We start from the raw sequence: 65000 nt of genomic DNA, 5'->3' as shown, positions 1-65000 counted from the left end.
CATTCATCTCTCTCTCTGTCTCTCTCTCTCTCACTCGTTTCTTTTGCTTGGACACACACACACACACACACACACACACACACACACACACACACACACACACACACACACACACACACACACACACACACACACACACACACACACACACACACACACACACACACACACACACACACACACACACGACCACTATAACCATCTGTTAATCTCTCTTCCCTGTTGTCTCAAAACATCCATTTCAAAAACCTCATTCTTTCTTCAAGTTCACCTGTGACTTAAGAAAATCACTGAGAACAGGTGAACCAGTGTGAATTGAAAGGTCAGTTAGCTTTAAGCTAATGACCCAGTCCATCAAACAACAAATAAACAAACAAACAAACAAAACTTAAGAAATGTACTCAAATATCTCAGGTTTACAAGCTAGAGCCTCTCTGCCATCAGGTGGATCAAACATGTTCATCTAACACTGTGCGATCTGGTTATTGATTGTAATTGGTTCTTAATTGTTACAGCACTTCTTAAGAAATTTGGTCAGCGATTAAGTGCAACAGTGTTAGATAAGCAATAAGCCACTTGAGTCTGTGGGTTTGTGTTCGATTTATAACGGCTAAAGGGAGGTTTACCGGCACTCCGCTTCGTGTCGTGCCCCACTCCCCTTACCCTTTGTAAATTGAACACAAACCCACGGCCTCTCGTAGCTTATTCATGAAATATCACGTCAAAGGTGAATAAAGAGAATTCATGGTCAAGATTCTTTAACAACCTTGGCTACCTGTTTGCATTTGTCACTTCTGATAAGGTCAAATGGTAAGATGCACATCTGTGTGCTGCTCACCTGTTGCTGGCTCTGTTCCTCCAGGTTGAGCTTGACCTCCAGGGACTGCCGGGCCTCCAGGAAGGCCTTGCGGTGCTTGCGGTCAGCCATGTAGTAGGACATCACCCCCACGCAGATGGCACACAGGTAGATCACCACGTTGGCCAGGAGCTGCAGGAATACAGCAATGTATATATATACACACACATTTTTATAAATGTAGATTTTACCAATGCTGTTTAAATTGTGTACCTGTGTTTTTACATGTTATTTAAAATGTTAAATATAATATATTATTGATGCACATGTGAAAAATGAACCATATGACAAATGCTTCAAGAACACTGATGGCACAAAGTTGATCACCATGTCGACCAGGAGCTGCAGGAATATAGCAATACACAAATATGTTATGTTATATATTTATACTATGTATTATTTAAGTAATGTATACAGTGCGTGTGTGTGTGTGTGTGTGTGTGTGTGTGTGTGTGTGTGTGTGTGTGTGTGTGTGTGTGTGTGTGTGTGTGTGTAATTAACCACAAGACAGGGGTTCAGGAACAGAGGGTCCCAAAGTATATAAACCTGCTTTCTAAATATACTCTAGTCTCTATGTTATATTGAAGGTATCGCTTATTGGGTTATACTGTAGTGCTAATCAGGATATCTTTCCCAGATTTTGAGATGATTGCCTGCGCTCAAACTGTTTGTCTTCAGCATTTTTGCCTTTCATTTCTCAAACATTACTATCCCACCAGCCAACAAAACAGCTTTGTAAACCTGAATCAGCCAAAATGAAAGTTTACCTTTGTGAACCTAAAAAGCGTAAATCGGGCCCACATGGCAGCTTTGTAAACAGGATTGCTCACAGTCTGACATCCAACCATGCAAATGACAGGGAAGTAAAGCGTCCCAACGGGGAACTCCTGCATGCACCTGTACACAAAGGTTGCATTGTTGGCCTGGGGCTCATAGCTATAACATACAGGGAAGCTGACAGGGGTGGGCAACCATGTATGTTGTCAAGGGCCCAGGGAGAGGAGGGGCCCAGAATTGGGTCCTTATTCCATTGTCAGTATTAGGTGGGGGGGCCTTTCACATGACTTCGTCCTGGGCCCGGCCAAAGCGGTCAGCGGCCCTGATAACATACACGAAGGCAACAGGTATTTCAGATCAGCTCCGTGCCAATCGCTTACCCGATACAGGGAACTGACTATTACACAAAAGCAATGCTATCGTGACCCAGATATTGGCTTGCATGCATTGCACGCGTAACCTTGGTAATAGAGATCTTGCAAGTAGACACACACGAGGAGATGTTCACTAGATTCTCTTTGTTGTTCTCTCATGGTTCTCTTTGTTTCTTTCTTTTTCTCACCTCTTTATTGATGAATGACTGCCCATGACATCGCTGATTTCAATCAATGCACAAATTACTGTGCGTCTATGAATGCCTGAATAAAAGGAGTGGTGTTTGAGATGCAGTACACAGCTCTCTATGATGTCCCACCTTTAATGCTAAATCATTACATTACATTGTGTTACACTTAGCTGACGCTTCTGTCCAAAAGCGGCTTACAATTATGTCAAGGGTATTGGTTCCAGACCCTGGAGTAGTGTGGGGAAATGGGGATAGGTGTCTTGCTCAAGGGCACATCAGCCTTGGAGTGAGGTAGGGAGTGGAAGGGTGGGATTGGAATCTGCAACCCTCCCTAAGTCCACCTCCATAACCATTAGGCCACGGCTGTGAGCAAACCGTGTACTGCACCTGTACAGTAAAAGTGAATTTATGTATTTATTTTATTTTTAAAAATCTTCACTGGAGTGTGTGTGTGAGTACTGCTGGCCTCCTAGCTTGGTTTTGCTTTTGATTCTCCATTTCTGCTTTTGTAACAGCATTTCCACTGAGGCCAGAGGTATAGAGGTAGGTAGGCCACTGCTACACCAAAGGCCTTAAGTTACATCACATTGCACTTAGCTGACACTCCTATTCAGAATGCTTTACTATGCAAGTCAGGTTGCAGTTGGAGCATGACGACAGTATATGTGTGTGTGGGTGTGTGGGTGTGTGTGTGTGTGTGTGTGTGTGTGTGTGTGTGTGTGTGTGTGTGTGTGTGTGTGTTTCTGGTGCTCCCCTCCTGCTGGAGTACCCTCATTTTCTGTTTTCCGTGCCAGAGAGTCCCATGGGGAGCCACCATGCTACTGAACACACACATCACTGCTGAGAGGGAGGGAGACCTAGCAGGAGGACCTGAATCTACCCTACAAACACAGGGAGCATACATGCACACGTGCACAAACACACACGCACGCACGCACGCAGGTCATAGATACCACTTCCATATGACCCGCCTAATACACCAGCAGTGAAAACAGACGAAGCAGAAAGGTTTTGTGTAAAATGGAGCAAAGAAAGAAGTAGGCCTAGTGCACATCTACCTCTGCATGTATGTGAGATATACCCATGCACACAGCACACTTTGATACCGTTACTGATATACATTGGGTGCTTTAAGAGTCTGAACGCTAAGTAGGGATGTAAATAATAATCGAAATGTATCGATATATCACGATATAATCTGATCGCATTGTATTGTGGGGCATTCTTAAATATCGAATCGAAAACAATCGAATCGCTGGCCCCTGCCCAATGCCCTAGCTCCATAATATTACAGAAATGGAAAAGCAATTGGAAAAAAGTTGAATTGAATCCTATTGTATCCTATCGTGGGGTATTCTTAAGTATCGAAAATAATCGAATTGCATTGAATAATACGATTTTCGATATTGAATCGTATCGTCATGGAGGCTGTGATTTACACCCCTAGTCTTAACGCTAAGTAACTCATGGGGACAGGCTCCATAAATCATAATCCCATTACTAATCAGGACCAATCTAGTGCTCCACCATACTGGGGTCAGGCTTGGTTAAAAATGTTTCGTCACTGTAATAACACATCGATCGCAGTGGAGTGGAAAACAGGGGATGGGGAATGGCTGCTTAGCCTCTTAGCAGGGACCAGTATATACCCCCCCCCTTCCCCCCCAGGACGTGACTCTGTGACAGCCTTTTACTGAGAAACAAAAGGGGGGTGAGACTGCTGATGGTGATGGGGGAATTGCGTGGTATTGACCACTCAAAAAAATCTATGCCCATTCCCCAGCCCGGCCAGCACTACAGAAGCCCAGTCCGGCATGCATTCCCCTTCTGCTAACGTCAAGTGCTCGAGCGTGTCCAATGGGGTTGTCCCCGGGCAACACTGAGCTACGCGCACACAGGATTACATAACGCGCTCATGCCGCCAAAGGTCCACTTTGTTCCCCACAAACTGATAGCAACTTCTAAGCTGTGCAATGATTTTGATGAAGAAAGTCCTGTTACTGATAGCTTAAGGGCTGCTCCACTTTACTGCAGGAATATACCTCTTTTGTAGCACACTGTACAACAACAAAGACATATTCTCCCCCCATCACATATGCTGTGCACAAACGAGCGAGAGAGAGAGAGAGAGAGAGAGAGAGAGAGAGAGAGAGAGGGGGAGAGAGACAGAGAGACAGAACAACGCTATAATGCTGCCATGTCTTGTCAAATCGCAGCCATCATGCTCCACATCACGAGCCAGGCTATGGCCTCCTAGTGATGGTGTGATGCAACACCTTCAGTGTTACTTCTCGTCAGGCAAGGAGCAATACAAATATCGTTTCTGAGCTTTGGAGAAATTGGGAACTCCACCCACTTTGTCGGGAAGCAATCAACTTTGAGCAGATCCAACGCTCCTGGGTAGAGGCGTGTTCAAGGCAGTGATGTGGTTTCAGCAGATACGTTCTATTGGGCCTAAGGACATTTTTGGTTTAAATGTTTCAGCACAGCCTTTTCAGGCCTCGGCCAGTAGCAAGCCGAGGGAGGCAGGTTAATCAGGCCGTTTGGGAATCGGCAATTCATTATGTTCTTGGTCAGACCAAAATCTCGGTACGAGATTTGAAATTTGATGATAACCAGGCAACCAAGTCACAGCAATCACTGCAAATGCTACCCATCCGTACCTTTTAAAACACGCATGTCCTTTTTGCACCTGACTTCACACCTACCCTTCATCTCTGTGAGTCATCGTAATAGGTGCAGACTCACACCTTCCCTCTTTTTTTTCTCTTTTCATGCTTAACTGAGATCTTCACACATGTGTGGTCATTTATAGGCTGCCTGCTGTTCATCTTATGTAGCTGTAGCCATGTGTGTGTGGGACAAAGTGTCTAACATCTTACCAAGTATACCAGGGGTTGGACAAAATAACTGAAACACCTGTCGTTTTAGTGTGGACTGTTGGCCAATCTTCATTAATTGCCCGAAGTGTGAAGAGTCAATTAGCAGGGTTAGAGAGCAGTTTTGCTCAGCATTTTGCAATGCACACAACATTATGGGTGACATATCAGAGTTCAAAAAGGAAAAATTCTTGATGCGCGTGTAACTGTTTCATCTTTGACCAAGACAGCAAGTCTTTGTGATGTATGTATGGAATAGCGGCCGATGAGGTGTCCCGATATCAAGGGAAATAATGGACGAGGCAGAGCGTTATAACAGCCAGACGGCGCAGCCGAAGGGCTGTTCGCTTCGCCAAGTCCATTTTCCCTTGATATCAAGACACCTCGAAGGCCGCTATTCCGCTTATCACCTGGTTACCAGCATTTCAATATAAATGTATTAATATGTTGATAGGCTTCGTGAGAAAGTAGATTAACCACTGCGCTTGGTACGTTGCTATGGGCACCACTTCCTAATCTAGTGAGACACGCTTCTGTCGGAGGCATGTAAGGACATGTGCAGAACGTTGGGGTGACTTGTTGGGGTGACTTGTTGGGTTTATGACTTGACAAGCAGATGTGAATTAGTAACAGGGTCTTGACTAGACAACCAGATGCGATAGAACTAACAACGCGATCTTGACTAGACAACCAGATGCAATAGAATTAGTAACGGCACTTCGCCAGAAAGTTAGAAAAGAAGCAATTTAGAGTCTTAGACGCCCGCACGCCCGCATGATATTATAGGTGTCCTGCTACCGGGGAATAAAGGACACCTGCTCAGCCAATCAGAAGACGTTCCGTCTGCTCACCGGCTGATAACAAGAGCCACGGTATCGAAGGTAATGTCTGCATACCACCAAGAAGGATGAACCACATCAAACAGGATTATCTGTGGACGCAAGAGGAAGCTGTCTCAAAAGGATGTTTGAGTGACAGGCTGTGTATATATTGACCCTCTGGAGCTGTCGATGAACTGTTCTGGTGGAAACAGGAGAGTTGAGATGCACATTTAATTCTACCGTGATTTGGACAGCTGTGGTTTTATGCTTTTTTTAATACGGTCACCTAAATATCCCTTTCAGAGAATTCAGACAGCTTCCTCTTGTGTCCACACAGTTAATCACAATGTACTACTCCCTTTTTTCAAAATACCGGTACATCATCTTATATTTTGGATGCAAATACTCATCTAGCTCATTCATCACATGTCATTGCAAGCATCTATGCACCAGGGATCCACTGACATACAGAGGAGGTCAGAGTTATGGTCTAACCCATCACTCCTCTGGCCTCAATGGACACATCCACACACATGCACACACCACTTCTCTTATGATATCTGCACCACATTCTGGTATGGTCCCCACCTACCTGTTTTTAAAAAACAAATAAAACGCAGCCTAATCTGAGTTATGAAAATGTATGCAATAGTCTCATTCGCCAAGATCATCTTTAAAGAGTGCAACTCACGGGTGTCAAACATAAGGCCCCAGGGGCCAGATGCGGCCCACCCAATGGTTCAATCCAACCCCACACTTGTAGAGAGAGGGGGAAAAAACTAAGAATGCAAAAAAAGATCTCTAGTTTATTACAAAGTTGTTGCATGAGTCTGATATTTCAGATTTTCAATGCTTGAGAACAATGTTATTGCTCGTCATTGTACAGTCAGTGCTCCCAATATAAACCATCTTCATCCACCTTGAGATGATTGATAGCAATGAGATTCTGATAAGAACCAGAAATGTGCGATATTTCGCAATTACGATACTATTCTGACCCACTTGCGATCAAATTGGCTGTATGTGGCCCCAGGACTGAAATTAGTTCGACACCCCTGGTTTAACTGTAAGCAGCTTGAAAAGTACAGTATTTAGCCATTTGCACAAAGAGACTTCAGTTCTAATTGTGATGTAGAAATCATTCATTCTTCATGACTATGTTCTTGTTCTGAATCCAGCTTTGTTGACCAGGTATGCATATACAGTACAGTAAGGCATTTGACTCCAAGGCTGTTGTCTAAAGGCTTCCTTAACTGAGCAACAATGGCCAGAGCCATATCTTGCCTTTCATTCATGCATTTAATAAATGTATTTATTTATTTGCCATTTCTGGAATTGTCAGATGGAGAGGCTACTGGCTACAATCTAACTCAATGAAAAAGCATTGGTATTGCCACACTGTTAAAAGGAGCAAGGTCTTATGAAGGTTTTCTTTTTACATTTCCTTAACACATTGATTGAAAATTTCCTCTTTTACACTCACACACTTTGAGAAGAAAATGGTGGATTCACAAGCAACTTGTTGTGCCAATATGGCTCATGTTGGGGAGCAGTGGGTTCCTTATTTGCATTAACTCAGGCTGGGCAGCACGACTGATCTGGTGGGCTTTAGTTCATTTCAAACCCCACAGATAAACACAACTTTTAAACAGGATCTGTTCTTTGTTCACATGAGACCTCAGGTACAAATACCAGCTATGGTGCATGCATTTCCTCAAGCTTAATTTGCAAGTATTTGCTTAAATCATGTTGGCATAAAACACCAAAATTAACAACATTGGGTTTTGTGGTTTATGGGAGTGTGGTCTTCATTTGTTTGAGGCAAAAAAACATAGAAATGTTTTTCTACTATTAAAATGTTGCTGCTCTCATCCACCTACATCAAACCACCTGTTTTTAATCCCTGCTATACACAGAGCTGTCCATGGTCCCTATATCCATATATCAGATATCGCACTTGGGATGGCAAGTGTGTCTACAGTCCAAATTTAGCTGATGCAACACGTGTCAAATCAAATCAATAAAACAGATTTTTTCAAATAAGCACTTCCAAAAAAACAAGGATTTTTGATTCTACAGTACAGAGCAATGGAATATGTTACTATGGAATATGAAATCCTACTACAACATCGCAACAGTAATTCCAAACTTAATCCTCAAACTCTTTTCAGGCAACTATGAATGAACCTTTGCTCCCATTTAATTCCACCATGGTCTAGTTCTCATGGCTTAGTTTAATTCAACTTTGTACAGGCCAGGGATTGGTTTTGTTTGGTGAAGATTGTGCACATGCCAATAAAAGGTGCAGGACAAAAGGCTGACTGTAATTTTGGAGTGAGGAGTCCGCACACTTAATTTTTTTTCTTTGTTTCTTCATTCCATGGCAGGATAGGTTGACGTTTAGACTGTCGTCTTCATCAGATGAAGAATCTGATGAAGACAACAATCGGAAAACTCATCCAGTGTTTCCCATACATTGAGGAAACTATAATGGCGCACCGCCATAGTTTAAATTTGGCTGCCATAGTTTCCGGAAATGTAAAAATATATATATATACATTTTTTTTTACTTTTTTTTCAAACAATTTCCGTTTTAAAAAACGATTTGAAAAACGATTTCCTTCGCATTTCTCTCCTGGAATAAATACATCCTATAGAGAAAACCATGAGTGCTTGAAAGACAGAGGGATCAAAAGCCTAATCAAGTTGTTGTAGTTAACTTGGGTTTGGGAGCAATAAAAAGCCTTCAGAGAAGGGACAGTTGGGATGAGTTTACTGACACTCCCCAGGCTTTGTTTTACAGTTGTATTATAAGGAGTTAGGTGACAGGCCTTCATTGACACAGCAGAGGAGACATCGAGCTGCATATAGAAATGAATGTGAATATAGACGTAAATGTGTAATATGCTGTTCAGCCCTTTTACTGGGAGGAATTTTGAAAAACTGGCCCTGTGACCAGCACCCCCCATGTAGAATGTGTACGCCTATGTGTGTGGGGGAAAAGGCATACAGTAGCCTACTCTTTTAGACCCTTTTTGTCTGAGCGTTAACAATTTCACAGTGCTCCTAAATTCTTATCTGTGCTCCTATTTTGTTTTTTGTTTTTTTCATTACATAGACCCCTGCATGAGGGACGAATTAAAAGTGTGTTGCAAACAGAAATGATTCACTGTAGACTGCATTTTTTAATATAAATGACAATGTACTAGGCCTACTATACAAGTCATGGGTAAAATCTTATGTAATTTCTCAAAACATAAATGGCTGAAATGTATAGATTCTCCATGCGCCAATGTCATACTTAACTCATTGTATTGCTGTTTTGCATTTACGCCGCACACATTTCCATGTGGATCTGTCCCTCCTAACTATTTATCAGCACCCCTAAGCCAACATTCCCCACTCATCTGTCTCCATAGCCCTCCTCTCCACTTTGCTTACTATTCTCCTGACTACCTCCAAACCCAGACTTGTCAATCAGATTTCCAGACGGAAACCTGTGATTCATCGCTCCAGAGAACACGTCTCCACTGCTCTACAGTCCCTCCCAGAACCTTTGGCATCTATCCATGCTGTTGAAACAACAGCTAATAACCTGACTTTCAATGAATCAACAGACTTCAGACTTTGTATGAAAGCCACAACAACTGTCTTCCATGCTCTCTTTTTCATCCCACCCCTGACATACTCAATGATGTTCATGTCTGGATAGGGTACTGGGCTGGCCGATCCTGTCCCCAAGCGACAAGACTTGACAACAAGACTGTTATGCGAATTTGAAGAAAGTGGATTGAAAGTGGATTCAAATGGTCATAAAAAGGTGCTACTTAAGTTCACCACAGTTACCCAAGGAAGTAGAACTCTGGGTGATTATTTCCCATGACATAAAATGCCACACACTGCGGAATGGTGTATGTGGGTGTGTCGTAGATCAAAGAACCCTCTCCAAAGGCCGCCAGGAATTTGCAAGGCCTAATTCTGACAAAAATGAAGGCTAATGGGACTATATACTTTGAAATCATGACTTTACTGTGACTCTAAACATGCACCTGCATATGGCCAATGATTTTCTGAAGGGGCAAGAGTGATTCAGTGATGACATCATAAGTGTGACGCCTGAGCTGTGTATTTGAAGTGACTTATTTGTTCATTTTTCACAGTATTTTTTGTAGGCAACAAAACTTTTGTCTTGCCACAATCTGCTCTGTCTGTGTTCATTAAAATAACATTCTTTGGTACAACAAATGTATTTTTGTACATAAAAGGAAATTTGGGAGAGTTGTAGCCTTCTGAAGCCAATTGGTTAATTGAAAGTCAGGTTATTAGCTGTTGTTCAAACAAAATGAATAGGCGACAAAACTTATGGGAAGTCCAGTGGGGATGGGCTTTACACCACAGCATACGACGCTTTGCATCGCACTTGGTGATGTATGGCTTGGATGCAGATGCTCGGCCATGGAAATCCTCTCTGCATACAGAGAAAGCGCTCTGATCTGGAGGTCACATGAAGTTTGGAGCTCTGTGGCAATTGGCTGTGCAGAAAGTCGACCACCTTTTTGCACTTTCATGCACTTCAGCATCTGCTGAGCCCTCTCTGTCGTTTACGTGGCCTCCCACTTCGTGGCTGAATTGTTGTTGTTCCAAAAATCTTACTTTTTTCTTATAATAAAGCTGACAGTTGAATGTGGAATACTTAGGAGAGGGGACATTTCATCAGGTGGCATCCAATGACCATTTCCACACTGGAGTTCACTGACCTCCTGTGAGTGGCCAATTCTTCCACAAATATTTGTAAAGACAGTCTGCATGCCAGGGTGCTTTATTTTATACACCTTTGGTCTTTGAGCTTTGGCGATTAGGACACCTGTTTCTGATCATTTGGATGGGTGAGAGAATACTTTTGGTAATATTACTGGTAGTATTTGGTAACATTAGTGGTTTTGGTAATAAGTGGAACATTTTATTTTTCTTTCATCATGTTTTTATTGTTTTATCATATCTTTATTTTCTTATATATTTATCTCATTTTATGTACAAAGGTCCTATAGATACTATCCTTGTCACTGTGCGACTCCATATCCCTTCAATAGGATGCACAACTTGTTGATATTGACTAAGTGTCCAGTGTGGAATGGTTGTATATGTGTGTCCTAAATGCTTAAGATGTTTTGTCTTGTATGAGATCACTTATCTGCAAAGCAAATCTACCTTTGGGTACTAATAAAGTTATCTAATCTAATCTCAGGTAGCCTACGTTGTATAGAGTTTATGTAAACGTCTGGTTTCAACTGTACGTTGACCAGCTGTGCATCCTAACGTACAGTCATTTTGTCCACTACCGTCACCAAAAATGCCCTCTACCCCTGTCACTCCGCCTCTCTCGTCTGTGGTCTGAGCACCTAGTCCCACTTCTTCATCTTTCACGACCCATCCCTCATCCCTCTCTCACCTGTCGTCCAAGCACCCGTCCCTGGATGAATTCCTACTCCCTGTGTCCTGTCTTCTGTCTGGTGCCAGCAAGTGTGCTGCAAATACAACTGCCCCACAGAGACAAGTAAAGTTCTAACTCACTCACTCACTCACTCATCCCCCTTACCCCTATACTGTCCCACTCCTCATCCCTGTGCACAGGGTCAAAGACGTCCAAAATGGCATTGTCATTCAGTGTAACGGATACCTTCTGCTGACTGTAACTGTAAAAAACATGACTCTTTTTATTTTATTTTTTTCCAGTGAATTCATGAAAGCCTCGGCTGTCATCCATTCACTTGAAACTATTTAAAAATCATGTTTTTTTTTACCGTTACAGTCAGCAGAAGGTATCCGTTACACTGAATGACAATGCCATTTTGGACGTCTTTGACCCACAGTTACAGTACATGCACAACATATTCCAACTTCAAATGGAACAGTGTCAGCATTCGGTTTAAAACAACTTCCGGAATATTCTTTTTGCATGTGTGAAAGAGCGCCGTGCTGCTGGAATACCCCCAGCGTCCAGCCACAAATAGGGCAAGTTTTCATGACGTTCGTGTGCAAAGCGAATACTACCAATATTCCTCAAGTGAAGAGAAAATCTGAAGTGCTCAGGGAATTGTAGAGAAAAAATCTTGAAGGTGCTCTTTTTGTGCAAAAATATTAAAAAGCCTTTATTGAAACATGGCTATTAAGTTTAAAAACATGGGAGCAGAGACCCACGCGTAGCAGCTCAAGCCTCCTAACTTAATAGCCATGTTTCAATAAAGGCTTTTTCATATTTTTGCACAAGAAGAGTGCCTTGGACTCCCTTTTTTGACTACCAATATTCCGTTTGAAATCCGAAAATTCCCTGCATGTAACTACACTCCCCGTCATGCCCATTCCACCCATCTCAAGCCTCACCTGTCATTCCATCACCCCATTCCACCCCTCTCCAACCTCACCCATCGTCCCATCACACATCACGCTCTGACCCACCTGTCGTCCAAGCATACCTCCCTGGATGTAGTCCTGCAGACTATCTGTCTACCCCTTCCCACAGTTCCACTCCTATTCCCTGTCTCACCCATCACCCCATCCCACCACTCGCAAGCCAGACCTGTCACCCCATCACCCCATCACCCCCTCTCTACCACCTCACCTCTCTCCAACCTTAACGGTTGTGCCAGCCGGGCCCCATCCCACCACTCTCAAACCTCACCTGTTGTCCCATCACCCGATCCCACCACTCTACCACCTTATCTATCATTCCATCCCACCACTCTTAAGCCTCACCAGTCATACCCTTTGTCATCACTCTCAAACCTCACCCGTCATCTCATCCTACCTCATCTGTCACCCCATCCCACTGCTCTTCAATCTCACCCGTCATTCAAGCCTCATCCCACCACAATACCACCTCACCTGTCGCGCCATCACATCACCCTCGACTCTATCTCACCTGTCAGCCCAGCCCCATCCCCATCCCACCGCTCTCAAACCTCACCTGTCATCCCAGCCTCATCCCACCGCTCTCAAACCTCACCTGTCATCCGAGTCCCATCCCACCACTCTCAAACCTCGCCCGTTGTCTCATCACCCAATCCCACTACTCTACCACCTATCCCCATCACCTCATCCCACCACTCTGAAACCTCACCCGTCATCCCATCCCACCACGCTCAATCCTCACCTGCCGTCCAAGCCCCATCTCACCTCACCTGTAGTCCAATCACACCACCCTTCACTCTCACCTGTCATCCAAACCCCATCCCACCCCTCTACCATCTCACCTTGTCAACCCACCCCACTCTTCAAACCTCACCCGTCATCCCATACCACTGCTCTCAAACCTTACCTGCCGTCCGAGCCCCATCCCCTCACTGTTCAACCTAATCTGTCGTCCGAGCCCCATCCCCCCCACTGTTCAACCTCACCTGTCCCTGTCGTCCAAGCCCCATCCCACAGCTCTCAAACCTCACCTGTCATCCAAGCCCCATCCCACCGCTCTCAAACCTCACCTGTCGTCCAAGCGCGCCTCCCTGGATGTCCTCCTGCATTTGCTGGGCGATGGTGACCCCCAGCACCAGCGTGTGCACGCCGCAGGAGACGGCGGTGAGCAGCACGATGGGCGCCAGGCGCATGGGCAGCGTCAGGAAGCTGGAGAAGCTGAAGAAGGCCTGCCAGCCCACCGTGTCACTGGGCTGGTGGAAGCGGGCAAAGTTCAGGCCCAGGTGGCAGAAGATCTGGGCGGCGATGAGCACCCACAGGGCGTAGGGCACCAGGCGGCGTGACACGCGCTCCGGCAGCCAGCCGAAGCGGCACAGCAGGTAGATGACCGCGTCGGCCACCAGCCCCGCCGTGGCCACGGCGACTGAGGCCAGCTTGTCGGTGGTGTAGACCACGGCGCACATGACGATGATGTAGCAGTCGAAGAACGCCGCAAAGGCCACCAGAACCAGCAGCGTGTCGTGCCGCTGGCGCCGGAAGTAGGTCTGGTAGAGGTTCTCCAGGGACTCCGGCGCGAAGGTGAGGCGCATGAAGCGCGGCAGGCACAGGCAGCAGCCCTGGCTGCGCACCGTCACCTCGTGCGTGCGCCCCACCGCCTGGCCCGGGTCTGAGGGCAGAGTCACAGAGCAGTCGGTGATCTCCGCCGAGTACTCCGGCTCGGAGAAGGCCCGGTTCCGGGGCATGGCGAAGACTCGGTTCCTGTTCTTCGTCGTGCTTGCGTTATGGGGGACAGTCAATGCATGAGAGTCTTACTTGCCCGAGGAGGGCAAGTGGATTATACACATGGTGTGACAAGTGTTAGCGTGAGATCCTTGCCAATGCATTGTGCTCGGATGGTCACATCATACTATTCCTGAGATTGAATTAGAATCTGGTAAGTCTCTTGATTGCCAAGTCATCCATGTTCAAAGGGATATTAATCACGTTTTGATTCAGAAGGTTCACATCGGTCATTTCTAACAGCGACGTGACGACAGTGGTTACTAACAGCGTTGCACAGTGATGCTGCGTGCGTGGCTGGTACTTCAGCGCTTAAAATGCATTTTCGTGAGGGTTAACAGGTTGGGAGCTGTGGGATGTACAACGCATACATCGTGTATCGCAGGCTACATGTCTAACGCTGAAGATGAAGGGGAAAGAATAGCTCTACACGGTGACAGCTGTCAGAGGGCCGAAAACACTCAACAATGCGTTGAAAATTGCCTTCATGAAACCTAGACACCATGAAAGGTTCGTTGTTTACATTGTCATCTCCTTCACACCGCCTCCCATCCACTAAGGTCGCCACCATCGCACACCCGGGGTTTCCATGGTGAAACCCTCACACAGGAGAGAAAAAAAACATTGACATTTCCCAGAAATTGTCCTTAATTGTATGGCACCTCAAACGGGCTGGATATGCGATTGCACGTCTCAGCAAAATGACTAGAACCGTCACAGAAAGAAGAGGTGATATAAGAGGGCGGCATTAATAAAAACGAATAGCTTTTCGTTAATATAGTCGGATTGGGTAAATCAATGTATCTACCCATTCGTGGAGGCAATTTCTTGGATTGACTATTGATCTCAGCTTCTTTTGACGCTCTCCGCCTTATGGTGTCTCCGGATTTTCGTATGACTACTGCACAGACGGGAAATACATGTTGCGCGCGCTCTGCCGCTAATAAATAATGAAATAAATAAATAAATAGTCTCATAAATTAAAATGCGATTATTTGGTCAGTGTGCACGTATTTTGGCATGTAGCCTACTGACAAAGAAATGATCAGAGCGCATCCATTCCACACATTTGATTAATTCAAAGCTATGCTATCTGACAAGTCTATGGCCAGTAACTGAGCATAGCAAAACACCCGTCGCTTGCCATTTGAACAAGCAGATGCCACCTCATGACAAGATCAGCCGTCCTCCCTCTGTCTATTGCATTTGAAACCATGTGTCAGTGGGGAGCCCGAAGACCATCAAATCACACAGATCAATGTTGCACATGTACTTGCCTCTACGTCATAACACTACAGCAAGGATAGCCAATATGGAACATCGCGAAGTTGCACCTTTGATTTCAGCTTTTCAGTAACCTTGCTTGCATTTGTTGCGTTCGTTATCCAGTGGGTCTTGCAAGAGAGCTATCATCATAGTTCAAGGCGAATCAAAGCAAAAACATCCATGGTCGCATAGACCGCCATAAAGCACCCAGCCTTGGTATTTAGCCTTCCGTCTCGTTCACGAATCCTCCCACACTTCTGGGTTCAGAAGTCAGTTGAGTCTGCCGTGTATGCGCCCCCACTCTATTCGCACAGAGCAATCACAGGCGTAGCACACGAAACGCAGAAGCTCTCTATCTTTACTGCACATTCCAAAATATCCTTCCGTGATTTCTTTCTGCTCGCGCTGCCCGGAGTCGCTGTTGCCTTCTCACCCTCGCTTCCCACTTTCTACCCCACACACAAGCCCGTCCCCTCACCCCTCCTCTTGGCGCCACCTTTTTTTTCGCAGTCTTGGACTGAGTGTAGGCGTGAGAGACAAAATATGGGCAGAAATGGACTAGGCTACTCTTTTGGAGACTTTAAAAATATCTGCTGTATCTGTGTGTAGGAGAACTTCCGTCAGTGCAGAATTTCCCCAGTTTGTGCGAGAGAGCGTTAAGCGCCTTTACGCATTGTAGGCTATGCTGTAGGCATCTCCCGCCACCACTTTCCGTTGTGAAAGCGTTAATTTAACGCGAAGCTACAGTGTATGAACAGTGTTGAAATGAACTCTTTGGAACTCAATTAAATAACACTGGCCATTTGGTCCACTCTACACCATGGACAACACAGTAACTGTATGCTGTACAGGCCTTCACCATCATTGACGCCGCCTCAGGCCCGAATTGATTATTCCACTTAAAAAGCCCACATCGAGCAAACAGTCAATAGCATCAGAGCTGACCTTGTGGAAAAACAAAATGAAAAACCAAAACACCAAAAACAAAAAAGCACAACACTGTTCGTGGCAAATGTTTGTCCATGTCAGTGCTCTAGGGCCTATACTACAAAGCTGGTTCAAGTAGGATAAGTTAAGAGGTAAATCATCTAATACAAGAGCTTTTTTTAAAAAACAAAAAAAAAAAGAAAAAGAAAAGGAGGACTCCAGGCTCTTCTATTAGATGATTTACTTCTTAACTTATCCTGCTTGAACCAGCTTTGTAGTATAGGCCCCTGTTGTCTCAACCTGGACATGGGATGGCAACATGGCCCTATCCACCCCATGACCCCACACACACACACACACACACACACACACACACACACACACACACACACACACACACACACACACACACACACACACACACACACACACACACAAATCTTGGTCACTGGCCCACACAGACATGTATATGACACCCCCCAACACACACACACACACACACACACACAGCCTATCCAGCCATTTGTGATGACCATGCTTGTAATCCCTTGTGTATATCTCAGTGTCGAAGATCGGCAGATATAGTAATGGACGAAGCAATTTGTGTATGCAACGGCGACATAGCAACTCAACCATGCATGTCTCAGCATACCTGCCTCGTAAGCAGCAGGTACAGACAATCTGATAGTTATTAGACAATTGGCCATACCAATTCTTGAAAGAGAACGAGAACAACTATACACCACCCTGTCCACACACAGGGCCACAAGCAGGTGTGTGTGTGAGTGTGCAGAAATGTGTCTGTGTCCAGAGCAGTGGTTCTCAACGTTTTTGAATAAATACCCCCTTGGTCTCATTACAAGCCTCCCAATGCCCCCTTGACCATATCATAAGGCTGACAACACCCTCCTTAGTAATACAAAATTACATAGACTAATGCCCCCCAATGGCAACTAAGCACCGCCCCCTCTCAGCTGTATCTGTCTCAATGCCCCCCTAGAGTTCCCCAACACCCCCGTTGAGAAACACTAGTCCGGAGGGAGCGAGTGCTGTGAGCCAGAGATGAAACTGATGTGGTAATTATGGAGTCCTCCGTGTAACCGTTGTCACCCTGGACTCGCACACACAGATGCATGCATGCATGCCCCCGAGGGGGCAGCCGTCTTCCCCCTGTCTGGTAATTAATAAATGTGCTAACTTCACAACAATGGGCGTAATTAGCTGTCATGGCAGGGAGGGGTGTCGTACAGGGGGGTAAAGTGTGACTTGAGTCACAAGGGCCCCTTACATATATGGGGCCCACACATAGCCCGGCAGAGGGTCCATTGCAGCTGATTGTACAGGGCAGAGGTGTCGTTCAGGGGGGTAAAGTGTGACTGAGTCACCAGGGCCCCATATACAGTATGTAGGGGGCCCACACACAGTCCGATTTATGAAAATACAGTATACGGCTGGGGGGTCCATTGGAGCTGATTGTACATAGGGCCCAACATTTGCTGCTATGCGCTTGTGTCAGGGTAAGCATTGTGTTGGACCAGGGGAAGACACACAAAAGACAAACCTTCCCACTGTGCTCATGAAAGCCACAGATGTTCAATTTGCTTCTGTTCAGCTGTATTTAGAGAATGCATGGATTGGTGAAGTATGGATGGACTGACATAAGGATTCAGTGTGGGAATCTAAAAGGGTCTGTTCCCATTTACCTGTGAGACGGAGGTGTTCCCGCACGGTTCGACCCCCTCGGGGCCGCAAACCTGCCACCTCGTCAACTACATCGGTCGGGGAATGGAAGGCACCGTACGAGACCGCTGAGCTAAAGGGCCGGTCTGATAGCCCAATGCTACCGCAGTGTATTGAGGTTTCGGGAAGAAGGTTTTTACTAACGTTCCACGCCACACTCTGCTAGTTGGCCTCTGTTACACCTGCATTCAACTAAAGACCTCAGTGTGAGAGCTGGTCCAACCATTTTGATAGTTACTAAACCATTTTTGGTGGACAGCTGTGTCTGCCTTTGAGGTTGGAGCTCATGGAAATTCTCAAGAGCAGAGTGCAGAGCACCGTGCCCCAGGACCAACAGAACTCTCCCACTCAGATAAAAGCACCTGGGGTCCAGGTCAAATCCACAGCTTTGGGAGAGAGGAAGCCTCCGGTCCCTGCTTTTGGTCTAGCAGCAATTAGCTAACCAACCGGGCAGTCATGGGTAAGTGGTTAGGGCGTCAGACTTGTAGGTCAAAGGTTGCCGGATCAACTTCTGACGCGCCAGGTTGGAAGGGGGAGTAATTAACCAGTGCTCTCCCACTTCCTCCTCCAAGACTGAGGTACCCTGAGCATGGTACCGTCCCGCCGCACTCCTCCTTCTCGTGCACCATTGGGGGCTCCCCCCTTGCATGGGTTAGGTATAAATGCAATTTCGTTGTGTGCACTTGTGTGCTGTGGAGTGCTGTGTCACAATGACAATGGGAGTTGGACTTTCCCTTAACAGAAAATCTTAGCAGTCAATCTTGTAGTACAAGTGAAATGTTGCAGTTCATTTCTTTTGGTCATTGACATAAGAACACTGGCCACCATGACTGATGTGTTGCTGATCTTGTCTGGCGGGGTCATTCCTATGTTCTCCGGGTCCATTGTTCACCGGGTCCTATGTTCCCCGCTACCGGGGAACTTAGAACCCTTTTTTCAAAAAAGGGTTCTATGTTCCCCGCTGCTTCCAAGTAGACTGCTGCCAGATGCATGCGTAAGCATCCGGGGCCTTATCCCCTTGTCAGATACAAAGCGGGGAACATAGAACCCTTCTTTTAGAAAGACCAAGGAACATGGGACCCGGGGAACATAGACGCTCCCTGTATGGCCAGAAGTTGACCTTGAATCACTGGGCTGGCTGAATCAGTGAACCAAGGTGTACTTCACACAATCATGAATGCAGACACAAAAAGCATGGGGATTTACATGTTTTGTTTGTTCACCAAAAATCAAGCATCAGAGAGATGGACCAATCTGTTACGTTGTGCCATGAGCAGCAGATGGAGACATTAACTATTAAGACAATCACAACAAATCATGTGCAAAACTGGCTAGAGAATATTTAATCAAATTCAAGGGGAAACTTAAATGTAGCCCACCATCTCCCTGTGGACACTCCATCTGCCCATCTAATATTTGAACTGACTGGACCATGTGGAAAAATGACAAATCCCCCACCATGAGCAGGGCAGAAGGACAGTAGCTAGGCCTACACCAACCTGGCTATCACGACTACAATGTTCTGAAAATATTAGTTAAGTCGTAAACAGTTCTGAGGGTGGCCTCAAGGTCTGTGTACCATTCGTTCTTTTGTTTTTTGATTCAGAACCAAATAGGCTAACAAAAAAACAAAAAACGGCTGGTTATTTCATTATTTAGTTTTAGTGACAAAGGAAAAAACAAATTTTGATCTTTATTTCCCAAATTTTTTTATTAGGCTACTTAATTTCAAAATAACGCCAATGAAAAAAAAGCTTGACGTGCTATTTTTAATTTTTGATATATTCATCTCTCGCCGTATGTGCCCCGGAAGTTATGCAAGCTCACCTCGATTAAATAGGGTAAAATCCACACTGGATGTTGTCAGAAGAGGTGTTTTGAAACATATATGTGAAATTCACAGTCTATGACAAATCCAAACTGCAATATTTTTATGAAAATGTATCAGTTGAAAGCTTTCATGTCCGTCTACATGGCCTGACGCGACAGGGTCTGTCCGTTACCTTGCCTGCATTGACTAGCGCCCTCTGTCCATGGTGCTGAAATCGCGCACCAAAGATTCTTCTACTGTCTCTGGCGGCACTAGGCCTACTCTAATGTGTGAAGCGCGTTACAGTTTCATGAGGGGATACGTACAGGCTACAAAAGACCAAACAATACAATCAAACGATACTGTTCTTGTACCCTTTGCCGACATAAGGCTCTCACATGCACGTCACAAAAACAACTAGAAATGCACTCAGAGAGTGCAAACCCCCGCCAAGGAAGCTGAATTTGGTTGTAATATTTGTGACATGTCTGGTGTAGTCCATGCATGCCTAGGCTATTTATAGGCTAGGCCTACAGTGTTCAGAGAAGTGAACATTCAATTTTAACCAAATTATGTGTCTTTTTTATTAGCTAAGGCTTATGTCACCTCACCTGGTTAGCTGTGGTATTAGTTCACCTGCCATTGTGTGATTGGCAAATGTGATTGGTCATGCCATAGGCTAGGCCTATAGGCCCTAATTTGGAAAATATTGTATCCCATCGCTATACTGTAGCCTGGTGTCATTGTTCATTCATTGTGTTGTTATAAACATTTTGATGATTGGAAGCATTATGCCTTTCATCACATAATTGTTTTGCCACAATATTAAATAGCGCAGCTATTAATATCAATCCATAATATAGATAGTGAATTATATGACTACGGGGGCACCTTGGCCTTTGAGACCGATTTGGTATCACTGTCAAACACAAGCTTTGATTAACTTTAAATGTAGTGAACTGGATACCGTTCCCTCCTTGGCGCTGTCTGTTCATCATTGATAGCCAACACTGTGCACCGTTATTAGGCTATTTTTTCCCTCCCTCCGTGGGCTATAAACTTCAACAGGCGAGAGAAAGCTGATTTGGTTGACATGGAAATCACTCGGAGAACAATTAACTCCGCGAAAGTTGTGACGAAATGCCTGCCATTAGCCTACATATTTACATTATGTTTGGGTGCTATTTATTGACTATACGCACCTATGGCTTCCGCCAGGAGGTTATGTGATCGCCCGATTTCTGTGTTATCATGTCTGTCCGTCTGTCCGTCTGTCGCTCTGTTCGTTCGCTGCTATTTCGTGGCCTGCCACAAGGTGGCCGAGGTGAATTGAGCAATGACAGGGCGCGCCTGTGAGGTGGATTGATGGACAGTGACCACACAGCCAGAATGTATTACGCGCGGATTTGCTGTGCCTACATGGCTGCGTAGCCAATAGCATACCAAATGATATATAATAGCCGATATGCCTACAATATGGCACACATATCGTCGCAGAGTTTATTGTTCTCCGAGTGTTTGCCCTGTCAACCAAATCAGCGTTCGCGGAGCTAATTGCTCTCCGAGTGTTTCCCTGAAGTTTACGAAGGTTGGAGATATTAACAACAGCAAACAGTGTTTAACAGTGAACAGACAGCGCCAAGGAGGGAAAGGTAGGCCTACCCAGTTCTCTACATGGAAGGTTAAAATGAAGTTGTGTGGCGACAGTCACCACAAAGCCAAACAGAATGCACAGCGCGCGGATTTGCTGTGCCTGCATGGCTGAAGCCATAGGTGCGTATAGTCAATAAATAGCACCCAAACGGACAGACATGATAACACAGAAATCGGGCGATCACATAACCTCCTGGCGGAGGTAATAATGCACGCGGCGGGACTACTTTGATTATATTCCTTCTAAAAAATGTCAAAATGTCACAAAAATCAGTAATTTGCATTGGCCGTAATTATACCAAACTAAAAAAAAAGTATACACGTAGAAGACAATCCACGTTACAAAACTTCAACAAAAATGCGAGCAAGGCTATGGCACAAATGAAGGCCATCCAAAATGCTGGTTTATAGTAGGCCTAAAATAAATTGAGGCAATTACCACAAAAACAATAGCATCAGTTTTACACTGGAAAATGAAATATGGGCTAAAACTTCACCCCCTATCATCAGTACAGTAGGTTAAATTTCTGAGTAGCTCTAGGTGCGATCATTCTCTCCCGGCATTTGCAGCTGGTGCAGTCCTTGTATTGCACTGCGAGCTGTCCACGTGTTAGATGCTAGGTGAAATGTGCACTGGCACCACTCATTATTGAGTTTGGGACATGTCTTTAGTGTGTAAAAACACGTTGAACACAGTGGCAATGGCCATTTTCAGTATGCTTGGGGAAGTATAGCCTAACCTACAATTTGTAGGCTAAGCCTAAGCGTCTTGTTTCACCGTTGTGCTTGCATCAGCATGCCAACATTACATTTGCCAAACTAACGTTGATGTGGTGTTGACATTTTACTAAGGCCTAATATCTCTACAAAATCGGGAGTAAATTGAATTAAATCAAAGTCTCTCAACATGGCTTGCCATTCCATGAGGGATAAGGAGAATGCAGCTCACACACGCGGTGCGTTCCTTTGATAGGTGCTAAGTGCTGCGCGCACGCACTGTGTAGGTTTAGACCAAAGAAACTCAACAGAAGAACAATCTCTCGGGGGGAAATGCATTGGCCACGGTGTAGTACGGGGGCGTTGCCTGAGAACACAAGTGGATGGAAAATTAACTCCCTTGCGCATGGTCATTGGTCAGTGGGTGCGATGGATAAAATTTTTAAGTCAAGTCAAGTCAAGTAGGTTTTATTGTCAATTTCTTTACATGCACTGGTCATACAAAGAATTTGAAATTACATTTCTTGCTTTCCCATTAGACATAGACTAATCTAGGTAAGGACATAGACAGTATAGACATAGACAGTACTTATACATGGACTTAAGACAGTATGGACATAGACAGTGCTCATACAGACATTTAAAGTGCAAGACTGGACAACAGAAGACTTGTAGAGGACATACATTAAGAGGTATCTGTTGTGCTTTTGTGCTTTTCCTAAAACAAGTCCTTTATAGCGTTCTGACATGGTAATAGTAGCATTTTGAAGAAAAAAAAAAAAAAAAAAAAAAGGTCTGTCAAGTACACCAGCAGCAGTGTGTGTGTGTGTGTGTGTGTGTGTGTGTGTGTGTGTTTGTGTGTGTGTGTGTGTGTGTGTGTGTGTGTGTGTGTGTGTGTGTGTGTATGTGTGTGTATGTGTTTAGTGCAGGTAGAAGGTGCGGTGTGCGTCTTGTGTGTGTTTTCGTGTGTCTGTGTGTGTGTGTGTGTGTGTGTGTGTGTGTGTGTGTGTGTGTGTGTGTGTGTGTGTGTGTGTGTGTGTGTGTGTGTGTGTGTGTGTGTGTGTGTGTGTGTCAGTGTGTGTATGTTTGGGTTTAGTGCAGAAAGTGCAGTGTGCTTGTGTGTGTGTGTGTGTGTGTGTGTGTGTGTGTGTGTGTGTGTGTGTGTGTGCATGTTTTGAGTTAGTGCAGGTTGAAAGTTCAGTCACGAGTATAGTAGTGCAGGTGGAATGTTCAGTCGCAGATATGGTGGTGGGGGGATGGGGGGGGGTTGTCAGTGGCCTTGCTGGCTAGAGGCTGACAGTGGAGGGAGAGTGGGTTGAGTGTTCAGCATCTTGATCGCTTGGTGCATTGTGCTGCTCGCCAGCCTGGTGGTACGGGAACGGAGGCGCCTGTACCTCTTTCCAGAGGGCAGGAGGCTGAGCAGTTTGTGTGCAGGGTGGCTTGTGTCTTTGATGATCATCAGTGCTTTCCGGGTGAGGCGTGTGGTGTAAATGTCCTGCAGGGAGGGGAGTGGTACTCCAATGATCTTCTTCGCTGTGTTCACAACACGCTGGAGTGTCTTCCTGTTTTTCTCCGTGCAGCTTCCTCCCCACACTGTGATGCAGTTGGACACGACGCTCTCTATGGTTCCTCTGTAGAATGTTGTCATGATGGAGGGTGTAGCACTTGCCTTCTTTAGTTTGCGCAGGAAGTAGAGACGCTGATGGGCCTTCTTCGCCAGTGATGTAGTGTTGGTGGTCCAAGAGAGGTCGTCGCTGATGTGCACTCCAAGGAACTTGGTGCTGCTCACTCTCTCCACAGCATCGCCGTCGATGGTCAGTGGTGGCAGTTGTTTTTGGACCCTTTGGAAGTTGACAACAATCTCCTTGGTCTTGTTGACATTCAGCAGGAGGTTGTTGTCTTTGCACCATCTGGCCAGCAGGTCTACTTCTTCTCTGTAGTGAGTCTCATCGCCCTTGGTGATGAGGCCCACCAGTGTTGTATCATCCGCAAACTTCACTAGATGGTTAGTGCTGTGGGTCGTTGTGCAGTCGTGTGTCAGCAGCGTGAACAGCAGGGGGCTGAGAACACAACCTTGCGGAGCCCCCGTGCTCAGGGTCAGGGTGCTCGAGGTGTTGTTCCCTACCCGTACTGCTTGTGGTCTTTGCATCAGGAAGTCCAGCAGCCAGTTGCAGAGGGAGGTGCTGAAACCTAGTTTGTCCAGTTTTCTGATGAGTTGTTGTGGTATTATGGTATTGAATGCTGAACTGAAGTCAATGAACAGCATTCTCACATATGAGTCTTTATTGTCCAAGTGGGTGAGGGCTGGATGGAGGGCAGAGCAAATTGCATCCTCCGTGGATCGCTTGGCTCGGTATGCGAACTGGTAGGGGTCTAGGGTGGGGGGTAGGGTGGCTTTGATGTGTGACAGGACTAGCCGTTCGAAGCACTTCATGATTATGGGCGTCAGTGCTACAGGACGGTAGTCATTGAAGCATGATGGTGATGATTTCTTCGGCACAGGTATGATGGTAGCAGCTTTGAAAAGTGATGGGATGACTGCTTGCTCCAGAGAGATGTTAAAGATGTCTGTGAAGACATCCTTCAGCTCTTCTGCACAATCCTTCAACACTCGGCCTGGTATGTTGTCTGGGCCAGCTGCTTTGCGTGGGTTGATGGTGGCCAGTGTCCTCTTAACACTGGCAGAGGACAGGTAAAGGGGTTGATCATGGGGGGGAGGGGGAGTTTTCTGTGGGTGAGTGTCATTTTGTGCTTCAAAGCGGGCAAAGAAACTGTTCAGGTCGTTTAGCAGAGAGGTGTTGTTGTCACAGCTTCGTACTCCCTTGCACATGGTCAGTGGGGGCGACACCATGATGGATGATTTGTGGCCAATTCACGGCAGCTGTTGGTCAGCAGTAATTGCTGGGGGTAATTAGGACAGCTGACAGACATTCACACTGTCCTATGACCTGTTCCACAGTGAATAACATTTCCGTACTCCCCTCGCCATCATTTCGTACTACGCTGTTATGACGTGAGTAAGCCCTCTTGTCTCAAGCCTCTTTGGTTTAGACAAACTACGGTGATAAACGTATCCAGGTCAAAATTACTAACAGGAAAAGAGGGTCAATGACAAAGGGAATGAATTCGCCAGGAAGACAGAATTTATTTGGCAAACTAGAGACGTTCTAGTGTTCATGACAAAAGAATGCATTGGCATTAGATCTGCTACTGATGTGGGGAAAACGTGTCAGAGGGCAACAACAACACAATATCAAAATGCCATGGTGGACGCGACCACCGGCCACCAAAAGCCAGCACCTTTCGGTTCCTAGAAAACAGATGCCTTTAAAAAAAAATCCAGATCCCATTAGGCTAGGCCACTAACTAGCCTATAGCCTATCTCCACATTGTTCCATTCAGCTTCGCTTATAAGCCGTAGTAAGTCCGATAAGCTGTAGGCTAGTAAGTCCACAAGACACCAAACAGTGTTCGTTGGTCGTTGTCTATTACACCAGTGGTTCCCAACCTATGGGTCGGGACTCAACTTATGGGTCGCCAAAGATCCACAGGGGGTCGCGGAGCCTTCTTGATTTTAAGGGGTTAATGACAAAGCATTCAACTAATAATAGAAGCAACAAAGTGTAAGTGCATTTAGCCTATATTTGACCATAGACGAATTGAGGAATAAAATAAACTAAAATGAGTTTTGGCAGGAAACAGAGGGAATCTTGTGACGCTGTCTCGTGCAGGCGATCGCATGGTTGGGTCACCAAAGCTTACAATAGTACAAATATGGGTCCCTTAAGAAGGTTGGGAACCACTGTATTACACAACTGTTAATAAAACCTGGGGTCTTCGGGTAGCCTAGGCCTACGACATTTAAAACTACGTCAGTCGTGCGCGCTGGCAAATGAGAGTCACGAGAAACGCGGTGGGGCGCAACACCGTCCTGTGTTTCGCAACAACGTTCAACAACGTTCGCCAACGACGAGGGCAACCACAGACAGGCCTATCTGTGAGGGCAACACATACAGGTAGAAAATAACACTAGAGGTCCCCTTTTTTCGGCAGTCTGTAGCGGCCATTATCTGTAGGTAGATCAGAGAAATTGAAATTAACGGAGGAGGCTCACCTCTGTCAGAAATGGCTTAATCATGAGAAAATGTCCAGCAACACACTATACAAGGACAATAGTTTAAGTGTGTTGCTAACTATGTTCATAAAATATATAATTTGATTTTTAAATGTATTTGATCGACTCATATGATTTAAGTAGACATTTCAAATCTGGGCTTTGAGTGTTAGGCCTACTTCATATTCACACAGTTTTAGTAAATTTTTTGACAGGTGGGTGTGTTCTCCATTGACTTGCAATAGGCTCGTTCGTGACGAAGCAGTAAGATTTTTGCTAGGCAGTGGACATCCACACAGTTCTAACCACAATGCATCAAACTGGCAAAGTGCGCATGACCACTGTTTAGCAAAAATCTTACTGCGTCGTCACGAACGAGCCTATTGACTGAAGGTGCCTGAAGGTTAGAAAATTCTCACCAGAATGCATCAAACTGGCAAAGTGCACATGCCCACTGCCTAGCAAAAATCTTACTGCTGCGTCACGAACGAGCCTATTTTCTACCTCTATGGGGCAACAGCTAGCCTTCCGGGGCACATAAGGTCGAGAGAAGAAAATATCAAAGAAGGATAGCACGTCGGCTTTTTTTCATTGTCGTTGTTTTGAAATGAAGTACAAAATACATTTTGGAAATTCAGATCAAAATGTGTTTTTTTCGTTTGTCACTAAAACGAAATAATGAAAAACAAGCCGTTTATTCGTTTATTTGTTTATTTGTTATTTGGTTCTGAAACGGGACCCCTCAACTTCAGTTAACAAACATATCTGTATGCTACTTGGATGAAGTTACCATAAAAACCCATTTCCTCTCTGATTTAGCTGATGACTAAACTTTCCTATTGGAAACATAGGCTACAAGGAAAAAACAACTGTGCGTAGATCTTACTGCTTACTGCTTTGAATGAAGCCAAATAATCTCCATTGCAGAAGCCTATCGTAACTGCAAGTTAAGCATTTGGACTTAAATCAAGTTGTAATACCACTACATTCCAAAAGACCAGGGCTGGCCCAAGCCTTTATGGGGCCCGAAGCAACCCCCCCACCCCCCCAATACCACCACTCACTCAAATACTTCATAAGCTTCATTTACCTGCATGAGTGAGGGTATAGGAACTAAAGACATAGGTAGGCTGTCTGTAGACTGTGTAACCATCTTAGTTTTGCTTCAAAACTATTACTCTGTCGTATATTCTGCATTTCTTGAGTTTATACAATTAAAAGTGGTAGGCCTACATGAAAAAGGATGATGTACCAACCATCATTGAGGTGTCACCCAATATATAATTGCTCCTGCTTCCATTGTGGCAGTAATAAATTTCAAATTTAATTTCAAATTTCTTTATTGGAGGATGGCCTCTTGTAAGTGGTACCTGAGAAAGAAATATGACTAGGGAAAGTTGTGGAGAGTTTATTTCTTCCTGGAACTATGCTGTACACAGGGGGCCCCTGGTGGGGACCCAAAGCCATCGCATAGTTCCGCCCTGAGTAGACCTTGCAACACCTGTTTGGCAGATATAGCTGCTGTTATAGCAGAGACTTGGACTTGAGTCACTAATGACATTAATGACTCGAGACTTGACAATATCAGGAGTGACTTAACCGCTTTTGACGCGAGACTGCAATGTCTTCTAGGCTACAAGCAATGTCTTGCAATGACATCTCAAGTCTACATATATTCAATTTTCTGCATTTTTGTGAACATATTACATGAACATTTTAATGATTTTCCCTTAACCAGAACCAATAGGCCTATTTTTTTTTATAAGAATGTGACTGGCCAAGGGGGGCATGCATAGCAGTGTGGAGAGGTAGGCTAATGGATTTATGAGTTGTCAAAATTGTGCATAGAATACATGGTGACTTATTAAGGACTTGGGAGAAATGAGACTTGGACTTGGTCAAATATGTCTCAACTTGTGACTTGCCTCAGACTTGATTGGAAAGACTTGAGACTTACTCGTGACTTGGAAATTAGTGACTTGGTCCCATCTCTAGCTGTTAGTGTGATAACTGAGCTGATAAAATGGAGGTGGATTGATAATGCGCCAAGAACACCATAACAACATAAGAGAAGCAGCTTGAGACAGAAAAACACCTGAGGAGCTAGAACTGTATGAAGAGATCAGATCAGATCAATGGCGCAAAGTGTGTATGAACAGGAAAATAAACTATGAACTTGGACCAGTACAGTAGTGTGGAGGACCATTATTACAGGGGAATGTTAAGGATTCACGCAAACTATGGCTGCCGTAAGGATTTAGGAGCAATACAAATATCGTTTCTGAGCTCCGGAAAAATCGGGAACTCCACCTCACCACTTTTAATTTCTGATGAAAATGTTGAAATTGTCAGCTGTTTTAAGTAGGCCTATCTAGGCACATATATTGACTGCAAGCTTAACTTCACAGATAATGTTGATGCAATATGCAAAAAGGCCATGCGGCCACTAGGGGCGTCTAGATTTCTAGGCTAGTAAGCTGCAGCATATTGGAGAGGACATACGTACGCCTAATAGAGAGTGTCCTTACCTACGACATTTCTATTTGGTATGGCCACCTCACCCTGCTGAACAAGAACAGGCTGTCCAGAGTGGTGAAAATGGCAGGAAAGATCATAGGAAGACCCCAAAAACCACTGGACAGCCCATACAGGACTGCAGTTCACAGGAAAACATTTATAAACATTATTTTATTCCAAATGCAATTTCCATAGTCAATAAGCTATTGGATGCAGCATTTGTATGTGTGTTTTGTCTATTTGTGTCTATCTGTGTTTATATCCTGATTTTACTCTGTGAGACCAAAGGCAATGTTCATGCTGGTGGCATGACAATAAAGTATATATTCTATTCTATTCTATTCTATTCTATTCTATTCTATTCTATTCTAAATGATGGTTTTCATTGTTTTTAGCATGGTTCGGCACAGGTACTTTATTATTATTATTATTATTATTATTATTATTTACTATGATTCAATCATTTTATTCTGAAAACTAACCATGGTTTTACCACGGCTTATAATTATTCATTAAAGTGGGCTACATTAAATTATATTGGTGACAGTCCTTGGAGCAATGTGGTGTCTTGCTCAAGGGCACTTCAGCCATGGATGGAGGTGCAGGGAGAGGTTATTTTGAACCTGCAACTCTGTGATCCTCATTCCAACTCCTAAACAAAAAGCCCTACACCACAGTGTAAAGTTTAGATTTTTTTTAAAACTATGAAACCATGGTTAAACCATACTCACAATCCATGCTGAAAAAAACCCACATGAATAACCATTTGAACTACATTCACGTCCAACATGATCTCCAAAAATTCTGTGCTCCTGGACACGGATGTCAAGTCAAGTCAGTGCCACAGAATAGTATGGGTTGATCCAGTGGTGTAGTCTACGTAGAACGCGGGTATACGGAGTATACCCACTTCTAAATTTCAGCAGGCCCGTTGCGTTAAGGTACGCAATGTAGGCAGTTGCCTAGGGCCCCCGAGTAGGTGGGGCCCCCAAGGACGACAGGTTATGTACCCAACAGCAATGACGATTTTAAATAGCTTCATAATATGGCACCGTCGCCTGTATGAAGGGCTCTGCTGCGAGGGAAACGACAGCGCCTCCCTAATACCCCCTTGCTCGAGGGGGCCCCCTTCCAATAGGTTTGCATCAGCGACAACGTGAAAATGTCAATTGCCGAACAGCGAGCGCATCGACAATATAGTCAAAGTACCCCCATCTGGAGGGGGCCCCCCTTCCAATTGGTTCAAGCATCATATTCCACGCAAATACAAACTGAAAATGGAGCGACACAATCTCTCTCACTGGATGTTACGCAGACGCCAGTTTACATTAGGCTACATTTTTTGGAGACAGTTGCTTTTATAATAAAAGTTAATCTTGAAGACGACACATTAGGCTACTCTCTGTACTGCTGCCAAACCACCAGACTGTCCCAGGCCAGTTGACATCGCACAGACAGCGAGATGCTTAATTTACAGTTTACATGTTTTCAAAAACATCCACGTGCTGTAAGCACTGCAAACATCGATTGTTCAATAACGCACCTTTTTTCGACACGGAACTGTTTTGGATGTGGACAAACGCAAGAAGAAACGAATGAACAATGTAATGCCTATCGGATAACAGGAGTCACAAGTGCGATGAGTGGGATAGCTAAATTGTAGCACAATAGTCCATTTCTTGCTATTACTATATGTGGGGTTACACATTGGAATTTGGGACCATGATTGTGGAAACGCGTGGATTACAGAGGTTGGGATACATTCTGGGATACATTCTGCGGCCAAGACAACGCAAGGTAAGGATATTGGTCCCTATAACACAGTTGTCAACCGCGGAGGTTGTTCAGTGATCCTTGGTCGCTGCCTATTCGTGTGTTTGCTGCGGTACTACTAATAACACAAACATTTGGATTGTATTTTCAAGTGCGTGATGGATGCAATACGAAAAAATAGGCTATATAGTCGGGGAGACCCCCCTTGGCTTGGTTACAGAATTCTGGCTTACCAATATCACATCCCCCCAACCCCACTGTGCCTGCTCATTCGTTTCTCAGCCTTGAGTTTCTGAACTGTAGGCTACGCCTATTGTTTTACGAGTCAATATTTCGTTTTGCACAAATGGAGCACCCTCGGTTAGATTCTCAAAGTGGTTGGAAAGATTAGACCATTCTTTATTTGTGATTGGCAATGCAGATCATGATTTTCGTGGTAGGGTAAAAAAAACCCTGATTGGGCCATATAGGCTACTTTCATTTGAGATGAGCCTACTGAATGGAATGGGCTATATTTTCCCAGGTCTTTCTTCATAAAGTTTCATAAAATGAACTGGAGGGACTAGTATCATAATACCTAGATTGCATTTCCTCACCGAAAAAATGCTGCGTATGCGTGCTCTTAATGCATTCATTGCCCTTCATGCATGTGTTGCCCTGCATAGCCACAACACTGTCTAAGGTGACTTGTTTGTTTCATTATGTTTCCATGTGACATGATGTTGTATTGGTAGGCTACAGTATGTGACAATGACTGAAGTGCCATCCAAAAATGGTCTGGCCCATCCGAAACAGAAATTCTGGCGCCGTGGCTGCCCCGTCAGGAGCCCAACCCCCCCCCCCCCCCCCCCCAAAAAAAAAGCCCTAGGGCCCCAACAACCCCTTTGCCTAGGGCCCCCAAAATCCTAGAAACGGGCCTGAATTTCAGGGATTTCAGTATACCCACTTATAATTGGTTCATCCATTGTTTTGAATAGCACAAATATATGCAGTATACCCCCTTCAAAAATGCTCAAATATACAGTATACAAACCATAAAAAAGTAGACTACACCACTGGTTGATACAGGCCTGATCTGTTCAAGCGTGCGTTTCTGCGTTACGTGGAGCGTAGGGCTTCTGCCGTCATGACGTATGCGCTTCGAAGACGTTGCTGACGTGTAAGAAAGGAAGTAGTTAGCTTTCTCTGCAATCCTCTTCATGTTAAACATTACTGAACCTGTGTCAGATTCTACAGTGGGATGTATAAAGCTGTCATATTAGTTCTAATAACCAGAATTGATGTTGGATAGACACCTCAAGGTAAAATCTAGTGCTGTATGCCTTTGGGTATTTTGTTGTCAACATCAGAGAGGGCTGTGAGTGAACAATGCTAAGTTAGCAATCGATAGCTAGAATTTTTGACCATACATTCTATCTAACCATCCAAATAGCATCGCTGCGTTGTTTCTCTGTGACAATGGCCTTCGCTTGTCTCCAAGCTGTATGTCGTCCACATCGAGTGTCATAAAGCATTGTAAATGTATACAAAGTAGAGAAAGTTCGCTAGTTATTGCCCAACTACTCACATAGCCTAGTTAGCTAGTCAATATTAGCTGAACGAGCTGCCAATTTAGTTGTTTGACATATGCTACAAGGCAACGCAACGTAATTATTTGTGCATCAACAATCCCCAGAACTGTCTCCGTGTTTGGTGTCGTTTTTAGTGCACTGTGTATCCCGAAACGACAAGAGTAGGGCACTGTGTTCTGCGTTCACTCTTTACCTATAAAGAGATACAATAGCCATCACGACCTGTCATCTTTCGACCACCCTGGCATATGCCGTAGGCCTACATTCTCTGTCGCAGAAGAGGATAATGGTGCACCACCTTATATCTGCTTTCAGTGGTAGGCTAGTTCAAGCAGTGATATATCCATCTATCCTCTATTATTTCCTATCCTTTATTTTATTTTTTTGCATTAGCCCCAAGTCAACATAAGTTTCGTATCATTGTCCTTGGCTTGCAGATGTGTCCATTTTCGCACTATAGGTATAACACGTGGCAGAACAGCTGCCAAATGTTGCCTTTAGTTTCTTTCTAGAGCTAAATTGCAGCCTACACTTGAAGAGTCCAGCATACATTATGCGACTGTGCACTGTGATTTATCTCCGTAGCGCGACTGTAATTTCTCCTTTTAAGTTATGTGTGATGCTTGTGCATTATTGTCGTCGTTGGTGCACTCAGCTGTGTGCATGTTGTTATGTGGGCATGGTCTGCAGAACTGCTGGCCCATAAGTTAACTTGACTTAAGACAATTGAACAAAGTCTGCCAAAGCCAATCCCCAGGTCATTTTAGCCACTCTTATTCTCTGTATTTTTCCTATGTTTTGACCTGACTGCAGACAAGAGGCCTGACATATCAAATCACCAAGGGCATCAACCATGGGCAAGAGGAGGGTTCCTGACTTGTACCGAGCCCCTTTCCCCCTGTACACGGTGAAGGTGGACCGCAAGTCTGGATTCATTATCACAGCCGGTGGTGGTGGGGCATCCAAAACCGGAGTCAAGAATGGGGTGGTAAGTAAACTAGTGAGGGATGTAGTGCTTGACACTGGCACCTGCCAACCGGCCAAGAATGGGTAAAACTTGGCCGCGACTAGTAACAATTGTAGTCTCTGCAAGGCATGAGGCTGGAGGATTTGGCTGGAGGAAGTTGATAGATTTGAAGACAATATTTATGAGTAGAAATCAAACTCGTTCCTCCCATCCTTTCCTGTTGCTTGTAGCCTCTTACCTTGTTGTCGGCCCACCTCCTTGCAGAAAACATGCAGCGACGCATGCCAACGTTGACAGAGTAACTTTTCGGGGGCTTTTCCCCATTCAACATCCTGGTTGCAAATCTGATTATGACCTCCTGTGCTTTTGCGAAGTAGTGAATAAAACTTTGATCATTGACCTCGAGCCTTGAGAAGTAGTGAATAAAACTTTGATCATTGACCTCGAGCCTTGCATCACAAGGTTACAAGATTGGTAGGGAGGAACTAGTTTGATTTGGACCCCATATGAATGTATTTGCCTGTTTATGGCTTTGCTTGTTTGCTTGTCTGTTTATGTCTAGCACTTCCTGGGTGTGGAGCTGGTGGGTGGGAAGCACAGTGCCACGCTGCTGCACTCCCACGACACAGACACCCGCGCCACCATGAACATGGCGCTGGCTGATGATGTCATCGCTGCCGGACAGGATGGCAACTGCAGCATCATGCGCTTCAGGCTGCGCACACCCAAAGACGGACGCAAGGCTGGCGGTGCCAAAGACGGTAAGGGGACGCAGCACTGTGTATGTGTACAGTATGTGTATGTTTTGAAGAGGGAATGTCTGCGCCTCAGCCTTGGTGGTGCTCACAGTCGAGGACAGCAGTATCGAGACAAACTGGGCTACTTCACAGTGACGAGACCCAGGGATGACTGGAGCACTCAGCAACTTAGAGCTTTTTTATTTTGGTGCACAAAGTGACAGACGTTTCGGCGCACCTGCGCCTTCCTCAGAGTCCAGAGTCTGAGGAAGGTGCAGGTACGCTGAAACGTCAATCACTTCGTGCTTCCTGTGTACTGTACGTAGTGCAGTATAAGCAGTTCCATTGAGTATTTCAGGGTATACTGTAACACCAAACACTGTCATGAAATCAGAGCAAAGTCAGGTTCAGATTTCTGATGGGTTTTTGGTTCCTAGTTTGTGATCGGCTCCTGATTTCCCTTGCTCCTTGTTAGGCCCCAGTGAGAATCAGGGTGGCGCGAGGAGGCGTGGAGGTGGCAAGGGGGACAAGAGTGGGGCAGGCGGGGGCGACAAGGCCAAGGAGAAGGAGAAGGACATGAAGGACGAGACGGTGCAGCTGTCGGTGGAGCAGGTGGGCTCGGTGCTGTCCGACTCCAGCCCACAGGACCCGCTCCAGAAGGTGGTCCGCTTCAGTCCCGACCTCAAGCTGCTCCTCACCGGAGGCACCGACGGATACCTTCGAGTGTGGGAGGTGAGAGGAACACAATGTGGTGTCTTGCACTGTAAATGTCTGGATGTGTATTGTATATACAGTGAGGAGAATAAGTATTTGATCACTTGCTGATTTTGTCGGTTTGCCCACTAATAAAGACATGATCATTCTATAATATTAATGATAAAATGTATTCTAATATGGAGAGACAGAATATCAAAAAGAAAATCCAGAAAATAACTTTGAAGAATATATTTTAATTGATTTGTATTCCATTGAGGAAAATAAGTATTTGAGCCCCCTAGTCAAAGAAGACAAAATACTTGGTGGCAAAGCCCTTGTTTTCTCATACAGAGGTCAGATGTTTCTTTCAGTTAATGACAACGTTTGTGGATATATTAGAAAGGATTTGTGTCCACTTTTCTTTGCAGCAGTTGTCATCTCTAATGACTTAAGTTGTATTGCTGTTGTAAGCTTGCCAAATGGGAGCTTCTGTTCCTTCACAGGATTATTATAGGGTTAATGTTTGGAAACTGTCTAGGCCACTTCATGGCCTTAATGTGCTGCTCTGCTTGAGCTACTCCTTTAGCTTTGTTGGGCTGTATGTTATGGATTATTATCATATTGGGAGGCCAATCCATGACCCACCTTCAGTCTAGTGGTGGTGGGAAAGAGGTAGGCATCAGTGTTAATTTCGTCAACCATGACTATGACTAAAATATTTCGTCAATGCCCTTTTTTGATTTTCGTCATTTAGGCTAAGACTAAATTGGGAAGGCAATGACTAAAATATGACTAAGACTAAAATTGATTTTCGTCATTGTGACTAAGACTAAGACGAAATTTTAAAAAGCTGACGAAATTAACACCGTTTTTCAATAAAATTTAGAAAAAGAGAACCAGTGTGTGAAGAAGGTTTATTCTGTACAGTCAATGATATGTTATAAAGAGAAGCCGTGCGCGGAGAGGGTTTATTCTGTACAGTCAATGATATATGTTCAGAAGAGAAGCAGTGTGTGGAGAAGTTCTATTATGGACAGTGTCGACTAAAATGACTAAAATGACTAAAAATTGACTAAGACTAAAATTGATTTTCGTCATTTAGACTAAGACTAAGACTAAATTGGGAAGGCAATGACTAAAATATGACTAAGACTAAAATTGATTTTCGTCATTGTGACTAAGACTATGACTAAATCAAAAAAAGCTGACAAAATTAACACTGGTTGGCATGCAGCATGTCGTTTACATGTCTCCCTCCATCCATTTCTTGACGATGTGAAGTTGTCCTGTGTCTTGGCCAGACAAACAACCTCAAAACATAATGTTACCACTTTCATTTATGATGTTGGAGAAGGTGTTGTTCTTGGGATCATAGGCAGCATATCTCATCCTCCAAACACATTGAGTTGTGTTAATGCCAAACAGTTTGATTTTGGTGTCACCTGATTCCAGCACCTCCCAATCATATCCTAATCCAGTTTGATGTTCATTGGCAAACCTCAGGTGAGCCTGAACAGGTTCCTTCTGAAGCCGGGGTACCATACATGCACTGCAGGATTTTAATCCGTTGTGGTATCAAGTGTTTCCAATAGTTTTCTTAGTGATTGAGGTCCCAGCTGCCTTGAGATCATTTCCTAGCTCCTCCCATACAGTTTTAAGGTGCTTTATCTCCTTTTTTTCTGTTAATTAAATTCCCACAAGGTCAAATCTTGTATGGAACCAGAGACAGGCCTAGCATTGATGAGTGATGATCATTTTGTATGTCCTAAAATTAGGAAGAAATGCACCAACAGTTTGCTCTTTAATATCCAGGAGCCCGTTTCAGCCTTGTTGAGTTCTAAAATCTTGTCCCTGACATCCTTTGACAGCTTTTTGGTCTGTCCCATGTTGGCGAGTTTAGTTTGATTGATTGACTGATTCTATGGACTGATTCTGCAGATTCAATGTGTCTTTTGTGCAGGTTACTATTAACAGGTGTGTTCAATTCAGTGAACAAGTTGATTGGAAGTGCCATTTGATCTGCAGGATCAGAACTCTTAATGGTTGGCAGGGGATCAAATACTTATTTCCCTCAATTAAATATAAATCAATTATTATATATTCTTTAGAGTTAATTTCTGGATTTTCTTTTTGATATTCTGTCTCTCCATATTAGAATACATATTATCATTAACATTAAAGACTGATCACATCTTTATTAGTGGGCAAACCAACAAAATCAGCAAGGGATCAAATACTTATTCTCCTCACTGTAGGTACTCTAGGTATAGACATAGGTATAGACACAGGTATAGACATAGACAGTATAGACATAGACAGCACACATACAGTTCACCTAAAGTATGTCTCTGTCTGCATGGGAAAGTAAGAAACGTAATTTCAATTCTTTGTATGACCTGTGCATGTAAAGAAATTGACAATAAAGCCGACTTGACTTGACTTGAGGGTGTGAACACCAAAGGGCAAATTGAATAGGCGCCAAAGGATAAAAAAATGTATTTGGGGAGAAATGGAGGAAGGATTTCCTTTGTTTGCAAAAGACATTCATTAAATAAGGCAACGTTGTGATAGTACAGTAGGTCTTCAAGCCAATCACCAGTGTGGGTCCTTTTTCTCTTATTCTGACAGTGTCTTTCAAGATGCCTCAAGACGTTCTTTGATAAAAACATTGCCTTCTTTCCCAAAAAATCTAGTCTTTTGCAAGCAGTGTGGAACTCCCCCCGTCAAAGACGAAAGAGCACTGAATACATGTCAATTCAAAATGGAGTTCCTCTGTTTATTTAAATCCCTGCAATGCTCTAGTACAAAAGTATCGTCAGAGATCTTATAGACAGAGATACGTCATTCTAGTTCTTTTCCGGTATCCACTTTATGTCGGGTGAACGCCCCTTTTGGAGACCTTCGGTTAGGAGACCTTTGGAGTCCTTAGGTTGAGAATAAATGGAGTTCCCTTAGCGCTTTAGATGGCGGTAGCGCACTCCTTGTGCAAACAACTCAAAAATAGAAGAAGAAGGAGGGGACAACGCCCCCTTAGGAGACCCAACTTGAGCACAGGCTTTTGCATTGGGTGGGCGGGTTTTGAATCCTTTTTATTTATCCAACCTCTTTGCTTTAGTCATTATTATTACTACGAACATGTTTGACTTGGCAGGTTGATGGCTTTGACAGGATTTTTCTTACATTCAATGTTTTGTTTTTCGTTTCCCAGTATCCTGAGCTTAAGGAGATGTATAATTTCAAAGCACATGAAGGTGAAATTGAGGACGTCGACATCAGTCCTGACAACAAGGTAACAAATTAAATATTTTGTTAAAGGGACACTGTGCAGGAAATGGTCAAAAAAGGTACTGCGGCTATGTTGCTCATTGAAACTGGGCTGCCTATTGCCAAATTTGATCTTTACATGAAAGTTTACTAAGCAATAAACAAATATTTTCTAGTATGGTCCAAGTAGAGTAATTTTTGCAGCTAAAATTTTTAGCTAAATGGTTATTTTTGGAAATTCAAAATGTCGGACCATGGAGAAGATCCCCCTTTTCATGTATGAAAAGTGCCATTTTCGCAGTCATAATGAATACTTAGAATTTGATGGTGGTGGTAAGTATTCATGAAAAAGGTAACATTAGTGAATGGGCAACATGAATTCTGGAAATAAACAACTAAAAATCTCACACAGTGTCCCTTTAAAGTTTGGAACGGGACTTAAAGGACCAGTTCAGTCAATTTCAATATGCTGTCGTATTGCTCACGCAACCCTTGACTTGTCAGTACCCAGTGGTGCCACATTTTTCGGCTGAGCCCTTTCCGAGATATGAGCTATTCTAATGGGGGCAGCGTTTGTTTACATTTTTTAAAAAAATTAACATAGGCCTACTCCAAATACTTTCTGAAAAGGTACCGCTGTTTGCTAGTTGTCTGCTGATGTTGTATAACCTTTCGGATGTTTTTGGGAATAAATAAAAATGTTTTTTTGAAATGTAAACAAAGCGCTGCCCCCATTACAATGACCAAGATCTCGGAAAAGGCTGAAGAAGAAAAAAAAAACCTCAGGTACTGTCAAGTCCAGGGTAGTGTGAGCATTACAACTGCATGTTGAAATTGACTGAACTGATCCTTTAACTTGATGTAAAATTGGCAATTTTATATTTATATTTATTTTTAAAAATCTTATCTCAAGAGCCTGAATGCAGCGTCTATGTTGCTCCAGGCGACTAGGTCAATGCAGTGTATGCACAGCATCAGGGTTAAATGGGTTAATTAATTATTGCATGCCCATTGCCCATATTTTTTTTAACCAAACCACATCCTCTTAGATTGTTTCAGGTTGATCCCTTCCTATTAAATATCAAAGAGCACCAAAGAGGAGTTTCCATTCACACACCATCTGTTGTTTGTTTGTACCTGCCTGTTGTTTATGCAGCAGTTGGTGAGTGTCGGCCGGGACTTCAGCTGTAGTGTATGGAGCAACGGCCAGCTGTCCATGGGCCTGTGTTGGCATGAAAACATGCCCCATATCACAGAGAAGATGTACCGCTACCAGTCCTGCCGGTGGGTGGCTTTGGGACATTACATTTGGCAGACACTTTTTTTCCAAAGAGACTTACTGTCGAGGACCTTATCATAGCATACAACACTTGCAGATACAAAGTGCACATGAAATATACAGAACAATAAGTGCATATACCAAGTAGGGTTAGTGTTTTTAACTTGTTTTCTTTTGGTATGGTTTTGGGTACATTAGCTCAGAGCTATTGTTAAACTGCAGCTCTTTACAAAAACATCCCAGTTTACTACTAACCCATACAGGCTTGGCATAAAGGGATAGGAAGGAGATCTACAGTATAATGTTTATTTTAATTACTCTAAGTAATGCTTCTGGACTAGATTATGGTTATGTTCTTCTCTTAGGTTAGGACAAGGTAGTGGTAGTGTTTGTCATGCTCCTGAATGGCAGAATCTGATTATGATATGCATAGTAATAGTTTATTTATTACTAGTTAAGTAAGTACATATTCTTAATCAGACGAATAGAGAAAGGAACAGAAAATGGGATTAAAAAAGTGTATGTGTGTGTATGTGTGTGTGTGTGTGTGTGTGTGTGTGTGTGTGTGTGTGTGTGTGTGTGTGTGTGTGTGTGTGTGTGTTTTTTTCTCCTTCAGGTTTGGTAAAGTCCCAGACCAGAAAGACGCTCTGCGCTTGTTTACAGTCCAGATCCCCCATAAACGGGAGCGCAAGCCGCCGCCCTGCTACCTGTCCAAGTGGGACGGACGCACCTTCCTGCCCCTGCTCACCCGGCCCTGTGGCAACGAGGTCATCTCCTGTCTTGATGTCAGGTGAGACTCCTCAGCCAATCAGTGGCCTATGCTTCTAAGGTGCTGTTTCCACGTGCAGGATATTTTTTTAGCAGGGTATTTTTTTCTCCTGTTTAGGTGTAAACGCAACATGTGGATAAAAATAAATCCTCCATTGTAACAAATGTGTTTCAACCCCCTAAATAGGATATTTTTTTCTCCTGCTTTTTATACCTGGATTTTTAATATCTGCTACGTGGAAACGGAGGGCTAAAACCAATGTGAAACCAATGCAACCAGGAGAAAAAAATATCCACATATAAAAATATCCAGCTACGTGGAAACAGCACCTAAGGTGCTGTTTACACATATCGGAATGTTTAAAAAAAAATGTATTGGCAGAGGACGCGCTCAACTTCTTGGAAAAACGAAAAGCTTTTGGGTGCGAGATAAAAAGCGTCAACTTAAGGAAGAAGAAATCCGCACTCACAAACTGCGTCTCATTATTTATTTATATTACCACCATGTCCAAAAAGCAAACGCGTTTCGGCTAACAAGCCTTCATCAGTGCGTGGTAAAAAAAAATGTATGCTGTTTAGATGTAAGCACAACATGTGGCTAAAAATGCAAACTTCTGAAATGTCTAAAATCTGCATTTTAGCCTCCTAAATAGGATGCTTTTACTGACTGATTTTTTAATGCGGATTTTAAAGCTGTTTACATGTCAACAGAAGGCCAAAACCAATGAGTTTTCAAAAAGATCCATATACGTGTAAACAGCTTGTAAGACAGTGTTTACATATACTGTAAATGGATATTTTTGAAAACTCATCGGTTTCAGCTTCTTTTAAAAAAGAAATCTCCATTTAAAACTCACTTTTTAAACACAGATTAAACGTATCTGCATTTTAAAATATCCGCATGCGTGTAAACGGCATCTAAATCATTGCTCTGCTTGTTTCCTCCGGCATTGTTCCTTGGCTCTTGCCCCTTCTCCCGTGGAGGACACAACAATGTCTCTATACTGTCAAGCAGCTCAGGGCAACTCTTTTGTGTTTTCCCTATTCAATATCATGATCGCAAATGAGATGAAAATCTTCTGGAGTTGTGTTTTCGCAAGATAAAAAAAGAAAAAAACTTATCTGTACTGATGTCATCGAACTTGAGCCTCGCGTCACAAGGCTGGAGGAAATCTCTGGAGGGACAAGTTTTAAAGGCAGCTATGGTGTGGTATGTGTGTGGGCGCGCGTGTGTTTATGCTTGTGGGTGTGTATGTGCAAGATGTTTTCTTTGAATCGTGTCATTTCTTGCCCGTGTGTGGATTGGATTTTGTTGTGACGTGTGTCTTCTGCCACAGTGAATCTGGCACATTCCTCGGACTTGGAACGGTCACTGGATCAGTAGCCATACACATTGCCTTCTCACTGCAGGTAAACACACACAAACACACACACACACACACACACACACACACACACACACACACACACACACACACACACACACACACACACACACACACCATGTGGCACGTCACAATTGCAATAATGTAACAAATACCAATACTAAACTGTTACTTTACTCCTATGACGTCTTGGCACTCTGGAGAACAAAAACAAACCACAAGATAACAACACACTTGATTTTTGCTTTCACATAATGAAAAATCTCTCTCTAAAGAGATGATTGTAGAAACTATCTATTTTCTGATACATTATAAAGTTCGTTAAAATGAGTGTGCTTTTTAAATTGTTTTTCGAAAACATTTTTCTCATTTTTCTCAAACATTTCTCTCTTCGCTGTGCGCGTGTTTTTGTCATGGGTCCAGAGGCTGTACTACGTGCAGGAGTCCCACGGGATCGTGGTGACAGACCTGGCGTTCCTACCTGAGTCCGGCAAGAGCCAGGCGCTGCGGGGGGACAACGAAGTGGCCTTGGTCAGCGTGGCCGTGGACAGCCGCTGTCAGATGCACACCGTGCCAAACAGAAGTAAGATTAGGCTGCTTTCTCTCCGTCTTTACAATTCTCACCACACATCTAACTGTGCTAGGAGAAATGGTAAACCATACATACGTAGACTTCTGACTTGACACAGATAGACTTGTGCACTCAGACATGCAACACAGAATAAAATGTCTTTTTTAAATTAATAAATGCACAACATACAGCAAAGAATAATGTGGGTTTTTTTTAGTAAATAAATGCATGCACAGGCACACATCTCATACTTAGATCACTCTTTTGTGTTGTCATCTGTATATTGTTATGTACTCATACTGTATGTTGCTGTGATATAATGCAGTGTTGTGTTTCCCTGTCCCCCTATTCACATGTGCCTCTCATCTCGTCCCTTCTCCTCCTTCTGCTCCTCCTTCTCCTCCTCCTCCTCCTCCAGGGTCGTTCCCGCTGTGGCTGGTGCTGTTCCTGTGTGCAGCCATGGTGGTGGGGGTGCTCCTCCTGCTCCAACACCTCTTCCCAGGCTTCATCTAACGGGGCAGGGATGGCTGTCTGTGGGGATAGCCAGGGCAGGACTAGGCAGGACCAGGCAGGGTAGGAGAAGGTAGGGGAGGGGAGGGTAGGAGAGGGAAGGAGGGCATCTGGACCAGCTGTGGTAGAAGATGGCATCTCTTCAGCCACTGCAGTGTGGATGGTGGTGGTTGCAGTTGTAATGACAATGGGGGCGGCAGGGACAAGGACAGTGGCTGTGGCTGTGGTGACAAGGGGGAAAAGTGACAGACTTTTGCCTGGGGCTGTTCTCTATCACTTTGGAGCTCTATCCTGAGAGCACGTCTGGATCTCAGCAGTCTGCCGTTTATGGACATCACCACCAAGGCTTTGGGAAGACTGAGACAATGGATGCAGCCACAGTTCTATCCTTTACACTGTCTATCTGTTGCCTACTGCTGCCCATGCTCCCACAAAACATTCTCACACACACACACACACACACACACACACACACACACACAGACACACACACACACACACACACACACACACACACACACACACACACACACACACACACACACACACACACACACACACACACACACACACACACACACACACACACACACACACACTTACTGTACCGTCCTCTATACAGCATCACAATCATGCCTCAGCAGTTGAAGGGAAATGGACACATCAAGCAAGCTTGAACTCTGACCTGAGGCCACAGCTTCAGAACCTTGGACAATAGACTTTGTGATGTAAGATAAAAAACAAGACGCACATAAATGTACACATCATTTTTATAAATATCAATGCTTGGTGTTTGTAACTGCTGCTACGGTTGAGCCCTGATATCTCTACTCAAACCCCCCCCAAAAAAGAAAAGAATAACAATGCCAGTTGATTCTGAAAATTATAGAAAAGAAAGGTCTGATGATTGATTGCTCCCATGCGATTTTGTAGGGAAGCTTTTTATGCACGCTTCAGACATTGGAATCGGGACCCCTATTTAAATGTGAAAATGTGAATCGAAATGAAGATTATTTTCCACCTGATATAATCCCCCCCTACCAAAAAAGCCTCAGGAATTTTACCTTTAACTGTTAAAAAAATTAAAAAGATCTTAGTACTTAAAAAAATATGTTTTTGAAATGAGTGTATGATCACACCTGGGTTGCTTGTTGCTCCTTGGGTGAGGAAGCTTATGCAGTGTAATTATGCACAGTGTGGGGACTGTCGCCCATTGCCTGTTTTTATGCTAGATATTTAAATACAAATGTACAAAAATATACTAACAATTTGAAATGATTGAGTTTCAGTCTGTGTGTCATTTTTTGTCCTTGCTGACCAATTGAACAGAAGTTACTTCTGTGTAGTGTAATTTTTTTTTTTTTTTTTTTTTTTTAAAGGTGCACTGTAGGATGGTGGCCAGAGAAGGTATTGCAACTGTGCTGCTGTCCACGGCACAATTGAATCTTTTCATGAATATTTACTAAATAATGAAGTAATATTTACTAGTATGACCAAAGTACATGTAGGTTTTGCAGCTAAAATGTTTTATTTCTGGAATTCAAAATTATGGACAATGGAGAAGACTGAGTAAGACCCCCCTTTCCATGTATGAAAAGTGCAATTTTCCCAGTCATAATGAATACTTAGAATTTGATGGTGGTAAGTATTCATGAAAAATGAAGCACTTGCGAATGGGCAGCATGAATTGTGGAAATAAGCTACTAGAAATACTGTATTACATAGTGCACCTTTCAGGGAAGCACTTGTTAATGCACTGAATAAAGATTACCGCTTGAGGGCAGCATGTGACTGACATACCGAAATTAAATAATATCGAAATACAGTAATACAAACTGAGGGAATAGTAATACAAACTGAGGGGGATCTATTCTTTATTCAGCCATACAAGCAAGGAAATTCGTTTATATACTCGAGAACCATACAGCAAGCAGGACATGTGTCAAAATGCTAGATTATGTACGTGTTGATAGCGGAATGATGAGCGCAGCGGCTTGTGTTACCTAGTCGGAATCTTTTCAAAGCTACACCGAGGGAAAAAATGGCGACCTCCGTAAGGAAGCCACGCGTGAGTGCTGAGGAGTTTGAAGGTAAATATTTTTAACAGTTCAAAGTGCCTAATGTGGGTGGTACAATATATACACATAAAGTTTTGCTGTAAAGGGAAAGCCATTTAACCAAATGTTAACACACATCTGTAAACTAAGCTCACAGGTCTGCACGAAAGGTTGCGGCAACTTCCTGACACATTTTGCAATCATTATTCTTTTTAGAATAACGACCAGTAACAAATACATTAGGATATGAACATTAAACTATCACAGTTCGAAAATAGATCACGACTAAGATCTCTGTTTGCATTACACGTGGACGCTAGGCAGCAATGTTGTTTAACTATCTTGATGGCCATGGCGTGATCTTCTGCTTTCAATGATCGGAAAAGCTTTTCAATTCCATAGTTGGGGAGACTGGTGGATTCTGGACGTCGTTGGGTTTTTGCCCTTAAATGTAATTAACTGCTCTGTCTGTTACCAGATATTTAACCAGGGACGAAAGTGTCGTTTATACAAAGTACCTCCCTTTGTTTGTCAGCCTGTTAGTCAAACGAATGATTGTATTCAATATGGTGTGTTTTGTCAATGGTTATGGGACTTGACGCTGTGTTGCACAGGTTTGTGTCATTTCCCACGAAGGTGCCATTCTCACCAACATGCCAATCTGTTTGTTTCCAAAGGATAACTCATTGCTATTGGCTAATGTGTGAGTCTTTCTTGCCCTTTACATGGCAAGCACTGCAGTCCTAGATTTTGACTAACGTGTTTACAGTTGTTACTGTTGGTGTTAGTCAGTACAAGTATGCTATACAATTACTGAAGTTGTGGGAGACAACACAGATGACACTCTGTCAAATTGGCTTCTGTTTTGGATTTAGACTCAAAAGAGGATGCGGAAGCAGTAGAAGAAAGTGGCAGTGAGGAGGGGAGCGAGGATGGCGAGGACGGATCAGATGATGACGAAGAGGGGAGCGAGGCTCCGCAAGATGACTTTGGAGCCAGTGATGATGATGATGATGACGATGACGATGACGACAATGATGATGATGACGACGACGATGATGATGGAGAAGGGGATGAAGAGGTAGCTGGGGAAGACGGCAGTGATGATGAACAGGGAGATAACGAGGAGGAGGAGGGTGGTGATGAAGAGGAGCAGGGGGAGAGCAACCCCAACGCCGGCTGGGCGGACGTCATGGCCAAGATCCTGCAGAAGGAAACGCCCAACAGCAAGCTGGTGATCCTGCAGAAGAACAAGCAGCTGGAGAAGAGGAAGGAGAAGGCCAAGGAGGAGATGCTGGAGCGCAGGAAGCTGGTAGGCAAGACAAGGGTGGCGGGTTCGAATCCTACCCTGGGATGTGCACACATCTACTCCTTTGAACATTGAATCCTCCTAAAGGGTAACTTCAACCAATTTCAATATGTAGTTGTTATGCTCACACTACCATAGGCTTGTCAGTAACTGGATTTTTTTTTCTTCAGCCGTTTCCGAGATCCTGGTCATTGTAATGGGGCAGGTGTTTGTTTATATATATATATGTATATATGTGTGTGTGTGTATATATATATATATATATATATATATATATATATATAATCTTGATTTATTCCCCAAAATGTTATGCAACATCAGCAGACAACTAGCAAACAGCGATACCTTTTGGGGAAATATTTGGAGTAGGCCTATGTTAAGATTTTTTAAAATGTAAACAAAAGCTGCCCCCACTAGAATAGCTCATATCTCGGAAAGGGCTGAGTCAAAAAAATGCAGCATCACCGGGTACTGACAAGTCAAGGGTAGTGTGACCAATACAACGGCATATTGAAATTGGCAGGAGTGCTCCTTTAACAGCAGGATGAGTTTAGTGTGGTATTGAGGGTGGCTCAATTGCGGGGGAAAATCAATACAATGATCATTTCAGTCATAAAATTTTGTTTACTAATGGAGCAGTCACATGATAATATAGGAGGAGGTATAGTGCATGACTGAGAGGAGTGCTAAAAAGGCTGGAGTAACACAGTCATAAGGAAGAGGACACTTATTGGGACGCTTATTGTTCTCACTGTACATTCATTTTTTTCTAATAGCATGGATCATGGCAGCACAGTCATTCACGCCATGAGACGCCCTCCAAAATTGGTCTGAATGTGCAATGCATGGTTTTAGATTTGTGCATAGGACTAAGTATATAATGTTTGCATGTAATTGCTGCATTGGGACTGACATTAGAGAATGTTGGTTTAAGGTCTTTGATGTGGACATGTGTGAAGCAGTGTGACTTTGTCAACAGGTTGACAAGCGGAAAGCATGGGAGATGATTGGGCGTGTCAAGCCAGACATCGTGAAAGACAGAGAGATCGAGAGAAACATGCAGAGAACCGCAACCAGGTGAGGCTTATTTCATTTGGATTTGTTTTTTCCGTGTTTTGACTTTAATTTTAGCATGGAAATATTTTATTCCTGAAGATGGCATTGTTTTCTCTTGTTCTGTTCTTAGTCTTAACTGACTATCCATATTACTCTGTAATTATTGTAGCATGAAAGATTCTGCTGCAACTCCTCTTCCATCCATTTGTACTCATGTCATGAGCATTGGACATCATCACCATTGCACTTCGTTAGCACCATAACAACAAAGTTGACTATCGATTATGTTACTTCCAGTGATGAAATTCTTTGTTTCTAATCCTTTTCTCCGTTTTTTTCCCCGTCAGTTTACTTGATTTTTTGAACTGACGGTCTTGTATGGTTATGGACATTACTCCAGCAAATAAATTGACTTGAATTGAACTGCACTGAGAGTAAAACGCTGATTTCATTGGGGCGTGTGTCTTGTTTGTTTGTGTCTGTCTCCAGAGGCGTGGTGCAGCTGTTCAACGCGGTGCGTAAGCACCAGAAGGACGTGGATGAGAAGGTGAAGGAGGCGGGCGGCTCGGAGAGGAAGAAGGCCAAGATCCTCTCCTCCGTCTCCAAGAAAGACTTCATCAACGTGCTCAGAGGCACCGAGGGACCCACGGAGTCTGCAAAGACACTCAAGGCAGAGGTGAGAGAGAGAGAGAGAGAGAGAGAGAGAGAGAGAGAGAGAGACGGAGATGTGTGTAGTGTACACATTAGCGTCAGCATTTTTATTGCATTTTTACGTCATTATATTGTTTGACACATTTCTTCTTGGAGCAGGCATCAATCTTAATTATTTAAACCTCTGAGGATGTTGGCCCAAATGTTACATTCAATGTTTCAAGAAGGAGGCCACACCTTGCATAGCAGTGTTTTTTATTGCACATGATATTGTTTGAAAATGGCGAGAGAGACAATATTATCGATTATCGCAATAATTTCTTGGCCAAGTTATCGTCTGGCAAAAATTGTTATCGTGACAGGCCTAGTGCCAGACTTAAACAGGATGGGACTAAAAAGAAAGAAGGTCCTTAAATTGTGCTTATGTGTTATGTCATTGTGCATAGTAAACAATTAAATCGGCATGTTATCCTGCACAGGTAAAGGAGGAGGAGGAGGAGAAAGGGAAGCCGGCATGGAGTGTGCTGAGGGACGACTACATGATGGGAGCCTCCATGAAGGACTGGGACAAGGAGAGCGATGAGGAGCCCGGCAGTAAGCAGGCCGGGGCAGGGGACGACTACAGCGACTCGGACTGATGCTTGTTAGCTCTCTCTCTCTCTCTCGCTCGCTCGCTCTCGCTCGCTCTCACTCACACACATGGAATCCAGGCCAGGGAACCAAGATTCGGTTGGGCTGGAACGAGCTCCACACACACACACACACACACACACACACACACACACACACACACACACACACACACACACACACACACACACACCATCTGGATTTTCACAACTGCAATAATCTAACACATTTATTAATATGTAACTGTTGCTTCACTATTACCACATATGCGGCAAACTTGGGAACACACACACACACACACACACACACACACACACACACACACACACACACACACACACACACACACACACACACACACACACACACACACTCTATCCTCATTTGAGGATGGGGATGAATATTTTTCAATGGACTGTTATTTTTTCTGCATTTTGTATACTAAGCAAATGTGACAGACTTTTTATGACATTTGTTGCCCGAGTGTCAGCCTGAAGTTCAGCGTGGCACTGACAACCTGACTCCTAGTTAGGTCTGTGTGACAGAGGGACCTGACTCTCTGATGTGAAGATCCAACACATGAGAAGCAGAATAGCCGGACACAAGGATAAGACAACAGAAGTGTCTTCCTGTCCCACTTTTACACCAACCGTTTTGGATCATTGACATGTATGACTGTTTTGCCCATTTCCCCAAAATGTCTGATTATGTGTAAATAGTATCTGTTTGGAATTGTAGTTCATTGATCTTGATGTGTATCAGTGCAAAACACTGAGCAAACAAGTTTTCTTGTTGCCAAAAAAGTACATTAAATTTTTGTCATTTAAACCCATCTCCAGGAAGGAGGATTTGTCTGTGCGTGGTGGTTGTTCCTGAAAGCACAATTCTTCCACTTTTCATTTCATGAATCAGAGTGGATTAACAGAAATGTTTAACAGATTGAATACAATTAAGATTTGAGATGCATTTCGGGTTCCTTTTGATGTCATGAGATTCAGTTCCTAATGCAAACTACAGAGAATGAAACCGCTAAACCTACGTCATGATATGCTCTGCCATTAAAAATCGTGTCGAATGAGACACACATTTTAATCCGTTCCAAATTATGCAATCATTAATTGACAATTGATAGACCTTCTGGTGGGCTGGCTCTGATGTAGGCAGAGAAAGGGAGATAAGGCTCACTCGGATTGGTCCAGCCAATAATCTTGGAGTTTCGCCTTTTTGGGACAAGCTTTGAATTGAATATTATTATTTCCGGCAAAAAATTATAAAGCAAGAACATTTTTGTATAGTGGGCAGCTCCATTGAAACCCATTCATTTTTCACTTGTCTGGTGGTGCTGCAGCTAGTTAGCGGGCAACGAGCAATTTCCTGCGAGACTGAGCCTTTTCCATTTAATTCTAGAGATTCTCTGATGAAGGCTAGATGAGTAGAAAAGTCGCGTGCGGACGATAGGACTGGTCCCCATCATGGATGATCCGAAAAAGCCAAAGATACAGCGAGATAAAGGAGCAAGCTCCGATGGCAGCGGTGATAGCAAGTATGAAACATGGCTTTAGAAAGTTATTAGCACCTACAGTAACTGCCTTTTGTTATTACATTAATGAAATTTGAAAGTTCGGCACGTGCAACTTTTCACCCTCACCAAATTGTGTCCACAGACCGGAGCGAGATGTTGTCTCCATGATGTCGAAGTACTATGATGGGGTCGAGTTTCCTTTCTGTAATGAAGTTTCGAAGTATGAGAGGATTGCAAAAATTGGACAGGGGACATTTGGGTACGTCTTATTTGTGGACGAGCATAATAAGTCTTGTTGTACTTGCTGGTTTTGTAAGCTATCCCATTTTAGACTAGGATTAGCGTTAGCCTGTCAAATCCACTTTATTTATCAAAACAAGTACAGAATGGGTCCAATCACTGTTGCTGTTGTTGGTATGGTGATAATGTACGCTTAAATTGGATTACAATTTGATTTGTAATCATGGGCTACATTGTGATCTAGGTGTAGTTCAAAGTGCCTTAAGTTCTAGCTCTGATTCAACTACCTGGGACCCATGCCCCTTCGTGTCACAAATTAGCTGCTACACTGGCCATCAACACCCCACTGCCTCTCTTTTCGCAGTAGGCTACGTAGCCTTCAGTTGCTGCATCTGATGACATGACATCCCTTGTATCCAAAAACCTGTGCACTGCAATGCTTCCCCCATTTTGTTTGGCTATGCCAAGTTATACAACTATTTTAAATGAAAGCCATATTTGGTATCTGACTCTGGTCATCTGTGGGTTTTAGGGAGGTGTTCAAAGCCAAACACCAGGAGACTGGGGTAAAAGTGGCATTGAAAAAAGTGCTCATGGAAAATGAGAGAGAAGGGGTAATACTGTCCATTACAATCCAGTTTCATATTCATTATTACACTGTATGCAAAGGCAGGGGGAAAACAATTGTGGTATGTGTATGCTAATAGTTTGCCTTTCTACATTTTCTTTTTAGTTTCCCATTACCGCTCTTCGTGAAATCAAGATATTGTAGCTCCTCAAGCATGAAAATGTGGTGAACTTGATCGAAATATGTAGGACTAAAAGTAAATGACCCATACCTTTTTACTTCTCTTTGTGTGTTTACAACCCCTGGGCCTGTAGTAGGCTACTGCCCAATTCATTGCTGAGTAAAACATGGTTTTAATTCAAGATTTAGGCCTACATAGCATTTTACATGCATAGCTTAAACAAAAGGGATGGCTTGTTTTTAAAAGAATGAATTGTTTACGAAAATGCCCTTATACATGTGAGCAGAGCCACAGTGTGTTGTGCCTCTGCTTTGTATGTTTGTCTGTCTCCTGCTTGACGTCATGTTTCTCATCGCAGCTACTCAGTTCAACCGCTACAAGGGTAGTATATACCTGGTGTTTGAGTTCTGTGAACACGACCTGGCAGGCTTGCTCAGCAATGTTCGTGTCAAGTTCACCCTGGCTGAGATCAAAAAGGTCATGCAGATGATGTTAAATGGCCTCTACTACATTCACAGAAACAAGGTAGGATACCCTTCCGCTTTGACCATGTGCATCCTACAACTTGTGAAGTGAAAGCCCAACTGGGAAACTCCAACTCCCATTGTCATTGTGACACAGCACTTCACAGCACACAATGTTCACTGCACACAATGAAATTGCATTTGTGCCTCACCTGTGCAAGGGAGCAGCCCCCAATGGCGCCCGAAAGGGAGCATTGTGGCGGCACGGTACCATGATCAGGGTATCTCAGTCATGGAGGAGGATGAGGAAGAGCACACTGGTTAATTACTCCCCCCACCAACCTAGCGGTTCTAAGTAAATTTGTTTATCTTGGACTCTTCAGATCACACGACATGGTTCCAGTGACCCATATCCTTGGTCTGTTCATCTCTCTTGAGACCAAGATAAACAAATTTGCTTTAGATGGTGTCAAGCATGTGTGGTGGTAAACAAGTGAGTTTTACAAAAAAGTGAATCCTCTCAATAGCCAAGCATGGTAGTGGGACTGACATGGTTTGGGGATGCATGAATGCTGTCAAAGTTGGCAATCTGAAATACACCTAAAAGAAACATGCATGTCAACATGCACTGTGACTACTGAAGCAGATCATGATATTCTCCTTAGGATTGCATTCAAATCTCACACCAATCTATTTAAGCCAGGTGCACACTCAAAATGTAAAAGTTCAATGAAAAGAAAGGTTGAAACGCACACCGATGACCTCCCTTTTAATCCCTTTTCATTTCGAGACGATTCGAGCCAACATGGCCCCTTCTCTACTGGATTTCAATGTGGGGTGTACTCACTTTTGTGGGTACATGTTCAAACATTAATGGCTGTATTTTGTTTTTTTCTGAGTGAACAAGAAATTTAAGCGGTTAAATATGTTGTTAAAAGGTCACTAAACATTGTGTAAAGGCGGGTAAAGGCGATGACTGACTGATTGGCTTGCTTGGTAGATCCTGCATCGGGACATGAAGGCGGCCAACGTGCTCATAACGCGGGAGGGTGTGCTGAAACTGGCCGACTTTGGCCTGGCCAGGGCCTTCAGCTTTGCCAAGAGCAACCGCTACACCAACCGAGTGGTCACCCTGTGGTACAGGCCTCCTGAGCTGCTTCTGGGTAAGAAGGATGCTTGTTTAGTGTGTGTGTGTGTGTGTGTGTGGTAGGTGTTTGGATGCATCATGAGATGACATATTTTCAACCGTTTTGACGTGTGCATGTATGCAGGTTGTCGTTTTTGCTTGTCATTTGCTCCTCATTTGTGTAAAAACGTCTGCAGGGGAGCGAGACTACGGCCCTCCTATTGACCTGTGGGGCGCGGGGTGCATTATGGCTGAGATGTGGACACGGAGCCCCATCATGCAGGGCAACACAGAGCAGCACCAGCTCACCCTCATCAGCCAGCTGTGTGGCTCCATCACGCCAGAGGTACGGGACTCACTAATTTCATGCCCTTTTCGTACTTACGTCTTGCGTCATACGACCTTAACCCTAAACCTAACCCTAAATCGTTTGTTTGAAATATTTGATTACCATATGAGGTAAGACGTAAGTACCGAAAGGGCCTGAAGCTAGTGAGTCCCCCAGAAGTACGATGGCATTACCATCTCCTACCAGCAGAGGGCCTCAGGGACTCAGGGACTCACCCTGCGAGTCTAAACTTGGCTTGGATATTGTATTCAGAGTAGAATAGAATAGAAAAGAATGGGGTAGAACACCCTTACTGTTATTATACACAGTACATTTTGATTTAAAGTATACCTTAAAGATGCACACAGCACAAGTTTAAAAGTATAAATTAAAGGACCACTTCTACCATTTTCAATATGCTGTTGTATTGCTCACGCTACCCTTGACTTGTCAGTACCCGGTGATACTGCATTTTTCGGCTCAGCCCTTTCCGAGATCTGAGCTATTCTTATGGGGGCAGCTTTTGTTTACATTAAAAAAATTCTTAACATACTGTAGGCCTGCTCCATATACTTATCCAAAAGGTATCGCTGTTTGCTAGTTGTCTGCTAATATTGCATAACCTTTTGGATGTTTTTGGGAATAAATCAAGAATGTAATTTTGAAATGTAAACAAACAGCTGCCCACATTACAATGACCAGGATCTCGGAAAAGGCTGAACCCCCCCCCCCCCCCCCCCCACGTATTGACAAGTCCAGGGTAGTGTGAGCATTACAACTGCATGTTGAAATTGACTGAAGTTATCCTGTAAAAGTACTACTTAAAACGATGACACCAAAACAGGCTAATAAATTATATACAATTATGTGTTCGCTATACAGTACGTGCTAGTAAAAAGGGTCATCACAAAGTAGCTGAAATAAACAATTTTTTTTTTGGCATTTTGTTAATTGCCCATGTGGATTTACCGTAACTACTGCCATGTCTTGGCCAAACTGGGCAAATTGCCATGTCGAGGAAGTACTTCATCGGACAAGTTGTTTTGATTTAAGGCTTTACCTAACAATATTGGACTTCCCTCTAAATACTACCTTGTGTGTGAGAGTGGCACTATTTACCTTTTGGCTGCTTTGGGCTTTGAGCATTGGGCTTCAAGTTTTTGGTTCTTCTCGGTTTAGCCTGTCCTTGAATTGAATTTGCATATCTTAATGTCTACATAGGTGTGCGTGCGTGCACGTGTGTAGGTGTGTGCGCACGTACCCTATGTAGTGTAATGAACTTGACTACAACATGCTGCCGACACTCCTCTCTTGCTCCACTCAAGGTGTGGCCCGGCGTGGACAAGAAGTACGAGCTCTTCCAGAAGATGGAGCTCCCCAAGGGCCAGAAGAGGAAGGTGAAGGACCGCCTCCGCTTCTACGTGAAGGACGCCCTGGCCCTGGAGCTGATCGACAAGCTGCTGGTGCTGGAGCCCAGCCAGCGCTTGGACAGCGACGACGCCCTCAACCACGACTTCTTCTGGACCGACCCCATGCCCTCGGACCTGAAGAACATGCTATCCACCCACACCACCTCCATGTTCGAATACCTGGCCCCGCCCAGGAGGAGCCGACACCACCTGACCCAGCAGCAGCAGCTGCAGATGGCGGCCAATCAGAGCAGGCAGCCCACGGCGACTAGTCAAACAGAGTTCGATCGGGTCTTCTGATTGGTTGGTTGATTGGTTGGCTGACTGTCCGTTCCACTGCTTTGGGAAGGGGAAACAGCCTTGCGCATTTGGTTGTAAACGGTTATTATCACTGACAAAACAAAGACTCTAGCCTTAAATCACGAGTTCTTCATTGATATCGTTCTCAGTTTCTCTGTTTGTGTTTTCACATTGTTCAGGCGTAGTGCACATTTGGTTGCAAATTATCATCACAGGTGGAATACCTCAAGCTTAAATCACGCGTTCTTAATGTTTTGTTTATGTTTTCACTTTTTTCACAATAAACCTTCCGTCACAATGATAATATGTCAACGACTCTTACATTAAAAGCCCAATTTGAATCCGCCTTTACAGATTGAACAGATGTACAGATTGTATTTGCATCAGATGTATCACATACTTTAACTACTCATACTGACCAATCAAATGTGTATAATGCTGATGGCTTTATCTCTGAAGAAGTGATATATTTCCTGTCACAAAACAGAAACGCAAAAATAATCCATGGTATGAAAAACTCCACCAATACCTTATTAATTCTCTATCAATGCTAATAGTAAATAAATAAATAATCAACCAATAAACACTAATGGAACCAGGGCCTCTGTATTTAACAAAAACATTATTTTCCTTTTGGATGGATTACTCTTTAATTCTTTGGCGGTCATGGTTAAGCGGTTAGGGCGTCAGACTTGTAGCCCTAAGCCAAAGGTTGCCGGTTTTGACTCCCGACCCGCCAGCTTTGTGGGGGGAGTAATTAACCAGGGCTCTCCCCCATCCTAATCCATGACTGAGGCCCTGAGCATGGTAACGTCCCGCCACACTGCTCCCTTGGGGCACCATTTGGGGCTGCCCCCTTGCAAGGGTGAGGCATGAATGCAATTTCTTAGTGTGCAGTGAGCACTGTGTGCTGTGGAGTGCTGTGTCACCATGACAACGGGACTTGGAGTTTCCCCAGTTGGGCTTTCACTTCACTTTCAAGTATTCATCCAGGGCTTCACCAGTCTCCTTAAACCTGAGCTCAGAATGTCCACAAGATGGCAGTCTTGTTACACAAAAGAGGTGACTGGGGCTTAGTGGTGCTAGAGTAGGGATAGCTTGTGTGTGGCTTGCTGTGTGACCCCATAGTCAATGGGGCTTTTCACTTGACGTCAGATACCTTTGATTCAATGCATTCAAAGCAGGTCTCAATTGCATCTGGCGCCATAGACATACCTTAGACATACATGCTGCTGTTTTCTGAAACTGGTAGTTGTTTGCATCTGTTTGGCTTCAAAACGGAACTTGTTTGACGTCATGGGGAGAAAGGTCATTTACGATGCCTTTTGTGTACCGAGATACTTACTACCCAGTGAGGTGACTGACAAAGGATAAATAAGCCGGTCCTCACTAGCAAACAACAGTAACTATGCCATTGTGGGATAGCCCGTTGGAATGATGGAGCTCTCTTTGGCTTGCGCACACAGGTAAACACCACCTCCTGTGCTTACAGGCAGAACTGTCCAGATGTCACGTGCTGCTAAGTTGCTATGGTGACAGCAGTGCTCTTCTGTTGACCCCTCTACCTCTCCTGCCATCTTGCGGCGATATGGAAGTTACGTTTGCCCATGTGGAAGTAATGTTTTCTTTTACGCTTCACCGTCTTTATTATTTCATGATTTCACCTCTCTCTAATGCTTGTTCCACTCCACCCTGACCACCTGACCACCCTGCACCCCCCCCCCCCCCCCAACAACACACAGAGTATGTTTCTCGTACATACATACACACACAGCACACAGTCCCTATTACGCACACACACACACTCGTACACTATCACACACACACACTCAAAAAGAGTGGAAACGATTGCCAAGCTCCTTATCGCTGTTAGGAGGAACATGGCCTGAGTCAGCTGAAGAGGGCTGGGGATGGGTTGCAGAGAAGGGATGTGGAGTGCTGAGGGGAGACTTGAGGAACAGCGGATGGTCTAATTAGTTTAGTTAGGGAGTTTAGAGGGTAGCACAATCAAGCTCCATGTCATCCATGGTCATAGTGCTCAGAGCAAAACACTCACCTCATATTGCTCTAGGGACTGTAAGCAAAAACCCTGCGCCTGCACTACATGACCAAGGCCCTTTGGTGTGTTATATTGCAGCTTGCATGAACATCCAGGATAAATGTCTTCCGAGATAAACAATAATGATTCAATAATGATTCTTGAATCTTAAATGCATCTGCTTAAAGTAAGGCTGGACCACCAGGCCGGTGGCCCGTTCTAATTGCACTATTGAGCAGGGGTTCCCAATCTTTACCATGACGAGGCCCCCATATACCGATAGATTCCAGCCAAGGCCCCCCAGACACGGGCCGTGCCACACATTTTTGTGTGTGCACTCTCTTTCACAATCTAGCGCCCTTGGTTAGCGCCCCATTTATAAAATACAGAATTCAGAGATGTAATAGATTATTATAATGCAGTTCTCAACCAATGGGAATAGTGTTTAGTTTATTTTTGCTTATTTTGGTGTACATTCATTAATAAATTATTATAATATTTTGCAATACTTTTTCTTCCAACCTGTCGCGGCCCCCCTAGCACCCCTTCGCAGCCCCCCGGTGGTCCCTGGCCCCCACTTTGAAAACCACTGCTAATAGAGCACCTACGTCAGGGGTGGGGAACCTATATCTCGAGGGCCGTATTCCACCCTTGAGGCTGTCTTACCCGGCCCTGACATCATTTTATGTTATGCAGTTTCACATGAAATATAACATGTTTTGTAAAGAAATGTTAGAAATTACATTTGCAATACAATGAGATTATATTTTCAGGGGACCTAGTGAAGGTGGGGTCTGTTGTAAAGGTGGCTGCCTTGAATACAGGCCTGAAGTGCAGGTGGAAATCCTGGCTTGTGTTCATAGTATGGCCCTGGGAGGACTATATAAAATTTGAAGTGGCCCCTCTTGGATGAAAAAGGTTCCCCACCCCGGACCTAGTAAAGCAGGAGCTGGAGCAAAGCAGTGGGGCGGGTGGCACGGAACGCAGTGCGAGTACACTATACGGTACTGTAGCGCACTGCGTGAAGCGAAGCGGCCATCCGTCACACCAACACTGTGGCCCGTCACTGAGGAATTCCAGCCCTCCGCTGCCTCTGTTGACACACTGACGGAGAATGTGTCTTCACTGTCCACAACCTCCACCCCACCCACCCATCAGACTACCACACCAGCAGCACATTCACACAATCAGCCTCACACTTGCATACAGGCACACAAACTTACTGTACTGAACATACGCACACACACATTCAAGCAAACACACAAGAGACAAGCAGGCAAACATGCACCCTCTTGGTCTCTCTCACTCTCTCTCTTGCTCACACGCGCGCACACACACACACACACACACACACACACACACACACACACACACACACACACACACACACACACACACACACACACACACACACACACACACCAGCCCACTAGCCCTCTTTATCTCTGGGTCTCAGACTTGCACCACTTTCTCAGGCGCCTGTGTGTGCATTCCAATATGCGACCTTACGTCCTCCACTTGGGCTTGTGGCCTCGCCCCGCCTTCTGGACCCTCCTCTGTGAAGAAAACAAATAAGTTTCCCCACTGTCAGCCAAGCCAAAACAATTTTTAGGAAACTATTCTTCATTCACTATCCAGTTTGCAAATGAGAAAATGACTGAACAATTGAGCTTTTGCGAGATATTGAAATATAAAGCTGTTGTCAGTGATGTCATCATGACCTATTACTTCCTGGTACGAGGCCACAAGCACAAGTGGAGGACACAAGGTCGCATATTGGAACGCACCCCTGCGTGTTAGATGTGAGCTGGCTGAGGGGCAGGTGAGAGAGCTAAAAACGCTGCAGTACCACCCGGAAAGCACAGATATGGGGATATGAATGCGGCAAACGATTCAACCTGAAGAGGCGTTCGATCAGGGAGAGCGACCAACCTAGGCTCGCCTGCTACCGCCCACCTGGCTCATTACATTTTTTGCAGAAGTTCAACTTCTTTTTTAATGCCTTTACACGCCCTTGACGCTGGACACGCGTTTGCAGCTTTTAAGGCCTGTGCCGCTTGCTCTTCCATACAAAGTCAATTACTTCTAGGCCTGTAAAGGTACACTGTATTGTATTTGTACCGAACCGAACAGACCTGTATCGAACCGAAGAGTGCTGTACCGAAAGGCAGATTGACATTACATTGGTAGATTGACAGACAACTCTGTTCATGTTTTTAACAGGTGTAAAGTTTGTTCTTTGTGAGCCTTTGAGAAAAGTACACTGATGAAATCTCCGACCCAAAGTAGCAGTTTGGATGTATTTTGCTTTTATACTGTACCGAAAATGTACCGAATCGTGAACCCAAAAAACGAGGTACGTACTGAACCGTGATTTTTGTATAGCCTGTTACACCCCTAATTACTTCCACCGCTTTCCATGCCTTCAACGCCTGCTACCTGTCCAGTCAGGCCAGGAGCAATACAAATATTGTTTCTGAGCTCCAGAAAAATCAAGAACTCCTCCCACTTTGTCAGGAAGCAAACAACCAATCGCAAACCAAGGGAGGCAGGTCAACCATGCCGTTTGGGAAATGGTAATTGTTATGCTTTTGGTCAGACCAAGTCTCAAAGATATTTGAAAGTCGATGATAATCAGGCTAGTGAAGAGTAGGGTTTTGACAGAGCTGAGGCTAGGGCATGAGCTGGTGTGGTGTTTGCTTGTTGGTTGTTGGTGGAGGGCTGAGGCTGGTGTTAGTGTAGTGAGAGAAGGGGGTCATAATGGTGGAGGAGGACTTGAGCTTTGGTGCAGGTGAGCCTGGACAGACTCTGGAGGGGAGGCGATGACAGGTCCTGGGGGTATCATGACTAACCTTACCTACGAGTGCCGCCCCGGAAACCGTTTCCTAGCATTCTGTAAGGGGACTGAAAGTGGTGTGAGTTTGAGTGAGTGAGTGAGTGAGTGAGTGAGATGGAGGCCCACTGGACTAGTGGTTGAAATGTGCTGGCCAAAATGCTGCCCAGTTAGAAGAGTAATTCTTTGAACATTACTCAGATACAAACAAGTAACAGCTTTTTGATGCCATATTTGAAAAAAAAAAAATCTAAGTAGAGTAAGTGCAGTGAGTGAAGTTCAGACCCAACCCCCAGAGAGAGGCAGAGAGACAGAGCAATACTGAACAATGATGCGGTTCACTGGCAGAGACCCGGTAGCACTAACACATGGGCTGACACATGATGCATCATTTCAGCCAAAGTACCTTTTCCATCCCAATCCACCCCCCCCACACACACACACCTAAGAGACCCCCCCCCACACACACACACACACACACACACCCTCACTCTCTCTCGTACGTCAGCACACACTTGCCCTGTTGTCTTGCATCTGTCTGCGTGGGCACTGATTTAGTGACAACATCTGGTTTACACCCGTGTGCTGGTGGGTCAGCAGGCTTCTGAGAGGCTGTCACCAGTGATAGATTGCTGCTGTTGGGGGGAACCGGGCCGAGGGGTGGGTGTGAGGTGGCGGGGATGGTGGGAGTTGCATGGATGGTGTTTGAGAAAAGTGGACCGATCCCAGAAAAAAATCTTTTGGCAAATGATGAGAAAAATTTGGGGATTTTCTCAAGAGTGGTAGCATAAATCACCCTTGCGCTTTGGGTGATAGGGTGGTGGGAGAGGAGAGGAGAGGAGAGGAGAGGAGAGGAGAGGAGGCGATAGTGGAGGAGGATGAGACAAGAACAGAGGAGGATGAGAGGAGACTGGAAAGGAGAGGTGAGAGTGATTACGCCTGTGTTCGGCGTCACGTTTCTGAGGTGCGGCTGCTCGTTGGTAGACACACGGCAGGGCCTTGACCCGACACCTATCCATCATTTGCATTGACGTCACAATATTACGTAATCGATTTTGCTGGACGGCAGAAGTACACATTCGTACATAGGAATTATATGCAGACGAAGACAACTTTGACCATAAAATACCAAAGAAACACGTAGTTCTTGTATTTTTTAAAAACGGGATATGTACCTGGCGTTATCAGGCTAGGTTGGCCACGGTGGATGTGTTCAAATCATAGATTTATTAAAATGTATTCTGCTCCACTAGATGGCATAACGGGAACGGGCGGTACGAGAAACTGGGAGAAGAAGAGAAAGTTGTTGCTTGCTTCCAGCCATGAACTTACTCTGCCTGCGATATATTTTTTTTTATCCCGTGTTTATTTTCTTCAGTAAAGTTGTGAACTTAAACCAAACCTCTGCATTGGCAAAATAAGCACATTTATGCACCGTTTCTTCATTGGTGGCTGGGCACCGCGGCTGCATCCTCTTCTTCGTGGCATGGCACAGGTAAGATAATGCTGCTAACCTAACTTACTAGGCTACAAGACGCACGGTACATTTTGTGTCAGGCATTTCGCAAAGTGGTGTTTTGAATAGCATATCTTTTCATCTCAGATGTATCTTGTAGGTTAACTTGAATTCTCTCGCTTCGTTTCATCCAAGTGGATTTCATTGTTGTTTCAGCCACGTCTGCACAATGTAGGCTATTGTGAAATATAATTATATATCTTATCTTCTGTTTACATGTCCAATATGTTCATTTGTACTGTATTATTATTGACCACTTATGTTACCAGTCCATCACTGCTACCTGTCCTGTCTTGCACTTTCTGTCTGTCTGTAATTGTCAGTCCTATGTCCTGGCATGGTAGAGAGAAAACGTCGTTTCCCTTGTATGACCATAAGAAAGTGACAATAAAAGCTGACTTTGACATACTTCAATGTTTCAAATCGGTGTTGCATTAGCCTACATTGCACATGTAGAAACACATAGGACAGAATGTCGGTTACATACTTTGATTAAATAATTTTGATTTGATTTGATTAAATAAATCATTTGAAAAGATGACCTTCACAAGAGAAAGAAAAGCACAACAAACCTGTTATTTATCTTTTATTGTTTTTATTGTTTAGTATTGCAGGTTCATCAGTCAGGTGGTCAGCACCCAAACTAAAACCATGAGTCATGGTGGCCAGGATGACGTCCAAGAATTGCATCCCAGCAGCACAGGTAAATACATGACTAGTAAGTTTGGGATGAGTGTTATTTTCTGACATTATACATCACATTTTAATTCAGACAATATTGCCAAGGGAGTTAATTATTCAGTACTGTACCAGTACATTACAATGCATGGCTAGATTCATTTAAATAGCATGTTTGTCTTTTCTTTTTTTTTAATTAGATGGGGGAGCCAACATGAAGAGGTGTCCAGAAAGGCTTCTTTCGCTTGGGCTTTGCAGCAGCACCAGGACCTCACCATCAGTGATGCTGGTCCCCTCATCCATCGGGCCTATCCTTACATTCCTCCCCTGATGCACTGATCACCTGTGCCAGTTGTTGGAGCTTTCAGCAGGGCCCTAAATTAACTTTTTAAATCACTAGTAGCCAAAATGGCTAGTATGTTAATCTCCAAACATACCGGTACATTAAATAATGGGTCAAAGTGCCAAGTATGTTTTCTTTTCTACCAGCAAAACTTAATTTTCCCAGCATTTGTCTGGTTGGCTGGTGAGCCCTGGTTGTCATTGATGGTGAGTAGCTGTGATAATAAATAACTGAAATGATGAAGTCCATCCAGACATGTCTTGCTTATTTTATTGTACTAATACAACAACGTAGAACATTTCTGTGAAAAGCCCAACTGGGAAACTCCAACTCCCATTGACATTGTGACACAGCACACAAGTGTTCACTGCACGAAATTGCATTTATGCTTCACCCGTGCACGGGGGCAGCCCCCAATGGCGCCCCCAAGGGAGCAGTGTGGCGGTACCATGCTCAGGGTACCTCAGTCATGGAGGAGGATGGGGGAGAGCACTGATTACTTAACTCCCCCCACCAACCTGGTGGGTCGGGAGTCCAACCGGCAACCTTTGGGATACAAGGCTGACACTCTAACCACTTACCCATGACCGCCTGTCAATCTTCAGTCTAGTCTAACTAATTATATTGTCTCCACTAAATGTATATCTCAGGTGACATGGGTATACTGGTATGGGGATAGTGCTGTATGTAAATAATATTAACCCATTTCAGCCGGCACCAAAATGCCAGCTAATTGCCTATGCCCCTTTTAAGAAAGGTGTCCTCATCCTATAAAAAACCCAAATAACTAAATAAGTCTCTGAAGCACATACAGACATAATATGAGTTTCAAAAGCTAAGACTATCCTCTTGCATTAGAACATGTTAATTCAGCTCTAACATACCCACATTTAAAAAAATCTAATATGTCATGCCTAAATGCTGTGTCGCTCCAGGCACCTAGGTCAATACAACGAGTACACAGCATCCAGCATCAATGGGTTGACTATTACAGGCCTAGTTCAGATAACCATTTATTAATATAAATAAGTACTTGCATGTCTATTGTACATGTCCACCCCACAATAGATATCCCCTCCCATCACCTACAAAACCTTGAAATGTATTTGTACTTTGTGTCTAAAAATAAAGTATTTGAGCCATTGAATGAACTGATTACTACATTGAGTTGGTGTGATTAAAAGGTTGAAATCGGCTAAACTTGACTTGGTGTGCTGGACCTCTGGCTCTTCCATACATCCAATGTGTCATGACATCAGATCATCGCTCTTCTCATCTGGAGAAACAGAAAGATAACACTTAGCTGACACTTATCCAAAGCAACTTCGTTACTCACAGTGAATTGTTAACTGTCCCTGCAGCATGGGGCTTGGTGCCTAGCTCATAGGCCTACTTCAGCCTGGATGGGAGGTGAAGGGAGAGGTGTAGGATGGGAATTTGAACCTGCAACCCTCCAATCGTAATACCACTTCCCAAACCATTAAGCCTCTGATGTGTGTGACTGATTTCAGAGGGCAGACAATTTGGATGACAACACAACAAAGTGGTGGACTTCATATTATTGACAACAACATCGACACTGGTGGGCCTATGCATGTCATTAGGCTATAAATAGGCCAGCATGGATAAGGTGATTGGCATTTCATGATGCATCATGCTGGAGAGTAGGCCTACTACTTGGGAAATCAGCGCTAGAGATGTAGGCCTACACATGGTTCATTTTTAAATTTGAACCTTAACAGTATGAGCGTCATAGCCTTGCTATTTCACCAAGAGCTTTATGAATTCCGTGTTTATGTTACAGCCTGCAATATCTTAGCGTCCATCATAGCGTAATGATGCTGATAATTAACGTTAATCATGGAAAGCATCTTACATTGACCTAACAGAAAAAGCCACTGAAATTGCACATTAGACTTAAATTAACTAGCGTTCACGAATTAAGAGACAAATGATGATACAAAGGATGGCAAATGAGAAACTTACCGTGGTGCTCATCCAGCTACTTGAGTAGGCTAGTTTGATGGTTTTCCAGTTGGTTGCCGCGATTCACCTCAGCTTTCTCGTTTTATTTTGAGATCCAGTGAAAAGTCACGCCTGGGTTGTAACCCTATCTGTTTTTGTAACAAACAGCACAATGGGTGTTCACGGTGTTTAGTTTATCGGCGATCTAAGTTACGTTATGAGTTACTAAACGTTGCGAGTCCCATAGGAATCCATTCATTAATGCGGCACTCTTGCCGTCCAGTAGCCGTCCACTAGAACGTTTGACGTCACATGCAAATCATGGATACAAGGTCCACCGCCACGGTGATGGAGTACACTGCTCAACGTAGTTTCCACTCTTCCGTGCTCTAATGTAAAGTTTAACTACCAAAGCTGCCGCGCCATTCCGTGGTCCACCGGGGAAAACGCGCTACTGCAGAATGCTGTCTGCTTTCCAAGTTCCTCTGAAAAGCCTGGGAGAGAACGGGAGGCTGACCCTGCTTCGCTGCCTGATAAATCTTGCGTTCGAATGTATTTCCGTTCCATGGCATTCCTTTCTACCATTGCAAAGAAAAACAAATTGTTTTAAACACACTCTCCTTTCAGTAGGAGCTGATAACAATGTTAACCAGTTATACAACAAGACTCTTTGTTGAATGTTGCCTACATTTATGCTGATCATGGATTTCGACTCCACGAGTTCAACACGTGTAATACATTTTATTCAAATGCGTCAAGGAAACCAACTTATGACACAAGTTGGACTTGACACAAATGATCCCTACACGTCACCTACCCGGCTAGCTCTAGGACCCAGTTACGCACCGAGGAAATGTTGCTCGGTGCACTGTCCCGATGGGCACGCCGAAATATTTACAATAAATTGCCTCGTAGCCCAACGTTGACGGAGTCCCCCGGTATGAAAGTGATTACCACAGCCTCCGTTTGAAACGTGGGGGAGCACGTGGTGAAGCTAGTCCCATATAAATCTGCCTGCAACCGGCAGCCAGTTAATATTGTGTACTGGCACGCGCGCTCACACGGACCAAGGAGGGACTGCGACTTTCTCATTTGTTTTTTGGTAGAACGGGATGGAGGGACGCGTAAATACTATTCTGATTTATTGAAAGGGATAATACTTTTTATCCACTTCTCGTACTTATTTTGTCACATACAATCTAAGTCCCTCCGCTGGTTCCCTGGCCAATCGTTGACACGTAAAAGTTGTGCGCTAACGTTTTTTTGTAACTCGACCGACACCTTCCGTGCGCCAGGACGGGGGAGCTTAAACAGACTGAGCAACGGTGTGCTGTGGGACGAGGCGATGCACGGCGCGGCGTGAGGAGCTCTTGGAGTTTATCTTGTGAGGGAAGTGAAAGGCAGGCTTGTGTGGAGTGCGGAACTGGACCCAGTTG

The 65000-nt window shown here is 44.2% G+C and overlaps 4 protein-coding genes and 1 pseudogene across 6 annotated transcripts in view; 4 read left to right on the top strand and 1 right to left on the bottom strand.

The window, feature by feature from the left end:
- Positions 1 to 15780, bottom strand: part of adcy3a (adenylate cyclase 3a) — a 44931-nt gene extending 29151 nt beyond the window's left edge. The window contains exons 1-2 of the mRNA XM_063199632.1: positions 13377 to 15780; positions 839 to 988 (exon numbers count right to left, since the gene is read on the bottom strand). Coding sequence (XP_063055702.1) covers positions 839 to 988; positions 13377 to 14048 — 822 coding nt within the window. The 5' untranslated portion in view covers positions 14049 to 15780. The remainder of the gene's footprint in view (positions 1 to 838; positions 989 to 13376) is intronic.
- Positions 15781 to 31750: 15970 nt separating this feature from the next.
- On the top strand, positions 31751 to 43628 carry preb (prolactin regulatory element binding). The gene is made up of 10 exons (XM_063198312.1): positions 31751 to 31903; positions 32987 to 33161; positions 33703 to 33901; positions 34353 to 34609; positions 37782 to 37862; positions 38994 to 39121; positions 39733 to 39906; positions 41222 to 41294; positions 41693 to 41852; positions 42259 to 43628. The coding sequence occupies exons 2-10, from the start codon at positions 33027 to 33029 to the stop codon at positions 42351 to 42353; spliced, it is 1302 nt and encodes a 433-aa protein (XP_063054382.1). The 5' UTR covers positions 31751 to 31903; positions 32987 to 33026; the 3' UTR covers positions 42354 to 43628.
- A 686-nt stretch (positions 43629 to 44314) lies between these two features.
- Positions 44315 to 48885, top strand: rrp15 (ribosomal RNA processing 15 homolog). The gene is made up of 5 exons (XM_063198311.1): positions 44315 to 44440; positions 45283 to 45719; positions 46696 to 46793; positions 47262 to 47448; positions 47903 to 48885. Exons 1-5 carry the CDS (start codon positions 44392 to 44394, stop codon positions 48059 to 48061), a joined length of 930 nt encoding a protein of 309 aa, XP_063054381.1. The 5' UTR covers positions 44315 to 44391; the 3' UTR covers positions 48062 to 48885.
- A 554-nt stretch (positions 48886 to 49439) lies between these two features.
- Positions 49440 to 54497, top strand: LOC134448645 (cyclin-dependent kinase 9-like; annotated as a pseudogene).
- A 10023-nt stretch (positions 54498 to 64520) lies between these two features.
- The window catches only part of tgfb2 (transforming growth factor, beta 2), a 69941-nt gene continuing 69461 nt past the window's right edge, over positions 64521 to 65000 (top strand). For 2 of the 3 annotated variants that reach the window (XM_063199630.1, XM_063199629.1), the window contains exon 1: positions 64521 to 65000. This exon is cut by the window's right edge. The gene's annotated coding sequence lies outside the window, so the exon portion shown is untranslated. The other variant, XM_063199631.1, reaches the window with a different exon arrangement.

The sequence above is a fragment of the Engraulis encrasicolus genome, chromosome 5 (assembly GCF_034702125.1).
Source record: "Engraulis encrasicolus isolate BLACKSEA-1 chromosome 5, IST_EnEncr_1.0, whole genome shotgun sequence".
Classification (NCBI taxonomy): Eukaryota; Metazoa; Chordata; class Actinopteri; order Clupeiformes; family Engraulidae; genus Engraulis; species Engraulis encrasicolus.
The sequence above is the reverse complement of the archived record's forward strand: the minus strand, read 5'-3'. Positions and strand labels throughout refer to the sequence as shown.

Bases quoted from the DNA above. Each gene is read 5' to 3' on its own strand.
- preb (XM_063198312.1), top strand. From the start codon at position 33,027: ATGGGCAAGAGGAGGGTTCCTGACTTGTACCGAGCCCCTTTCCCCCTG. The intron at 39,122-39,732 runs GTGGGTGGCTTT...TTTCTCCTTCAG, and splicing joins TACCGCTACCAGTCCTGCCG to GTTTGGTAAAGTCCCAGACC. The intron at 41,295-41,692 runs GTAAACACACAC...TCATGGGTCCAG, and splicing joins ACATTGCCTTCTCACTGCAG to AGGCTGTACTACGTGCAGGA.
- rrp15 (XM_063198311.1), top strand. From the start codon at position 44,392: ATGGCGACCTCCGTAAGGAAGCCACGCGTGAGTGCTGAGGAGTTTGAA. The intron at 44,441-45,282 runs GTAAATATTTTT...TTTTGGATTTAG, and splicing joins GAGTGCTGAGGAGTTTGAAG to ACTCAAAAGAGGATGCGGAA. The intron at 46,794-47,261 runs GTGAGGCTTATT...GTCTGTCTCCAG, and splicing joins ATGCAGAGAACCGCAACCAG to AGGCGTGGTGCAGCTGTTCA.